Here is a 70204-nt window from a genome sequence, read left to right as displayed (position 1 = left end):
TTACAGAATTAATTTTCAAAAGATACTGTACAGTCAAACTATTAGACTGACTTTTATTTTGAAACTACTTACACATTGTATCATAATTCCATGTGTGTGCATTAACTCCCTACCTCGAGTGGACCTCATTATTTGACATACAAATCACAATAACGGTGACAATCAAAGACAACATATTAAGTATAAGATGAGCTCTGAATAATCACAAAATGACAAATAACTGCAAGTTACAACAAATACGTACAATAACAGCAGCGTAAATTAAATCGGCAAACAGTAAAGCTATGAGCAGTACATAGTAATTTGCATAATTTATTCATACCGAAAAGCATTACTGGGAGCAGAAGTGCAGCTTTCTGTATAATGCTCACGCCTGATAAAAATGCAGAAAATAAGTCATGAAAAATATATTTTGTGGCTATTTGAGTCTTTGAGGCTTACTTTGTTTTAAGGATAGCAGAAACAGCGCTTGTCAAATTAAAGAGGTTTTCACTTTTCTGAAGAATAATCTGGGGAAGGAATTAAAACACTGCAGATATAAAGACACACTCTCCGGCAAGATGGCGGATCGGGTGCACCTCGTGTTCTGAGCTCTGTTGGCTTGCCCAGTTTTTATTTGTGTTTTGCTATCCATTTGTCATTATTTGGCCCATTTGAAGTGACTATATGCCCTCTAGTATTTAAACAGTAAATAACTGGAAAACAAGTGCACCATGACATCAAAAAAGAGTTCTGTTCTAACCTGCTGTAAAAAGGTTATTGATTGCCATGACTATGCTGTAAGGATGGAAGCCTTCCACCGAGGCTAAAAGAAGATCCCTTCTCGCCAATGAAGAATCCTCCAGCAACTAAAAGAAAAGACACTGGGTCAAAGAGTAAAGAAGGTATGAATGACATCTTGGATGCTATAAAGCATCTAACTGACAAAGTGGATTCATTTGGCACCCAGCAACACCATCATGCTAGCTAGCATAGCTAAGACTGTCGAGTTCAATGCGGCAGAAATTAAAGACTGCAAATCCCAGTTACAAACTACTGATCGAGAAGTGTTGGCTTTAAAGAAAGACAACGCAGAGCTAATGGAACGTGTCTTAGAACTCGAACGGTACAAGCGCCGCTGGAATCTTAGGATTCCTGGATTAAAAGAAAAGGAAGGTGAAGATATACGCGACGTGGTAGCTGATTTGCTGATGAAAACCCCAAACATCAACCACATCGTGGATTTGGTTCACTGTGTGGGCAGATGCGAAGAAAACAAAACAACGCAGGTCATCATTCAATTCACTCAGAGAATACACCGAGATGCACTGTGGTGGATGACCAAGGATCTCACCATCTGCAAAGAACTTGGAATCAGCTTCCTCGAAGATTTATGTAAAGCTGATAGGGAGATGAGTGCAGCGTTGTGGCCAAAGATACAACAAGCCAGAGCAGCCAGAAAACGTGCGTACTACAGAGGCGGTGCTGGGTACATCAATGGACAGAAAATCACTTAGGAGTAAGGTATACTGATGAGGGCCTGTTGGGTTAAGTATTGAAAAGGTCTTTGTTTTGTTTGTTAGAAATCAGGATGGATGGCATATATGCAATTATTGTATAATGAAGGGACTTTACCTTTCTTCAGGCTTCATTTCTATATTTGTTGCCTTTTCAGGCATCTTTCTTAATTTGATATAGTCCGTTGGACTCATTAGCATTCTCTTGCTGTTACTAGTTTGTTTTATGTCATGAATAATTTATTTTCTTCTTGTATTTCACTTAAGGCTAGGGGCTGAAGAGACAACATTAAGAGAAAGTCAATATTTTTGTTTTGTATGGGCGAAAAAGGCAATTTTATTTTGTTACAAGAAACGCACTCAAAACCTGAGGATGAAAAATTTTGGGTAAACCAATGGGGAGACAAAATTATTTTTGATCAAGGTTCATCTAAATCTGCAGGGTTGGACATTCTGTTTTGCAATTCACCCAGTAAATTAGTGACATCTAGGGGTAGCAATAATGGTCACTGGTTAATTTGTGTTTTGAACTTTGATGAACAATATATTTTTCTGATAAATGTTTATGGATTTAATAATCAGGTTCAAAACAGACAATTGATTTCAGATGTTTCCAATGTTATTGATGACTTTAAGCTCTTCTATCCTATTGCTAACATAATTATGGGTGGCGACTTTAACATAGTAAATGATGAATGGCTTGATATATACCCTCCCAAATGTCATCATAGCTCTTATAACCCTACCCTGTCTGATTTCTGTTGCACGCAAAACATATTGGATCCCTGGCACACCAAAAATCCAGACTCCAAGCAATATTCTTGGTTTAAACCAAATAATGCAGCAAAGTCAAGAATAGATTTCTGTTTAATCTCTTTCTCTGTGATGAACTTTGTTTCTGACTGTTGTATGTCAGCAGCTCCTCTCACAGATCACTCTGTTATTAAGTTGGTTCTAAAACCTTCTGGTGTTAGCTTTAATAATAAAGGGTATTGGAAATTTAATTCTAATTAATTAAAATGCCAATCATTTCATGAGGGTATTAAAAATATAATCTCTAATGTTATGAATGATGATTCTCTAACATCCTATATTGCTAAATGGGAATTCCTTAAATTTAAAATGAGAGAATTCTCTATTCATTTTGGAAAATCACTCAATAGAAACAATAAATTAACAGAAATTAAAATCATTAAAGAAATAAACAACTATTATATCAGAACATCACTCACTGATAATGAACAGAAGCTACAAACTCTGCTATCTAAACTGGATGATATCTATCTTCGAAAAGCTGAAAGAGTCTTCATAAGATCCAGGGCAAAGTGGATTGAGGAAGGGGAAAGAAGCACCTCGTATTTTTGTCGTCTAGAAAAAAGAAGGCTGAGACTTTCAATTAAAGCATTACTGATTAATGGCAATGCAGTTACAGATCGAACTCTGATTGCTAACGAAGCTGTCTCTTTCTATAAAAAATGATATTCCTCAGCCTTTTCCTCGGATGATGCTGAATCCTTCTTCAGCCAAATTAAAGAACTAATTCCCCGTATAGATGATGAGTGTGTGTTGTTATGTGATGCTGATATTACCTCTGATGAGCTGGATAAAGCTGTAGACAGCTAATCTTTAAACAAATCAGATCAAATCAAATCACTTTTATTGTCACACAGCCATATACACAAGTGCAATGGTATGTGAAATTCTTGGGTGCAGTTCCGATCAACATAGCAGTCATGACAGTGATGAGACATATACCAATTTACAATAACATCAGATTAACACAGCACAGTTTAAAGTCTAATATACACATAATTACACACAACACAATATACAAATAATAACATACACTGTACAGTATACTATACACACAATATAGATACACATTATTCAACAGAAATAAAAAAATAAAAAAGTATATATAGTAGAATATATAGAATGTACAGTAGGTTGTATTGTACTGTATTGACATTCAGGCTGTCAGTTGATAGTAAGTTGTTAAGAGAGAATATAATATAATAATAATATAATTTATGTCAGTCTGGTGCAGGTCCTGATGCTGCGATACCGCCTGCCTGATGGTAGCAGTGAGAACAGCCCATGGCTCGGGTGGCTGGAGTCTCTGATGATCCTCCGAGCTTTTTTCACACACCGCCTGGTATATATGTCCTGGAGGGAGGGAAGCTCACCTCCGATGATGTGTCTGGCAGTTCTTACCACCCTTTGCAGTGCTTTGCGGTTGTGGGCTGTGCTAATGCCGTACCAGGCGGAGATGCAGCCAGTCAGGATGCTCTCTACAGTGCAGGTGTAGAACCGTGTGAGGATGTGGCGGTTCATTCCAAAGTTCCTCAGCCATCTCAGGAAGAAGAGGCGCTGATGAGCCTTCTTCACAACGACTTCAGTGTGGATGGACCATGTGAGTTCCTCAGTGATGTGGACACCCAGGAACTTGAAGCTGCTGACTCTCTCCACTGGTGCTCCATTGATGGTGATGGGACTGTGTTCTCTGTCTTTTCTTCTGAAGTCCACCACAAGCTCCTTTGTCTTACTGATGTTGAGGGAGAGGCTGTGCTCCTGACACCAGTGTGTCAGAGTGTGCACCTCCTCTCTGTAGGCTGTTTCATCATTGTCAGTGATCAGACCTACCACCGTCGTGTCATCAGCAAACTTAATGATGGTATTGGAGCTATGTGTTGCCACACAGTCATGTGTGTACAAAGAATACAAGAGTAGGCTGAGAACACAGCCCTGTGGGGCTCCAGTGTTGAGGGTCAGTGATGAGGAGATGTTGCTGCCTATTCTAACCACCTGGCGTCTGCTTGAAAGGAAGTCCAGGATCCAGCTGCACAGCGAGCTGTTTAAGCCCAGAGCCCGGAGTTTCTCTTCTAGCTTGGAGGGCACTATGGTGTTGAATGCTGAGCTGTAGTCTACGAACAGCATTCTCACATAAGTGTTCTTTTTTTCCAGGTGGGAGAGAGCAGTGTGTATTGTAGATGCAATGGCATCATCAGTGGAGCGGTTGTTGCGGTAAGCAAACTGCAATGGGTCTAGAGAGAGAGGCAGCACAGAGCAGATGTAATCTCTGATTAGTCTCTCAAAGCATTTGCTGATGATGGGGGTCAGAGCAACAGGACGCCAGTCATTTAAGCAAGTTATTTTTGATTGCTTTGGAACAGGCACAATGGTGGATGTTTTAAAGCATGTGGGGACTACAGACAAAGAGAGGGAAAGGTTGAAAATATCTGTAAAAACACCAGCCAGCTGGTTCGCGCACGCTCTGATGACACGGACCGGAATGCCATCTGGGCCCGCGGCTTTGCGGATTCACCTATCGGAAGGATCGGGTTACATCCGCTACAGAGACGGAGAGTGAACTAACCTCTTTAGCTTCGGCCGCGAGAGCTCTCTCTGTGAGGGCGGTGTTATTTCCCTCAAAACGAGCATAAAAAGTATTTAGCTCATCCGGGAGAGAGGCAGCGGTGTTCATGGCAGAGTTTTTATTCCCTTTAAATTCCATGATGATGTTAATTCCCTGCCACATGCTTCTAGAGTTGGTGGTGTTAAACTGTCCTTCAATCTTGTTCCTGTACTGGCGTTTTGCTGTTCTGATAACTGGCTTGTTTATGCTCCTCCGCGTTCCCGGAATTGAAAGCGGTCCGCACATTAAGTGACGCACGAACATCACTATTTATCCATGGCTTCTGGTTCGGATAGATCCGTGTTGTTCTGGTCGGAATGACGTCCTCCACGCACTTTCTGATGAAACACATTACGCTATCAGCGTAAAGCTCGATGTCGTCATCAGAGGCGGACTGGAACATCTCCCAGTCCACGTGATCAAAACAGTCCTGTAGCGTAGAGTCTGATTGGTCCGACCAGCACTGGATCGTTCTGAGGGTGGGTGCTTCCTGTTTCAGTTTCTGCCTGTAAGCGGGCAGAAGCAGAATGGAAGAGTGGTCCGATTTGCCAAATGGTGGGCGGGGGAGGGATTTGTAGCCATCCCGGAAGGGAGAGTAGCAATGGTCCAAAACCTGGTCCTCTCGTGTGTTGAAACTAATGTGCTGGTGGTATTTTGGTGCGACTGATTTAAAACTGGCTTTATTAAAGTCCCCAGTCACAATGAACGCGGCCTCAGGGTGCGCGGTTTCCTGCTCACTTATACTCCCATACAGTTCCTTGAGTGCCCGGTCTGTGTATGCTTGTGGCGGGATGTACACAGCTGTGATAATGACCGCTGTGAATTCCCTCGGTAGCCAGAATGGTCGACACAGAAGCATGAGAAATTCCAGATCAGGAGAGCAGAAAGACTTGATAGAATGTACGTTCCTCTGATCACACCAGGATTTGTTGATCATAAAACATACACCACCACCTCTGCTTTTACCTGAGAGGTCTTTCGCTCTGTCCGCTCGGTGCACAGAGAACCCCTTGGGTTTAATGTCTGAGTCTGGAATCTCCACAGACATCCAAGTTTCCATAAGGCAGATAATGCAGCAGTCCCCCCGTCTCTCGTTGGAAAGAGATCCTCGCTTTCAGCTCGCAGAGCTTGTTATCCAGAGACTGAACATTTGCCAGTAGAATACTGGGTAGCGGGGTTCGATTGCGTGGCGTCTTACTCTGATGAGAACGCCGGCTCTGTTCCCCTTTTCCTCCTGCGTTTCCGCGTCCGGACTGCCCAGACAAAGGGCTCCGCTTGTGTGTTTGTAAACAGTGGGTCGGCATTGAGGAATTTGAAGTCTGGTTTACGGTGTGACATTGATGAACCAATGTCCAAAAGTGTTTGTCTGTCGTAGACAATAAGGCAGACAACATCCAAGACAAAAAACATAAGAATTGTGAACAAAACAAACAAAACACTACCATGCTGTGTCGGAGCTCACAACGCAACAGCCATCTTGAGTTGTTTTTGCATATCACAGCCAAGCTGGGGTCAGAGCGCAGGGTCAGCCATGATATGGCGCCCCTGGAGCAGATGGGGTCAAGGGCCTTGCTCAAGGGCCCAACAGTGGCATCGTGGTGGTGTTGGGGCTTGAACCCCTGACCAGCTACTCAGTAACCCAGAGCCTTAACCTCCAAGCCACGACTGCCCCTCAAATCTCTAGGTAGCGACGGCCTTGCAGCCAATTTCTATAAACACTTCTGGGGCTTATTAAAAGACTCTTTCTCTCTTATGTTAAAAGAAGCAACAGATAATATGACATTCCCCCCTACTATGAAACAAGGTGTAATAACTTTAATCCCTAAACCGGATAAGGAGCCCAACATTTTAGATAACATTAGACCCATTACTTTATTAAACACCGATTACAAAATTTTAACTATTATCTATGCTAGCAGATTGAAAAAATTCCTACATAAAATTATAAGCGACTCTCAATCTGGTTTTATGAAAGGAAGATCCATCCACAATAATATTCATTTAGTGCTTGATATTTTAGATTATAGACATGTTATAGATGATGATGGTTTTATTTTATTTCTCGATTTCTTTAAGGCATTTGATTCAATTGAACACCCATTTATTTTCCATTCTTTAAGTTTATTTGGTTTTGTAGAGAAATTTAGAACCATTATAGAATCTCTTTATGAAAATTAAAATAGTTCCATTTCCTTACCAGGAGGTACATCACTCCGATTCTCTATCAAATGTGGAGTTAAACAGGGTTGCCCCTTATCCCCATTTCTCTTTATAATGACTACAGAGCTGCTTTCTATCTTTGTTAAAAATTCAAACATAGCTCCATTAGAGGCTTTTGGGCAACCAGTAATCATCAGTCAGTTAGCTGATGATACTACCATTTTTATGAAGCAGCTGTCAGAAGTTCCCAAAATTCTAATGTCTTAAATATGATATAACCTGTAATCAGAACACATTTAATTCTATAATCAAAGCTATCCCCAACTCTATTATATGTCTAATCAAAGGATTTCTTCCAAATTCTAATCCCTCCACCCTGTGTCCCCCATCACTTTTAATTGAAGGTTGCAATTTCAAAGAAACTAAATTTCCAAACAAAACTATCAGAAATATGTTTGATAACATTTTATTCCCTACTGTAGTTTATAGAAACTTGATTTCACAGTTTTTCTCAAAAGAAACAATTTACAGGTTACGAACAAATTATTTAAAATTCCCATTAACTCCCAAAGCTAAGGAAATCCATTACAAAATTATAAACGATGTTTATCCCTCCAGTGAATTTGTACGACAAAAATTTGGAATTGAAACTAGTAATTGTGTATTTTGTGATAATATTGAAACTACTGATCATTTATTTTTCCATTGTATGTATGTAAGTGCTTTATGGCTTGAAATTCATTAGTGGCTTTACCCAAAGTTTCCTTTTCTTGGAGTCTTCTCTCATAAGGACATTGTCTATGAACTTGTTATGAACAGCAACAAAGACGTTTTTCTGGTTAATAACGTCCTTATTCTTGGGAAATTTTATATACACAAATCTAAATATTTGAAAGTGAAACCCAGGTTTTCTGTATTTCACAATGTGTTTCTTTCTTATACAAATGCCCTTAAAATGATGAAAAGTAAAAATGCGAAAACACTTTTTGATATAATAGAAGAATATGATTTGAAAAACAAACCTTAGCTATTTGGTTTTTGGTTTAATTTATTTATATACAGTTGTGCTCAAAAGTTTGCATACCCTGGCAGAAATTGTGAAATTTTGGCATTGATTTTGAAAATATGACTGATCATGAAAAAAAGTCTTTTATTTAAGGATAGTGATCATATGAAGCCATTTATTATCACATAGTTGTTTGGCTCCTTTTTAAATCATAATGATAACAGAAATCACCCAAATGGCCCTCATCAAAAGTTTACATACCCTTGAATGTTTGGCCTTGTTACAGACACACAAGGTGACACACACAGGTTTAAATGGCAATTAAAGGTTAATTTCCCACACCTGTGGCTTTTTAAATTGCAAGTAGTGTCTGTGTATAAATAGTCAATGAGTTTGTTAGCTCTCACGTGGATGCACTGAGCAGGCTAGATACTGAGCCATGGGGATAAAGATGGAAAAGGATATAAAAAAAGCCTGGTTACAATATGCCCGACAACACCTTGACACGCCTCACAGCTTCTGGCACACTGTAATTTGGAGTAACGAGATCAAAATAGAGCTTTATGGTCACAACCATTAGCGCTATGTTTGGAGAGGGGTCAACAAGGCCTATAGTGAAAAGAATACCATCCCCACTGTGATGCATGGTGGTGGCTCACTGATGTTTTGGGGGTGCGTGAGCTCTAAAGGCATGGGGAATCTTGTAAAAATTGATGGCAAGTTGAATGCAGCATGTTATCAGAAAATATTGGCAGACAGTTTGCATTCTTCTGCACGAAAGCTGCACATGGGACGCTCTTGGACTTTCCAGCACAACAATGACCCTAAGCACAAGGCCAAGTTGACCCTCCAGTGGTTACAGCAGAAAAAGGTGAAGGTTCTGGAGTGGCCATCATCATCTCCTGACCTTAATATCATCGAGCCACTCTGGGGAGATCTCAAACGTGCAGTTCATGCAAGACGACCAAAGACTTTGCATGATCTGGAGGCATTTTGCCAAGACGAATGAGCAGCTATGCCACCTGCAAGAATTTGGGGCCTCATAGACAACTATTACAAAAGACTGCACACTGTCATTGATGTAAAGGGGGCAATACACAGTAATAAGAACTAAGGGTATGCAGACTTTTGAACAGTGGTCATTTCATTTTTTTCTTTGTTGCCATGTTTTGTTTTATGATTGTGCCATTCTGTTATAACCTACAGTTGAATATGAATTCCATAGGAAATAAAAGAAATGTGTTTTGCCTGCTCACTCATGTTTTCTTTAAAAATTGTACATATATTACCAATTCTCCAAGGATATGCAAACTTTTGAGCACAACTGTATGTACCATTCTGTTGTGTGATACTTTCTTCATCTAACTATTTTAAACAACTTTTTATGATCTTGTATAGCTATATATACATATATAATATATTATTATTGTTGTTGTTGTTTCCACAACCTCATATTAACTAAGACAATAGTTTAATGCACTTCTAGATAAAAGTTGAAAGGTGATTAAGATCTTTATGCTGACTTGTCACAGCACCTAAAATACACACTTTCCCATGTACATTCATGTAAATTTTAACTTAACATCTGTATGTTGGGAAAAAAGTTTTCAGACATTTTATTTGTCTGAACTATAAAGTGCTTATTTTAGTGCTTTCTCTAACAAAAATCTGGTGGTTTTATATGTTTTAAAGTTATGACCATTTTTGCACTGTGGGGCCCATTGTCGTGACTTGCAGTCAATAGAAATTTCTTTTTTTTTTTTTTTTTTTCAAACACAAAAATTTGAAATTGACCTGGAAAATAAAATTAATGAGCTGGTGTGTTATGGTGTTGTGTGTTGCTGGCCGGGTTTTGTGGGCCGCTCTGGGCCAGAAAGTCCAGAGTTTTTAGTAGAAGTCCGCCCCTGGTTTTATGTATCGTATATGCACAGTATGCATAAACTTACTTATGTTTTTTAATAGTATGCCAAGAGTGTTAGCATGCGTTTATTTCTCAGTGGATTTATGGTTGAGTGGGGGCAAACGTTGGGGATGGCATTTGGTGATGCAGCTTTTTAATGGTTTCTCTAAATGAGTCATCATGATTGTCTCTGAAAATCATAAAATGTATTATTATTACACATAAGTCAGGCTCAGTAACACAGTGAATGTAAATAGCCTACGTATGTACAGTTTATTTCTGTCACAGCAATATAAATTAAGTAAGTGTAAAAATGTAAAAAAATAAAAAGACAGAAAAAAAAAATCACTCTTATTTAAAAAAAAAAAGAAAATAGAATACATTGTATAAAATTTACTTTTTGTGACTGTGTCAATCTTTTGCACACTATAAAAGCAGCATTTCATTATAATTTTTCGCCTCTTGTCTTGGCCAAGCCTTGGCTTGTTTTCACAGCCATACTCTGTATGTCATCTTTTGAAGAGGTTACTAAGTTGCAGTCTCAGTTTGTCTTATTCCAACAAGTGTTCCCATCTGCAGGGTGTGGAGTGATTGACCATCCCAGGGAGCCTGTTCCACTTCCTGATGTTTGACTAGAGCGAAGCATCACACCCTTGGATGAGGTGGTCGTAGAGCCTAAAAAGGCAAGAATTAACATGACCCTTATTATCCGTAAAAAATTCTGAAGACATTATAATCATTAGAAATTACTGTTAAACACTTAAATTAGCATATTTTTTGCTGCTTTTATCTACTCTCAGATACAATTACAGTTTGGACTCTATAATAGAAAGGTATATGGTGAATTAGGGTAATCTGGGAAATTTCCACAATTTACTGGTATTGTCACCCCAACACTTCAGACCAATAAATGAGACAATCACATGGTCATGTTAAATGGATAGTTCACCCAAAAATGAAAATTCTCTCACCATTTACCCTCATGCCATCCCAGATGTGTATGACTTTCTTTCTTCTGGTGAACACAAAGATTTTTAGAAGAATATCTTAGCTATGTAGTTCCATACGTTGCAAGTAAATGCTGGTCAGAACTTTGAAGGTCCAAAAAGCACACAAAGGCAGCAATAAAGTAATCCATACGACTCCAGTGGTTAAATACATGTCTCCAGAAGCGATATGATAGGTGTGGGTGAGAAACAGATCAATATATAAGTCCTTTTTTTACAATAAATTATCCTCCCTGCTCAGTAGGTGGCGATATGCATGAAGAATGTGAATTGCCAAAAACAAAAGAAGAAAGTGAAAGTAGAGATTGACTAAAATATTGATCTGTTTCTCACCCACACTTATATCACTTCTGATTATATGGATTTAACCACTGGAGTGTTATGGATTCCTTTAATGCTGCCTTTATGTGCTTTTTGGACCTCCAAAGTTTTAGCCACCATTGTATGGACCTACAGGGCTGAGATGTTCTTTCTAAAAATCTTCATTTATGTTCAGCAGAAGAAAGAAAGTCATACACATCTGGGATGGCAAAAGGGTGAGTCAATGATTAGAAAATTTTCAATTTGGGTGTCAAGTCAACCTTTATTTATAGAGCATATTTAAAAACAACAGAAGTTGACCCAAAGTGCTTTACAGATAAAAAAATAAATAAATAAATACAGAATGACAGAGTTTTATATATATATATATATATATATATATATATATATATATATATATATATATATATATACACACACAGTGGTGTGAAAAAGTGTTTGCCCCCTTCCTGATTTCTTATTTTTTTGCATGTTTGTCACACTTAAATGTTTCAGATCATCAAACAAGTTTAAATATTAGTCAAAGATAACACAAGTAAACACAAAATGCAGTTTTTAAATGAAGGTTGTTATTATTAAGGGAAAACAAAATCCAAACCTACATGGCCCTGTGTGAAAAAGTGTTTGCCCCACCTGTTAAAACATAACTTAACTGTGGTTTATCACACCTGAGTTCAATTTCTCTAGCCACACCCAGGCCTGATTACTGCCACACCTGTTCTCAATCAAGAAATCACTTAAATAGGACCTGCCTGACAAAGTGAAGTAGACCAAAAGATCTTCAAAAGCTAGACATCATGCCGAGATCCAAAGAAATTCAGGAACAAATGAGAAAGAAAGTAATTGAGTCTATCAGTCTGGAAAAGCTAAAAAAGCCATTTCTAAAGCTTTGGGACTCCAGAGAACCACAGTGAGAACCATTATCCACAAATGGCGAAAACATGGAACAGTGGTGAACCTTCCCAGGAGTGGCCAGCCGACCAAAATTACCCCAAGAGCGCAGCGACGACTCATCCAAGAGGTCACAAAAGACCCCACAACAACAACCAAAGAACTGCAGGCCTCACTTGCCTCAGTTAAGGTCAGTGTTCATGACTCCACCATAAGAAAGAGACTGGGCAAAAATGGCCTGCATGGCAGAGTTCCAAGACGAAAACCACTGCTGAGCAAAAAGAACATTAAGGCTCGTCTCATTTTTGCCAGAAAACATCTTGATGATCCCCAAGACTTTTGGGAGAATACTCTGTGGACTGACGAGACAAAAGTTGAACTTTTTGGAAGGTGTGTGTCCCATTACATCTGGCGTAAAAGTAACACCGCATTTCAGAAAAAGAACATCATACCAACAGTAAAATATGGTGGTGGTAGTGTGATGGTCTGAGGCTGTTTTGCTGCTTCAGGACCTGGAAGACTTGCTGTGATAAATGGAACCATGAATTCTGCAGTCTACCAAAAAATCCTGAAGGAGAATGTCCGGCCATCTGTTTGTGACCTCAAGCTGAAGCGAGCTTGGGTTCTGCAGCAGGACAATGATCCAAAACACACCAGCAAGTCCACCTCTGAATGGCTGAAGAAAAACAAAATGAAGACTTTGGAGTGGCCTAGTCAAAGTCCTGACCTGAATCCTATTGAGATGCTGTGGCATGACCTTAAAAAGGCAGTTCATGCTCGAAAACCCTCCAATGTGGCTGAATTACAACAATTCTGCAAAGATGAGTGGGCCAAAATTCCTCCACAGCGCTGTAAAAGACTCATTGCAAGTTATCGCAAACGCTTGATTGCAGTTGTTGCTGCTAAAGGTAGCCCAACCAGTTATTAGGTTTAGGGGGCAATCACTTTTTCACACAGGGCCATGTAGGTTTGGATTTTGTTTTCCCTTAATAATAACAACCTTCATTTAAAAACTGCATTTTGTGTTTACTTGTGTTATCTTTGACTAATATTTAAACTTGTTTGATGATCTGAAACATTTAAGTGTGACAAACATGCAAAAAAATAAGAAATCAGGAAGGGGGCAAACACTTTTTCACACCACTGTGTATATATATATATATATATATATATATATATATATATATATATTAAATAAATACCTTTAAATACAGCATCATGTATTTACCTATTTCAACCTATTCAAGGACCTATTCAAAAGCTACAGAATAAAAATACATTTTCAAAGAAGATTTAAAAATGGCTAATGAAGAAGCTGACCTCACATCGAAAGGGAGACTGTTCCAAAGATTAGGATCTACCACAGAAAAGGCACGATCACCCTTAGATCTATAGCGACAATGAGGAACCCTCAAAAGAAGTTGATCAGAAGACCTAAGCACTCTGGTGGGGGAGTAAGGGAGGAGAAGTTCACTGATATATTGGGGCACAAGACCAGATACTGCCTTGTAGACATAAAGCAGAATTTTAAAATCGACACTGAATTTCACGGGATGCCAGTGTAGAGACCCTAAAACAAGGGAAATGTGATTCCTCTTTCTTGACCCTGTTAAAAGCCTAGCTGCCACGTTTTGAACCAGCTGTAGGCGGGATAACGCAGTTTGAGGGAGACCAATGTACAATGAGGTACAGTAGTCTAACCTTGATGAAAATAGTGAGTGGATTACAATTTCCAGGTCCTTGTTGGAAAGAAAAGGTTTTACTTTAGTGATAGATCTCAGGTGGAAAAAGCTACCCTTGACAACAGCACTGATCTGCTTATTGAAAAGTAATGATGAGTCTAAAATCATTCCAAGACTCCATACATGATCTTGTACATTCAATGACAGATGACCTAACTGGGCAACCAGGCCAGTTAATGAGGACATGGAGGAACCTAAAATCAGAACTTCGGTTTTGCTTTCATTTATCTTTCATTTATAGGGTGAACTATACCTTTAACAGACTTGATTGAAGTTTCCCCACATTTCCCAATGTCACAGATTACCTAATTTCACCCTACTTTTCAAAAAAAATTGTATTTCTTTCTTTTTTCTTGTGGCTCAGTGCCTGAGAGGACAGTTGTGTTAAATACCAATATAAATATCAAACATTGGTCATTACAAATAGAGTTAGCTGTGCTACCTGCCGTGCATCTCTGAAGTCGGTATGTAGAGCTCTGGACTGGAAGGATACATGTGGAGGTGGAGGAGGTGCTGTAGGCTTTATAATCTAAGAGTAACGTAGAGATGTCAAAGTTCTGATCACACTGTCGCCATTTATTAGCTGTAGATTATGTTAGCAGGTTAAATGTGTAAATTACATTAGATGTGGTTATGAGTTACCGTGATTGGGTTCTGGTTAGGCGTGGGCTGTCTCTGATGTTTGTAGTCAGGGATGTTGACACCATGAACTTTCAAATGCCTTGAACGACTACTGAAAATACAGCAGCATTAAAGAAGTTTGTTTTATTGACTTTTTACTGTAAAAAAAAACAAAACAAAAAAAAAAAAAAACAACTGCCAGCTGTGGTTGCCAGAATAATTATGTAAAAAATACAGTAAAAATGTAAACAACTTTACAGAAAAACCTGTAAATTTTACAGTTTCAGACTGTTGTAATTTACAAAAAAGCTCATTTTAAACCAGTAAATCCAACAGCCCTTTTCTGCTGAATTAGCATTACCACGCTGACACTGTAAAAAAAACAATTCAGTTAAATTTACAGTAAAAAACTGGCAGCTGTGGTTGCTGTAAAAAATACGGTAACCATGTTGCAGGCTTTACGGGATGTAATTTTGATGCCTTTTTTGCTTTTTAATATTTTATGGTACCGTCGTTTATATTATTAAATGATAAACATAATATATTAAGTTTCTGAAACTGTAAAAATCTGCTTTTCACTTTATAATGTATTGTTAATCACCGTAATAATTACAGGAGGTCACATGATGATATGAAGTTCATCAACAGTGGCCCTTCCAGGAGCAATGACCAATAAACATGTAGAGACAGTGCTCAGTGTCACTCACACAAACACTAAACACCATCAGGGTAACACATGTGAAATTAAAGTTATGCAATAAACATTAACTAAACTATATCAAATATAACACAGAGCACCCCAAAGTACATAACTGATATTAAAAATAAGATGAAACATAACTATTCCCATAAAATATAATGAAATATAATGGGTCACGCAGGGAATTCTGGGAACGCCTGATTATTGTTTTTTACCGTAATTTTAACAATAATTTACCGTAAAAGTACATGTACTCTCTTGTTAAACATATATAAATTTTTACTGTTAATTATAAGGGAAAATCATACTCTTTACATCTAAAAAAAATTATTTTTACATTTTACTGTAAAACATTTGTACGGTATTGTCTTTTTAAATCTATTAACATTTTTTAACGTATATTTTAAGGTAACTACTCATTAACCAATTTACATTTTTTTTACTGTAGCATTTTTACAGTCTTTACCGTTAAAATTACGGACATTTCTACAGTGTATTGTATACGTGCTGGTTTCCTATGCTCTTACCTGGATGAACATGGTCCCCTCTTTCTGCGTTTGTACAGGAAGATTCCCAGTGCAGTTAGAGCTATCCCAACCAGGACACTGACGACCACTGCAATGACTACTGTTGTAACTGGAATTGCAAAGAGTGCAGGTTAGTGTGTAGGACCTCTCACAGGGTTAACATTTAGCATTAAAATCTCTGTCATTAACTTTCCTAACAAAAGGGGGGGGGGGGGTAATGCCTCGGCTATTTAAAAAAAAAAAACAACAACAACAAAAAAACGTCTACAGTAAGTTGGTAAGATCTCAGTCTGGTTTAGAGGGGTTTTAGGTACAATTAGCTTAGACCAGCAGGTAATTTTAGGTTAAGTGTTGTTAGCAGGGAGATATTTTAAACGTGGGGGAAAAATGTTCATCCGTTATCTGACATTTGATATATTTCACGATATTTTATTCTAGATCTGATGGGTTTAGTGGCTCTGCAGACACTGTAGTGACCAGCTGTCAGACATCTGTAGTCTCAGAGGGGAGTTTAGTTCAATATGACTTTTACTGTATATGGAGTGGTTTTGATTTAAAAGATAACAGCCTTACAATAAATAATTTCTGAAAATAATTTCCAGGGGAAAATATTGCCAATTTATAAAAGTACTACCTGAAGAAGAGCCATTATCATCTGGTGTTTCACAGTCCGGTGGCAGCCATCCAAGCTCACATCTGCACTGCAGTCTGTGGTCACAAACCTGTAGCATGCACACATACACTTCAGCTCCCGCTTGTAACAAACACAAAGTTACACGTGCTTTCTTTATATGACTGCTTTAACTTCTTGTTTATGTACACAAAAACAAACATGTAATTAGGAAAGCAAGTTATATGTATAAATAGCAATATGCCAATGACCCCCCTGAAACAAAGCACTGACAGCTTTTTTAGGTCTATTTGTTTTGTTTTGTGAGAAAAGGAGAAGGGGATGTGTAAGGATTCATACCCCATGTCCTTTGCACTTGGCTGAGCAGTTGGTTGCTTTGAAAGCTGTCTCTAGATCAACACACTCATTCTGGCTACAAACCTGTGAAAAGAAAAACAAAATGAATGACAAATAAAATGCTTCTGGATTCATAAAGATGCTTAAGGTGAAATGCATAATTTATGTGCCACTAGCATCACCAAACAGAATTGCAAAAATAATGTCTTCAAACAGGTTTCCTCCTGAACACTTAAAGTAACCTTAAAAGACACTTGCTGATACACATACAATATTCTGCAATTTATTTTCATTAGAGTTGACTGATAGAATTATTTGTTATTGGACTAAAATTGTTTTTGGTGTAGCTGGCAAAAATCAGCCTTACCATTCCTTCCCTACATTTGGTGCCAGTATCCACTTGGCCATAATCCTCTTCAGGGTTATTGTAGAAAGTGGCTCTACAGTTGCTAGAACCTACATGTACCAGCCGTCCATAATTAGGACTTCCATTGCCTTTATCACAGAACAGTTTTCCACACTTCACATCTCTAAAGAGAGATAGGGGAAATGTTAGTGGTTAAACTGTTGGGAAAATAAAAAGTTTTATGATATATGAAAGGATTTATGGATGGACAGATGGATGGGATATCGTACTGATTCTGACATGGGATATATTTATCGGGGGTGCGCTTGCAGAAGGCGTAGTACTCTCCTCTTGTGTTATGGTTGTAACAGTCGTCTTTACCCACCTCAGCAGCTTAAGCCAAGTGTATGTAAAAAAAACAGCACATTTATATGAGGCTCAGTTTCACCATAAAGAAATGTCAGTATCATTATGTTGCAGTGTTGTATTGCTATACTCACTTGGACCCCACATTTTAATGCACTGGTCCTCTTTCATTGGGCACTGGCCATTGTAGCAGTAGCCTTTTCCATCTTTACAAGGGAGGCCATTGACTGTAAAGACGTCTTCAGGACACTCGGCTGATTTTCCGGTGCAGTACTCAGGCAGATCACACTCATCATTTTTTGGACGACACACATGTGAGTTTGACATGATCTGATGAAACAGGGAGGAATGAAAATTTGTTTTTTAAATACAGTATGTGCACAGTATGAAAGCTAGGCATTGGTGGTTATACGGGGATTACTTTTGCTTTCTTTACTAAATGAAATACAATGATTTCTTTTTTGAGTAATTTCAAAAAATACCTTTGAATCTTACCTTACACTTCTCACAACACTCCCCTGTTGCACATTGTGAGCCCTTTGTCAGTTTGCAGGTGATTGCATTGCAGCATGGGTTTGTACACTCCTATTAACAAACATATGTTAATATACAAAGCAACCCAATAGAGTTCATATTACCAGTGAAATAACAACGTTGAGAATGTCTGTAAACATCTCATATTAAACACAGTGGGTGTTTTTAATAAGTAAGCATATAATAAATGGTCTTTTAAGGAATTCTTTGGAAAGCCATTGGAAAGCAATTTACTTGTAAGTTGGTGAATGAATAAACACAAGAGCCCAGTAAAAGTAAGACACAGGCAGTACATCCTACTCAAATTCTGGCCAGAAAGAAGAGGAATGGAGTGCAGGTATAAACAGAATTGCAGTAAATTACATGCATTCCATGTCTATTGACTAGATTGCACACTTCAGAGAGTGCTGCTTATAGAAGATAGATATTGCATATGGTATGATTGGAGAGATATTCCCATCTCATAGGCTTCTATAAGTACAACGAACTCTAAACAGAACAGCACTGTGGCTAATGTAATTTACTCTTTATGTGTGCATGCTGTAAAACATTCCTGTTGAGAATCGTCTGGGCTTGTCTAGCATATTGTTTCCTAACAGAAAATATTTGTATGAGTACTTCTAGTGAACTATCATATTTCAGGAATAAAGTTTTAAATTTAACCAGGTAATTTAGCAGTGAAAACCAATAAAAATTGTTTTAATGTTGAATGAATAATCTGAAGAGCATAATTTTTTATTTATTTTTTGGCCTCTGTAGAGTCTTGTCTTGACTTTAAGGATATTAGGAAACACCAAACAAACTCAAATGCCTTGATACATACATCGTACATCACAGAAAATGAAAACGTTTAAATCACATCTCTATTCAAATCGATTTTTTAGGTGAATCTTGCCACTGATTGATGATCCCTATTTAGATCATCTCAGATCATTAACCTACCTTTAGAAAACAATAAAGAAAATTCTGTCATCGTTTACCCTCAAGTTTTCCCAAATCCATGTGACTTTCTTTCATGGAATACAAAAGATGTTACTCAGAATGTTATAGGGACTGACAACCTCAGAAACCATTCATTTTTTCAACTTTTTTTCTTCATTCATTGAAACTGAACTGTGACTGAGGTTGTCAATTCCTAACATTCTGCCTAACATCTTCTTTTGTGTTCCACTGTAGAAAGTCATACAGGTTTGAAACAGCATGAGGGTGAGTAACTGATGACAAAATGTCAATTTTGGGGAAAACTATACCTTTAAAGGAATGTTCCAGGTTCAATACAAGTTAAGCTCAATCGAAAGCATTTGTGGCATAATGTTGATTACCACAAAATTAATTGACTCGTTCCTCCTTTTCTTTAAAAAAAATAAAAGAAGTAAAAATCGAGGTTCCACTGAGGCACTTATTATTGAAGTGAATGGGGGCCAATATTTTTTTACATTAAAATACTCACTTTTTTACAAGTATAACCACAAGACATAAAGGATATGTGTGTAAACACTTATTAACCTTTTGTGTAAGGTTATAGCCAATTTTACCTAATTTTGTTACCATGATGATGTAATGTCAACAAACCCTAAAATGACTGTAAAAATGACAATTTAAACAACTTTACAGCTCAAATAACACACACGTTTTAACAGAAGAATTAATGCAAGTGCCTTTATAAAATTATAAGCTTCACATTTCTGTGTTTAAACCCTCCAAAAATTGGCCACGTTCACTTTTATTGTCCCCATTCACTTCCAATGTAAAGGCCTCAATGTAAACTCGATTTTTTCTTTTTTTAAAGAAAAGATGGAACGAGTGGAAATTAATTTTTGTGGTAATCAACACTGTGCCACAAATCCTGTAGACTGAGCTTAACTTGTATTGAACCCAGAACATTCCTTTAAAGGAGTCATGAATTTGATTTGTATTTTATTTTATAATGTTCCTTGAGGTCCAATTATAATGTTAGTGTGATTTTTCATTAAAAGTAGTCATAATTTTGGAATTGGTCATTTTCCATCCAGTTTTTGTGCATATGATTCAAACGCTCCATTTTTTGGGACGTGTGTTCTTGAAGACTTCAGTGTAAATGCACCAATGCTGTGATTGGGTAACATCTTTGCATGTGGATAAGTGTAAACGCTCCTGCCATTACGCGAGTGTGGGGTTGTTTTGAAAACTTCGGACGGTTAAAAAAAATGACAACCGGAGGAATTCATCCATACATGTTTGAGCCAGAGTCTGATCCCGAATTAACCCCCTCCACAAACACCATGGATACTGCAGTCTGTCACAGCGTGGCAAGTAATCACTGTAATTGACTTGTCTATTTGTGTAATATGTATTACTTTTATTCTTGTTTAAACCAAGACGCGACACAACGGTGTGTATCTTGTTACATAGTTGGGGCATTTTCCAACAGTGAAACATTTCCGTGTTTTACAAATGCTGAGTAACGCATGACAGTACCAAACAGTGTAAATACATGGTGTTATAACATTTATAACTGTGAAAGGATACACTTACTGTGCAACATGTAAATGTATACAGGATACATTCACCGGTGTTTGTCGCACTGTCGTTCGTCATATGATCATCTTTAATTATATATTCAGTGTAGTGACAAACGCATATGTTGTTCATTACGATGAGTCATGTTTTCATTAAAAAGGAAAGAGATTGTGTAAATATATTGATATATTGATATTCTCTTTAGGTGCATCTGTGGCAATTGTGACATGCCAACAGAACAAGAAAATATATGCTGCTTAGAGATCTCTGTGCATTAAAACTAATACACGAGCGTTTAAAATCACTAGGATCAAATCAAATCAAATACTCAGTACACATCTAACAGTCTGTAACATACGAAGCAAAACAATTAACATGGATACTCACACTTGTTTGTTGCGACATCCAATATAGTTGGCTCTGAATCAACTTTTAATTTAAGTCTCTCTGCAAAGCCTGCTTCGAACTGTATCTTGTTTGTAAAAGAATCATCGGTAAAATGAAGAAAGTAAACAAACACATTCTTAGCGATGCGATCCGGGACTTCATTAAAAATAAACGTCAAACACACTCTTAATGTTGGGATCCTTGCGAAGCAAATGCAAGAGATCTAGTTTCCCACAACCTGGCACTGCAATGTCTTGACATCTTCGTGGCCATCGTGACACCTCCTGTTGCTCCAAAAATAATCTCACCACCCTAAGCAGTGTCGACGATAAAGTAGATATTGATCTGTTTATGCAGAAGCTGGCCTGTGCTGATGTAATACCTCACTATGAAGTATTAGTGAGGAGGAAGTAGAGAACAAGCCATTTTGGCACCTTGGTTTCAATAAAGCCTTTTTTTGGACTAACGAAGAAGTTTTCGGTTCTGAAATTTACAGCATGTTTTTATAGTGTTATGAACTCTTATATGCCAAGATATTATGGTAAGTTTGATTTTCCAATTCATGACCCCTTTAAGTCAGGTATTATAAACCATCGTCCTGCTTACCTGCACTGTTCCACAATCACATTCCTCTCCTGTCTCCATAAACCCATTTCCACACAGAGCAGGCTGAATCAAGTCTTTTGGTTTTGGCATGTTTAGAAGACATCCTGGATTTATGGTGTTCAGGAACTCCTCGTAGTGTCCAATACTGCAGCTGCTGAAGTGCTGAGGGATGTGATAGCTGTAGAGACATGAAATAGTAATATCTGTGATATATTATTTGTTCACAGGTTCAGAAAATATGATGTAACTGGTATAGATTGCAAATTTATATCGAGACAATGTATGATTAATTAATATTAACAGCTGTGTAAGATGTAGATGGTATTGGAATAACTGAATGTCAACATATTGTGTTAAAGTAAACTCAGCAAAAAAAGAAACATCCCTTTTTCAGGACACTGTATTTTAAAGATAATTTTTTACAAATCCAAATAACTACAGATCTTTATTGTAAAGGGTTTAAACAATGTTTTTCATGCTTGTTCAATGAACCATAAACAGTTAATGAACATGCACCTGTGGAACGGTCGTTAAGACACTAACAGCTTACAGAGGTTAGGCAATTAAGGTCACAGTTATAAAAACTTAGGACACTAAAGAGACCTTTCTGCTGACTCTGAAAAACACCAAAAGAAAGATGCCCAGGGTCCCTGCTCATCTGCATGAACGTGCCTTAGTCATGCTGCATGGAGGCATGAGGACTGCAGATGTGGCCAGTGCAATAAATTGCAATGTGCGTACGCCTAAGACAGCACTACAGGGAGACAGGAAGGACAGCTGATCGTCCTTGCAGTGGCAGACCACGTGTAACAACACCTGCGGTACATCCGAATATCACACCTGCGGGACAGGTACAGGATGGCAACAACAACTGCCTGAGTTACACCAGGAACGCACAATCCCTCCATCAGTGCTCAGACTGTCCGCAATAGGCTGAGAGAGGCTGGACTGAGGGCTTGTAGGCCTGTTGTAAGGCGGGTCCTTACCAGACATCACCGGCAACAATGTCGCCTATGGGCACAAACCCTCCTTCACTGAACCAGACAGGACTGGCAAAAAGTGCTCTTCACTGACGAGTCGCGGTTTTGTCTCACCAGGGGTGATGGTCGGACTCGCGTTTATCGTCGAAGGAATGAGCGTTACACCAAGCAGGATTGATTTGGAGGTGGCGGGTCCGTCATGGTCTGGGGCTGTGTGTCACAGCATCATCGACTGAGCTTGTTGTCATTGCAGGCAATCTCAACGCTGTGTGTTACAGGGAAGACATCCGTCTCCCTCATGAGGTACCCTTCCTGCAGGCTCATCCTGACATGACCGTCCAGCATGACAATGCCACCAGCCATACTGCTCGATTTGTGCATGATTTCCTGCAAGACAGAAATGTCAGTGTTCTGCCATGGCCAGCGAAGAGCCCGGATCTCAATCCCATTGAGCACGTCTGGGACCTGTTGGATCGGAGTGTGAGGGCTAGTGCCATTCCCCCCAGAAATGTCCGGGAACTTGCAAGTGCCTTGGTGGAAGAGTAGGGTAACATCTCACAACAAGAACTGGCAAATCTGGTGCAGCCCATGAGGAGGAGATGCACTACAGTAATTAATGCAGCTGGTGGCCACACCAGATACTGACTGTTACTTTGTTCAGGGACACATTATTCCATTTCTGTTAGTCACATGTCTGTGAAACTTGTTCAGTTTATGTCTTAGTTGTTTAATCTTTTTATGTTCATACAAATATTTACACATGTTAAGTTTGCTGAAAATAAAAGTAGTTGAAAGTGAGAGGATGTTTATTTTTTTTGCTGAGTTTAGTTCTACAACTGTGCTAAAGTGATATATCAGCATAACTTAAATGTTGTGATTACTCAAAATACTTCTGAGAAGGGATCACCATGATTGATTGATTTTGACTCATTTACTTTATTTCACTATGCATCAAGTACTGTCTACCATTGAACAAGTCATGATAAGTTAGGTGTTTTGAATTATGGCAGATGGAATGTTTAAAAATCATTGTAATATGCTAATCAAAGTTAGAAACTATTGGACCTCTGAGGTTAGCCATTTAGGTACCTGAGAGCAGCAGTCATAATGCAAGCGCTTTCAGAACAAGTGCAGGTGCTGCCGTCATGGCTCATGCCAAGATTGTGCCCCATTTCATGGGCCATTGTGGCCCCCACTGCTATGGCTTCAGAGTTGTGATCCTGTGAGAATGGAGAGGAAAGTTTGGTTAACACTAAAGCAATCTATTTTTTTAGGTCCAGGCTTGACATGGAAAAAACATCATGTAAACCATGATTTTTCATTGAAGTTTAATTTTCTTTTGTCTACCTTACCTTATAATCAAGCATTAAAGGGATAGTTCACCCAAAAATTAAAATTCTCTCATCATTTTCATCATGTTGTTCAAAGTCAATATGACTTTTTTTTTGTAGTAAGTATGTTTATTAAATTTTTTTGTCACCGTTGCTTTAAATTATGGGTGGGGTGTGTGATTGTAAACTCTGAAGTTTTTTTGTAGCAAGTATTACTTTTGAGTTAAATGGCAGAATATTGATACCTGCACAATCCCTGTTGAAAGACTTCCACACTGCGTTCCAGTGTTAGCAAAGCCAACAGTTTCTCCATCAAAGTCAATCGCACTAAGAGGACAACAAAAATCAATGTTTAATCTTTAGTAAAAGTATTTTCTTTCTTCCTCCTGTTGCAGCCCCTTAACCACTTCAAACTAGATTTCAATGACACAGTTCAGAACAGACAAAGATAATTAGAGGTATTCTGAGATGACCGCATAATGCATTCTAGTTAAGTATACAGTATGTAATTGTGGTTAACGGAGCTGACCTGAGGAGTTGGGCATTGTCATGGTGATGTCTTTTAATGAGATCGCTGTTTCTCCAATTGCTAAAGCTGTTCAAGGTTGCTCCAGCATCAGGGGACACTGTTATCTTATCACTGTCAGTCCACACTTCAAACCCAGACAGAGCAACAAAGGTGTTGATTTCCTTGTAGACCTGCAAACAATGTCAGGAGAATCTGAGTTGTTTAATACAAACATATTCCAGTTTTGCTCAGTTGTAAAGATTATATTGAAACAAAGATTACTAAAGTAACATCAGGAAGTACATTCCTAGGATTAAGTATATCCTGCCTATCGGGTATCTGGTGATCTGATCCTATATTATCACATGCAAGATTATAGTTTTGAAAATGCCACTATTTTCTATTTTTACTCAGTTTTGTATTTTGATTTTTTGTTTGGTTTTAGTTAGTTGTAATTGATCTCAAGTTTGTAAAGAATCTTTGGAAAATTAGTATTTTTAAAGTCATTTGTATTAGTTCTTGTATTAGTTTTTATCCTTTGTAACAGTTTATGACAAGAAACATGACACTTATCAGAAAATGCAGCAAGTAATCTTGGCTGTTTTACATGTCAATCAGAAAATTACTTATTGTCTAATTGGGTGTTTTTGTTTTGTTGTTTAAAAAAACTGACAGAATTAGATAGAAATGCTAATTTTCATTTTCATAATAGTTTTCATTAACTTGAATGAAAGCTGAAGTATGTAATTTCTGAGCCACTAGTGCCACCAGACGGAATAGCAAAAATACTCTTTGCTTTTAAAACAGCTGTCTGAATATGTCTGCTGTTGGTCAAACAAAGAGATAGTCCCGCCCCCAACTCATGCCATTGGTCATGCCATTATTGTGATTGTATAGAGGGTTGCTCAAAACAAACAGAGGAATTTTCATAGCGCTGCAGAGACACAATGCTTACAGTTTTCAAGAAAATTAACCAATGGCTTACTTACAGTTGTCTCTGAATATTAAGCTTCTGTTTTAATAGAAAAAGTTACATACTTCAGCTTTAAGAATCTTTGTGACCAAATGTAGGCCTTAGTCATAAATCAGCATTTAATGGCTTCCTGTGTCCAACTGCTATGTGTTATAAATGTTGCAATTCTGGACTTAGTATTGATGTCATCATTGACTTACATTATTGATGAAAGTTATGATTTCAAATATCCTCTTTCTCAGCTTGACAAGGTCGCTGTCCATTTTTTTGTACTGTGGGAACAAACATCATAAATTATTCATTGGAATCGAGAGATTGTGCCATAACACTTAATAATCACAAATGCCACACTGGTATTGTGACACTCTTTTGTAAGCCTCAGTGTTTTTACATTTACACTGATAAATCTGGAAACAGTGTGACGTAATCAACGCCACAAAGCTGATTAAGCACAATGTACAGCATTGTGCAAATGCTGAATATTTTTTACAGAAAGTTTTTACATGATTAAAACAAATAAACCGTCTTATAATGACTTCCTAAAATAATTTTATCTTGTATGCCCAGGGACGGATTATGATTTGCAAAGGCCCCGGGGCCAATTATCTCCAAGGGCCCCCCTCCCACCATTTTTTTACATAGCAACTGGCCCAAATGTTGTTGAGCGGGGTGGGAGGGCGGGCGGGGGGGTGTTTCGTTTTCATTGTTGATGGGTTTTCGAGCGGGGGGGATCGCCAAACTGGATCGCGCAACCTTAAAGCCCAGGGCCCCCACCCCCCCGGGCAGTCAAGGACCCCTAGTAGTCAAGGGCCCCTGTGCACTGGCCCCGTTGGCCTGGTCGATAATCCATCCCTGTGTATGCCACATTCTTTCTGAATGTAATTTGCATCCTGTTCTTACTTCTCTGTTGTCTGCCACCAGGAAGAGCTCAATGTATTTTTGTTGCTGGAACAAAGTTGGTCCCTGATCAAGAGGAAATAAATTGACAGAAAACTTAATAAAATAGAGTTATTTCTTCTGTGAAATAAAATTACCCTAGAATGCAACGCATATGTCAGACCTCATTATTGTCTGTGTCTCGTTACGCTCCCTAGTTCCCTATATTGTGAATCAGTATATCATGAACAAATTCTGGCAGTAGCAATGGCTTGGCCCACTAAATGTTGGCACACTGATGACTCAATAAACAGCGACACAATCACAAGGTGTAGGTGGAATATATAAAAAATTCAGCTGTATAACATGCCATTGCGCAACTCAGCTGTAGCTATTAATATGTATAGTGCCATTATGAGAAATGATCTTAGCAAAAAAGATGTACATTCATAATGGCATTCAGACATTTAACAAATATAATGAAATTTCGAACATACATTAATTAACATAAATAAATACATAAAGGAATTTTTTAACCTTCTGACAGCTTTAATTCCTGTGTAGTCCATGATTGTTTCCCTTTCATGCACGTTAGGGATGAAAAATACTTAAGAACATAATCTTTTTTTAGACTACGTCCACAATAATCATTTGAAAAATGAAAATTCGAAATGCATTTCCATCCAAACTGCCATACACTTTGCCATTGCCATTGACTCAAACATTTCCAAAAGTTGCTTGTCCACACTGAAACGTATGAAAACTCTTAAATCCCCTTAATGCGCATGTAAAAAAATCACCGTTCCATGTATGGTCTGAAACGCAATTGTCTTCGTGTTCAGTCGCTGAACAGCAATTCCAAGTAAACTTCCCTTCGCCTTTGAAAGAATGTAATGTGAAGGTTGTACAAAGTAACATTTATCTTTAACAACGCTGTCAAAGTGAATAGCAGGCACAACATCGCCAGAACAACATGGGTCGCCATCTTGATTTTTTGGGGTTGAATGGATCACATGACCTCATCATTTTCAGATATCTCTGTTTTCCCTGTCCACACTACAACAGCGTTTTCAAATTTATTCACTTGGTAGAGTGTTTTCGAAGAGCTCTGTTTTCCTTGTCAAAAACACCATCTTGGTACGTTTACACGACAATGATGTACTAAAAACGGAAAAGTTTTTCCTTTGCATTTTTGAAAAGTTTCGTGTACAGACGACAACGTTGTCAAAACGATCCCCGTTCACACGGATCCGCGAAAACGACTAAAAAGGCTGTATTATGCATGCCAGGCCAGTAGTTGGCGATGTCACTTTGGAAAGAAACACTATGCGCCTGCGCACTTAAGCATTCTTCCACAGAGCGGTGAATACAAACAATGAAGATGGCGATTGCTGGTCATAGTAGTGATGTAGTAAATCTACACTTTGCTGGAGAAGCGTCAATTAATCTTGAGCAGCACAAACACAGTCCTGTAGTCCGCCATTGTAGTGTTGAATGTCTCGCGTGTTGTTTTGAAGTACTCGCGCGCATGCCTATACACTGAACACGTAATGCGTGTGTGCATGACGTCATCATTTTCACAAATTCACGTTTTTGTATGTTTACACGGAGACGATAACAGCATCGTTTTCAAAAACTTGCACTTTGAAACCCGTTTTCAAAAGTTTGCGTTTTCAGGCCCCAAAACGCTGTTGTCGTGTAAACGAACATCCAAAACGCATAAAAAGTTTTCCATTTTTAGTTGAAAACGTTGTCGGATAAACCCTTGGTTTATCTTTTTTATGCTTTATCCTCATAAATTGACACTTGCACTGGTCCTCTCATGACTTTTACATGACGACATTTCCAGGAAGTGAAAATAGGGAGCAGCCGATGCTCACAGGTTTTTTAAGGTGCATTCCGTGAATTTCTAGGGAGCGATTGTTTCAGTGCACTGAAACCATTATGACAATTGGTCAGTCTTTGAAATGGCTGACTCCCCAGGCAGTGCACTTACTTCTGAACTAGAGAGCTGATTGAAACACACCCCTTGTGAAACCTGAGCTTTAGGATTACATTAAGTAGTAAGGAACAATGAGGTAATGAAAATGCAATCTTACTGAGGAACGAGAGCGAGATTTGCTGATGCGTGGAGGAAAGCCATCTCCAGTCTCATCCCAACTAGTATTGGATACTCCACACATCATAGGCCTATCTTCATTTATAGCTTCATACTTAAAGACTGCATGGTCACCATCATCATTCTCAGACAACGGCTCAATCAAATACCTCTGCTCAGCTGTCTGGAAATAGCCTCTGTGAAGACAATTTGCACAATGGACACAATATAATTTGTATGATCTTGAGGCATGGTTACTCAGAGCGTAAACATAGAGAATAAATGTGATTGGCCCAAGAGTTAAAGGAATAGTTTAACCAAATATGAACATTTTATCAGAATTAACTCCAAACCAGTATGACTATCTTTCTTATGCAGGACCCAACTGATAATTTTGAATGAATGTCCTGGCCCATGTTTTGATAGAGCTGATTGAGACTCGCTTTAAAGCTTTAAAAAGGACCATAAAAGTAGTAATTCCAAGTCTTCTAAAGGCACACGACATGGTGGGCTTTAGTAAAATCCAGAATGTTTTCTTGTAGGGATGCCAAAAGTGCCAGTACTTCAGTGTCAAGTCCATACTAAAATATAAATATATTTTAATATTAGGTAATACTGTATATAAGTAATGATACTTGTCTTTCTACAGTATCAGTAATACCAAATATTGACTGATGCTATTTGTGTGCATACCAGAAGTGCTTCTGAGTGCTTGTGATTATGGCTGTGTGTGAGAATAGTCAAAATGATCTTGGTGAGGTATTGGAAACTGTATTGACTTGGTCCATACAAGTAAGTCCCAAATATTTAGATGCAGAATGTTCTCACTGCGAGAACATGACCATGGCAACGTTGCGGTCGCGGAAGCCACCCCAGCGGCTCCCCGCCTCGGTCCTTCTACCTACGCTAGCACTGGGGGCGATTTGGGGATCCCAATGGGACCGCCTCCGCCGGGTATCCCCCCGCGGACCTCCCATTCCCCAGCATGCTCGTCTGCCCCGATTGGGCTTCCGGCTGAGTCCGCCGGCTCGTCTCACGGCGAGTTCGACCTCTTGTTCAGCCTCTGCCCTGCACGCCATGGCTCTCCTGCAGGTCCACCAAGCCAAGGCGCTGAAAGAACTGCACGAGGGTAGTTCCGCCCCAGATCTGATGCAGGAACTGCACTCGGCGACTGACCTTGCTCTCCGAGCAACGAAGGTCATGGCGCGGTCTCTCGGGCAGACGATGTCCTCATTAGTGGTCCAGGAGCACCACCTTTGGCTCAACCTGGTCGAGATGGGTGAGGCCGACAAGACACGGTTCCTTGCTGCCCCCATCTCCCAGGCTGGCCTATTCGGCGACAACGTCGAGGACTTTGCTCAGCAGTTCTTGATGGTGAAGCAGCAGACGGAGGTTATCCGGCATATCCTGCCCCTGCGCGGTTCAAGATCCCGCACCCCGTCTGCTCGTCACCAAGGGCGTCCCCCTGCGGTGACTGCACCGGCTCCACCGCAACCCGCCCCTTCGGCCCGGCCCCGGCATGGAGCCCACCGCAGGAAGCAGACGCCACCTGTCTCACGGCTGGCTGCCAAGAACCCACGAAGGTCGTCAAAGCGCCCCTGAGACGGGCAACCCAGGGTCGATGAAACCCACTGCATTGGAGCTGGTAGTAAGACCACTCCATTCCCCGGTGGAGGGCCGGGTGGAGAATCTTTTGTTGTCATTTCATTTGATTTCGCCGCATGCCCAAGTGGCTGCGGTACCCAACAGTTCAGCAAAAGAGTGATTTCCTCCTTCCCTGGGTCAGAAACCCAGTGTGCACGGTCGTCAGCAGGACCACCGGCCACCTTTTTTCCCTTGCAGGATTGGCGCTCCAGCGGTGGTCAGTGGTGGACAGTAACGAAGTAAATGTAATTCGTTACTGTACTTAAGTAACTTTTTCGTGTATCTGTACTTTACTGAAGTATTTCCATTTGGGGAGACTTTTTACTTTAACTTCACTACATTTCAAAGTCAAATATCTTACTTTTACTCAACTACATTTTGCGAAATCAGTCGTTCCTTTTATTTATTAGTGGATAAAAAAGTTAACTTAACTGGTCGGGCACACGGCAAGCCACCAATCAGGGTACAGCGCGCGCTCTGTTTTGAACTTGTTTTGGTTGCTGCTTGGTGGTATCTACGCACGAATACAGTTCAGCATTAACATTTTGAGACTGACAGTGCCAGTGCCTTCATAAATGATGGAAGAAACTCCTGACTCTAACTTGCCACAACACCCGTGGCCTTATTTGCGCGATATTTTTGAAGTCGTTGAAAAGAAGAAAGAGTCCTTCATTTTCAATTGCCTGCTCTGCCTGCCTCGGCCCTGTAAAATTTCTTTTTACAAGAATTCTCCTTCAAATCTAAGGAAACACATCGAGGTAAGCCATTTTCATTCTGGTGGTCATTTTTAATTGAGTAATCTAACTGTAGCTTACAGAAAACGGTTTCATTGTGTATGTTAAGTTAGTTGATTAATTGCTGTTGTCTGAATGTGTGATAGGTTGAGTCCAGTTGAAATTGCCTTTCTGGAAGAGTATGCCAAAACCACGAGCCCCCTAGCCAAAGCCCTCAACATTCTTCAGGCTGAAATCGATGTTTAGATGGGATGGCTTCTGCCTACTTTGACACTCCTCATCTTGAAACTGGACCGAATTCACATTACCTCCAGGTACTGCAAACCTCTGGTGGATGCCATCCAAGGAGGCCTGCAGCAGCGCTTTGGAAACATGCTGGTAGAACCAGAGTTTATAGCAGCTGCTATCCTTGTCCCGAAATTTAAAACATCCTGGACATCGGATGAACACATTGTCAAAGTAAGTAAGATTATTTTAGTTTTTGTTTTTGAAAAGTGTCATCAGTTAAAGATTCAAAGAAACTGAGCCAAATCATTTTTAAAAGATATCAAACTCAAATTTTATCTTGACATTCTCAATTTGTTTAGGTTAGTTTTAAATGCACCTTGGAAATACATAGGACAATGCTGTTCTTTTGATATATTTATCTGGAGAAATGTGTATGATTAAAGTGAAGTTTTGATTCTTAGCATCTATGGAAATGTCCATTTCAGACCTGGACTACATCAAGGACCATATGTAGGAAGAGACTTTGAATCAAACACCAGCTGATGGTTCCAGTGCCTCTGAGGAAGAGGACTTCTTTGCAAGCATGAAGCCTACTCATGGCCAGGAAGGTATCAAGCAGTTAGATGGCTACCTTGCCTGCAAAGCTGATGACAAAGAAATTCTCAAGTCCTTCCCAGCAGTCTGTAAGTTGTCTTTGAAGGTCAACACTGCTTTACCCGCTTCTGCAGCTTGTGAACGTCTTTTCGGCACAGCAGGGCTTATTTTCAGTCCCAGGAGGGCAAGAATGGACTCAAAAACTTTGAGAATCAGCTCCTTCTCAAGCTGAATAAAAAATATTGCCACTTTAGTTAGATCATCAGTGCCCTACTCTACTAGCACACTCACCAGAAGCAGAATTAATGGCATGCTGATTAATGATGTTTACTGCCACAAATTGTTCATTGCCATTTGAGGCTTGTTATTTTAGTACATGTCATTTGTGATGACAGTTTATGTAATTTGTTTTGAGATGTCCACACTATGTTGAGGTCACCTTAGTATATATATATATATATATATATATATATATATATATATATATATATATTTTTTATATTTACCAAGTTATTTTATTTACCAGGTATCACCAGGTTTTATGTGAAGCAGTATAGGAATTAATGCACAAACACTGACAATCATACATCCAAGCATTACTAAATTAATATAACATTCTTCCTGACTTTGTGGAGAAATGCATGACTGAGTTTTGTACACACATGCAGCTGTGACTGGCAAGTGTATTTCTTCTGACACAAAAACTAGTTCCTGTTACAGTAAATTTGATATGGCCAGTTTATATTTATGCACAGAGACATTCAGATAAAATATAGTAAAAGAAAACTCATGTGAACCTGTGTATAATACAAGTTATTAAACTTAAACGTGCAACTGTTACAAATAAACCATACATTTAAACCTGCTCTGAAATCCTGTTATTTCATTTGATTCCAAAGGAAATTGTTTAGCTTCAAGGTTGAGCTCATGATAATTTTAATAGACATAAGTGTCTGACTAATTAATATCATTCTATTAATAGATTGGTGTGCTAAGAGTAACATTAGAGTCTTTTCACATATTGTTGATTAAGCATGAGTCTTGTGACAAAAATTATAAAAGGATATTATAGCCATAATAAATCATAGTACTTTGGATACTTAAGTACATTTGAAGGCAAATACTTTTGTACTTTTACTCAAGTGAAAGTGTAAAGGGAGCACTTTTACTTTTACTGGAGTAATATTTTACCTGGTGTATCTCTACTTTAACTCAAGTACTTGGTTTGTGTACTTCGTCCACCACTGGCGGTGGTCTCCCCGCCCCTGCGTGCCCAGCTGTGGCACACATCCGCCCCCGATGTGACAGTCTCTATGGGTTGCGAGGACAGGCCTCTTCCTCCCCCCGTCCCAGGCTGTTCCGGGGTGGTCACAAGGAGCCAGGTAAGACCTTCGGTAGACCTGAAGGACATGTACTTTCACGTCTCGATTCTACCTCGACACAGACCATTCCTGCGGTTTGTATTTGAGGGTCAGGCGTATCAGTACAAGGTCCTCCCTTTCGGCCTGTCCTTGTCCCCTCGCTTCTTCACAAAGGTCACAGAGGCAGCTCTTGCCCTGTTAAGGGAAGTGGGCATTTGCATTCTCAACTATCTCGACGATTGGCTAATCCTAACTCACTCTCGGGACATGTTGTGTGCACACAGGGACTTGGTGCTCTCTCACCTCAGCCGATTAGGGCTTCGGGTCAACTGGGAAAAGAGCAAGCTCTTCCCGGTTCAGAGCATCTCTTTTCTTGGTTTGGAGTTGGACTCAGTCTCATTGACAGCGTGCCTCATGAACAAGCGCACACAGCCGGTGCTGCCCTGTTTGAAGGCGTTCAAACAGAAAACAGTGGTTCCACTGAAACTCTTTCAGAGGCTCCTGGGGCATATGGCATCCTCAGCGGTGGCCACCCCGCTCGGGTTGATGCATATGAGACCGCTTCAGCACTGGCTTCAGACTCGAGTCCCGAGATGGGCATGGTGCCACGGGACACATCGCGTGGCCATCACGCCGGTCTGTCACCGTCTCTTCAGCCCTTGGACCGACCTCTCGTTTCTACGGGCAGGTGTTCCCCTAGAGCAGGTCTCCAGGCGCGTCGTGGTCACAACACACGCCTCCAAAATGGGTTGGGGCACTGTTTGCAATGGGCACACAGCCACCGGCTTATGGACGGGCCCGTGGCTGCGTTGGCACATCAACTGCCTCGAGTTGTTGGCAATCCTGCTCGCCCTGCGGAGGTTCTGGCTGTTGATCCAGGGCAAGCACGTGTTAGTTCGGACAGACAACACGGCAACGGTAGCATATGTCAACCACCAAGGCGGTCTGCGCTCTCGTTGTATGTCACAACTTGCCCCCCAGTGTCCTCCTCTGGAATCAGCAGCACTTCAAGTCGCTGCGCTGAGCCACTCACATCCCGGGCGACCTCAACATTGCAGCGGACGCGCTGTCACGGAAGGTTACCCTCAGGGGAGAGTGGAGACTCCACCCTCAGGTGGTCCAGCTAATTTGGAGTCGATTTGGACAGGCACAGGTAGACCTGTTCGCCTCTCAAGAATCCTCCCACTGCCTGCTCTGGTACGCCCTGACAGAGGCACCTCTCGGCATAGATGTGCTGGCACACAGCTGGCCTCCTGGCCTATGCAAATATGCGTTTCCCCCAGTGAGCCTACTTGCACAGACTCTGTGCAAGGTCAGGGAGGACGAGGAGCAGGTCCTCCTTGTAGCACCCTACTGGCCCACCCAAACGTGGTTCTCGGACCTCACGCTCCTCGCGAAAGCCCCCCCCGGCGAATTCCCCTGAGGAAGGACCTTCTTTCTCAGGGACGGGGCACCATCTGGCACCCACGACCAGACCTCTGGAATCACCATGTCTGGCCCCTGGACAGGACGCAGAAGTGGTAGACACAATCACTCAGGCTAGGGCCACCTCTACGAGGTGCCTGTATGCCTTTAAGTGGCGTCTGTTCGCTAAGTGGTGTTCTTCCCAACGGGAAGACCCCCAGAGATGCGCAGTCAGATCGGTGCTTTCCTTTTTGCAGGACAGGTTGGAAGGGCGGCTGTCCCCTTCCACCTTGAAGGTGTATGTTGCTGCTATAGCAGCACACCATGACACAGTGGACGGTAAGTCCTTAGGGAAGCATGACCTGTTCATCAGGTTCCTGAGAGGCACCAGGAGGCTGAACCCCTCCAGACCATGCCTCGTTCCCTCATGGGACCTCTCTGTAGTTCTTCAGGGTCTACAGAGAGACCCCTTTGAGCCTTTGCAGTCAGCTGAGCTTAAGGCACTCTCCTTGAAGACTGCCCTCCTGACTGTGCTCACTTCCATCAAGAGGGTAGGAGACCTGCAAGCATTCTCTGTCAGTGAAATGTGCCTGGAGTTCGGTCCGGGCTACTCTCTCGTGATCTTGAGACCCCGACCAGGCTATGTACCCATGGTTCCCACGACCCCTTTTAGGGACCAGGTGGTGAACTTGCGAGCGCTGCCCCAGGAGGAGGCAGACCCAGCCCTGTCGTTGCTGTGTCCGGTGCACGCTTTATGCATCTATTTGGATCGCACACAGAGCTTTAGGATCTCTGAGCAGCTCTTTGTCTGCTTTGGTGCACAGCGGAAAGGAAGCACTGTCTCCAAGCAGAGGATCACCCACTGGCTCATTGACGCCATAGCTATGGCATATCACGCCCAGGACGTGCTGCCCCCGGTAGGGCTACGAGCCCATTCTACCAGGGGTGTAGCGGCCTCCTGGGCCTTGGCCAGGGGTGCCTCTCTAGCAGACATTTGCAGAGCAGCGGGCTGGGCAACACCCAACACCTTTGCAAGGTTCTACAACCTCCGGGTGGAACCGGTTTCATCCCTGGTAGTGGCACGCAACACAAGCGGATAAGCCTGGGATAACCGGCCGGGTGTATCGCTTGCACATAGTGCCTTTCACCTCCTCTGAGCTGATGACGTGTGCCATTAATTCCCAGTGTTCACAAACTATGTTCCCTGGTTGACTTCCTCCGAGCCCTGTGGCAATCGAGTTTTCAGAGAGACTCGCTGCCGGCCCAGTACACGTGCTAACTAAGAGCCCTGTTTTGGGGTAGGTGCTCTGCATGTGGCGGTTCCCTGTAAGGTAACCCCATGCGATGTATATCTTCTGCTAATTCATTTCCCTGTTGGCAAACTGCATCTTCCTTGGGCAGAGCCCCCTCTGCCACAGTCTCCATGTTTGTAGTAACTCCTCCCCCATTGGGTAGGAGACTTTTCCACATGATCGGCAAGACCATGTGACGTATTTTCCACTTAAATATCCCCCCCTTTCTTTGGGCGAGGTGTGGTCTCCGCGGTGTCCTCCCCTTGGGAGGGACACCCCCCGACTAGACCCAGATAATCCCCCCTTTTTTTTAGGGAGTGAAAAAAAAGAAGGGGAAAAGAGGCCACGACTGGGCTAGCCTGTCTCTATCTTTTGGGTAGTCGACTTGTCCCCAAAGTGCCGTTCGACACTCATAACTATGTTGGGGGAGGTTACGTGTTGGCCTGGTGCGCTGGCTACGAGGCACACAGTGCCCATCACACACCGCCAGTTCACGTAACACAGTTCAGCCAGTTGCTGCGTTTTGTATAGGGACCCCTAGTGTCACTACATCGACACAACGTCGAGTGAGTGACAGATATGGAACGTCCTGGTTACTTGCGTAACCTCCATTCCTGATGGAGAGAACGAGACGTCGTGTCCCTCCTGCCACAACGCTGAACTACCCGCTGAAATGGCCGGACCTTGTCTCGGCTCCTCAGCATAAAACCTGAATGAGTGGTTGCATACCAGCTCCTTTTATACCTGTATGTCCGGGGGAGTGGCATGCAAATACCACTCGTCTATTTTCATTGGCCTTTTATCAAAGACCAGAGGTGTTTCGGGCTCCCAAGAGTGACCCCTAGTGTCACTACATCGACACAACGTCTCGTTCCCTCCATCAGGGAACAGAGGTTACGCAAGTAACCAGGACGTTTCTTGCTGTCCTTTGCAAAAGAAAGTCATAAAGGTTTGGAATGACATGTGGATAAGTAAATTATGACAGAATTTTGGGTGCACTATTCCTGTTAGAGTGATTGGAAAACCATGTGTGATCATCTTTTTTTTTCATAAAAGTAGAAAACATCAATTGCACTGTGACTTCCTTTAATTGCACGAAGATGAAAAACACACTGAGAAAAAAATAGTGATATTGTGGTATGTTTAGCAATAGCAAGTGCAATACCTAGCAATGACTGAAAAAAGAGGAACATTTCTGGAAAATATACATCTTAAAAAAAGGTTATAATTTTGTTATATTGCCATACAGCTGTTTAACTTATAACTTTAAAGATTTATACAGCAACTTTATCAAATTGTGATAGTAACAATCCAAGAGAAACACCTTTTAAAACTATTTAAAGTGTGTATCTCCTACCGTAGTCCATCACAGGTGCTCATGCTAACCGACGAGTCACTGTCATTCACTATTTTCCCATGATAGTAACATAAATCCTGTAGAAGGAAAAGACACTGTTGATTGTTTCAGAGTAAGGATCTGTGTTGCATGAGAGCATACTGTATGTCTTATGTAACCAATTCAGGCACTCTTTTATTCTAGGTTTAACCTACCAGATCCTTAGGTGTGGTTGTGACCAGTGTCCCATCTTCAGTGTAGTGGGCCTCGCTATAATCTTTGGTCAGTAAACCACTGTTGACCAACACACATTTTTCAGATCAGTCACAACAAAAGGACTCATAAATCACAATGCGTAATGTGTGAACTCATGTTTTATGATGCATATTGGTTTGTTAAAGGTGCAGGTTGTAAGATTCAGAAACCCTTGTTATTAATGACACCTGTGGCCATTAAGTGAACTGCAGCCAGCTACCTCTGGCTCGTGCTTGCGCTCGTACACACACTCCATAGGGATGCGTGCGAGCGAGCATCAGCAAAACAAAGACGTAATGTACAAAGAGACTGAATGTGATTCACCGGCATCATGCTGACAGATGAGGTAGCATAATTAAAATTACACAGTTATGATTGTTTTACTACAAACTTTGAGACTGGATATTATATTTGACTCTCCAGTGCTGGAACAGGGCTAAAACAAACTGTGGATATAGGTCTGGCTATGCGAGACGTTAGTTTGAAGTAATCAATTTTCTTTGAATGATACATTGACTGCATTTATACGATAGCCTATGTTGGCGTTAGCTAGCTAGCCAGCTTTATCAATGGCTGTTAGGTAAATTTGGTGGATGATGACAGTAGCTGTTTATAAAATAGACTGTACATTATAAATATGTTGACACAATTCAGTATTGATGTGACTCCATCACAACTATCATTTTGATATATCGATGCACTATTGTTTTATAATAATAGAATGTATATATTTTCTGTATAACCAAGTTACGCTACACTAATGAATGGATCTTTTTACATTATCTTGAACATTGTCTAGCATTCATTTCATGTGTTATTGTAGTTTACCTTGCTGAATAATTACAGATTAACATTGTTTTTGACAGTTACTGTGCAGGCAAAATCAAATTAGTTAAAATTACACAGATCAATCCTTATGGCACTATATTTCACATGCTTTGCAGTTATGTAAGCTTACCTGTCCAATAAGAAGAACGCCAATTCAGGGTCGGTTTTGATCCCCAAAACTGAATGAAGGTCCCTCCAGAAATCAAATGCCCTGCCGATGTTCACTCTAGTTTTCGCTCGATCACTATCACGTTCCCGCTTAGCCAGACGGGATTCAGTAAAAAAAATGTTTTTGCTTACTCTGAGTTTGTGTAGGAGTCGGTGTTGTGCTGGGAGCTGGCTGTTTGCTGGATTCCATCTCTAAGCTAACGTTACTTAGTGTTGCAGACTGTTTGTTGTCGCTATTGAATAGCGGAAGAGAAGGCTTGAGGCAAGGCTCTCGGGAGCGCGCATAAACGTCACATCCTTTGGATTTTCCCGGCAAAACCGACCCGTTCCCTTTGCATGAAAATCAGTCTACAGGCTTTAATAGGCAACCTAGGAAGTCCGGGAAAGGCTAATGTTTTAAGTTGCGTTACAAGCCATTCACACATTGGCAAAAAAAAAAAAAGGATATTATATGAAAATTGTTACATACTGCACCTTTAATGACAATGAGGAACTTTTTTGGGTTGCAACATACACAGATTTTGAATACCACAATATCACAAGATTCTGAGTTTTTAAGTATATATGTATATATATAAAATGATGACAAAGTAAAAACTGAGGAGACAGACTCACTCATTTCTCTGAAGGTGCATTTGAATATCTCTACCACCCAGTTCTATAGCGTACTTCACTGTGTCCGGTCTTGACTGCAGGGGAAATAAATTGGTTCAGTTTGAAAAAAATAAATATATTTGGCTGTATAATGGCCTGGTCACAAAAAATATTTGGACACTTAAGCCACACTTTAAAGAGTATGAATTTCTTTGCATTATATAACAAAATATAAAACCAATTGGCTTTTATTTGAAAGAATTAGACACACTTTTCAAGCAAAACATTTCACAATAAAAATGTTAGGTTTCAAATGATAAAACAATAGATGTATATTGTTGACAATTAAAAAAAAAACGTATTTGAACCCTTTGTGGTTGTCAAACATTGGTAAAATAATTCCATAGTTAATATGATGGAAACTGACTTCATACATCCATTAAAAATACTCTCGAGACCAATTGGTTGAAAGTAATTACAAAAATAGCTGAGAAAACTGAAGTTACTTCTGAGAAAAAAAAAAGTCAAGCATCATTAAATTACAATGAAATTCATATGGGGGTTGCTGCATATTGTGCATACATGGGTAGATGAGAGCTCACCTCTAAATCCCTTTTGTGCAGGTCATGTAATCTGATTGGTCGAACCACCTCATAAACCTTTTTGCCATATTTATCACGAATCTGACCAACTATAACAGATGAGAACAAAATGGAGACTTAATCAAAGCTTAGTCAAAGTCTTACATAAACACTGATGTAAGTGTACATGTAAAGTAGATAACAAAACTTGCACAGCTGCTCCCAATACTTAAGTTAATTAAGTGTAAATATGACCTTAAGACATAAGTTCACACTAGATAAAAGTGTTTTTGTTTTGCACTGTTTCTGCCCAAGCTTGATCTGCTCGTTTTTCACCTTTGATGAAGTTTTGTGATCTCCACTTTCATGGAAGTTTCTGTTTGTTGGAGCACATGCCCTATTTGTTTACTGTGATCTGTAATACCTGCTGATATTGACAATTAAACATTAACAGTGATTGTAGTTCATGTAGATTAAAAATTGTTTCCAACAGCAGCAATTACCTGCAATTAAGAAAAGCTTTACTTCTTAAGGTACTTAGAATATAGTTGTTTTTTGGGGAAATGTAATGTCAGTCAGGTCCCTATGTCAACATTTAATCAATGTAGCAAACTGTAGCAACACACACAGAATGTGACGTGAGAGTTAGGGTGTTGCATCAGTTTTGCAACAGAAACTTAATTACACTTAAGGCAGCATATTTTCAATTAACTAAATTCAAGGATCTCCCTCAAATCAGAGCCAACATACCTAAAATTATCACATTCTACTGCAATATAAATAATAGTTACGTAGTTATAAAACCTGAAACTGAACTAAAGCTGCATTTTTAAATTGTAACATTTCATGTATCTCAAAAAGGATTGCTTAGAGAGTACATAGCACTAATAGTGTTGAAGAATCTATGGCAGTGCAGTGATAAGGTAATCAGTCATTTTTGAGCAGGAACACTGGTATATCCAGTGTCTTACCTGAGGGATAATTGGAAACACACAGAGTGAAGATCCACAGCATGAGATGTTTTCTGGCCATTGTCAGTGTGCAAAACAACTGAAACAAGATCAGTCGGTTAAGCAGAGTTTTATATACTGTATCTCCTGGGGTGTGGTCTGACAGAGAGTTATAAAATATGTGTGACCTGCTTGAACACGCCCCTGAGGGTGTCAAAAGAATGTAGAAAAATACAGACAGGCTGTGACCAAAAGTGCTCTGTTCACTTGTTGTGGCCAAAGTGCTGTGTCTTGCACATAAAGTGTCACATGCAATAATTGACCTTATTTGACTGGTGCAATAAAGTGATCCAAGCAGAAGTCATACATACACTGCCATTCAAAAGTTTAGGGTCACTTTACTGAAATGTTTCTCATGATCTTAAAAACCGTTTGACCTGAAGGCATATGTTTAAATGTTTGAAATGAGTTTTGTTGATACAAATATAATTTTGCCAACAAATTAATTTAATTACAAAACAAATATATAAAGGAATATTTCGGGTTCAATACAAGTTCAGCTCAATCGACAGCATTTGTGGCATAAAAATTATTTTGACTTGCCCCTCCTTTTCTTGAAAAAAAGCAAAAATCTGGGTTGTAGTGGGGCAATTACAATGGAAGTGAATGGGGGCCAATCCATAAACGTTAAAATACTCACTGTTTCAAAAGTATAGACATAAACAATATACATGTTAACATGATTTTAGTGTGATAAAATCTCTTACTAACCTTCAACAACCAATTTTGCCATGATAATGTAATGTCAACAAACCCTAAAATGACTGTAAAAATTACGATTTAAACAACTTTAGAGCTCAAATAATATATGAGTTTTAACAGAAGAAATAATGTAAGTGCTTTTATAAAACTATAAGCTTCACATTTCTGCCTTAAAACCCTCCAAAAACTGGCCCCATTCACTTCCATTGTAAGTGCCTCACTGTAACCTCGATTTTTGCTTTTTCTTATTTTAAAGGATGAATTAAAATGAATTTTTGTGGTAATCAACATTATGCCACAAACAATGTTCATTGAGCTTAACTTGAACTTAACCCAGAATATTCCTTTAAGGGACATTTCACCCAAAAATTTAAATTCTGTCATCATTTACTCAACCTAATATCGCATCAAACGTCCTGGTTACTTGCATAACCTCCATTCCCTGATGGAAGGAACGAGACGTTGTGTTGATGTAGTGACACTAGGGGTCACTCTTGGGAGCCCGAAACACCTCTGGTCTTTGATAAAAGGCCAATGAAATTTGCATGCCACTCCCCCAGAAATACGGGTATAAAAGGGGCTGGTATGCAACCACTCATTCAGGTTTTATGCTGAGGAGCTGAGACAAAGTCCGGCCATTTCAGCGGGTAGTTCAGCGTTGTGGCAGGAGGGACACAACATCTCATTCCCTCCATCAGGTAACGGAGGTTACGCAAGTAACCAGGATGTTCCCTATCTGTCACTCACTCGACGTTGTCTTACCGACCATGTGGAGAGTCTCATGGTAGATCCTACCCAATGGGGGAGGAGTTACTACAAACATGGAGACTGTGGCAAATGGGGCTCTGCCCAAGGAAGACGCAGTTTGCCAACAGGGAAACGAATTAGCGGAAGATATACATCTCATGGGTTTACCTTACAAGGAACCGCCACATGCAGAGCACCTACCCCAGAACAGGGCTCTTAGTTAGAACATGTACTGGGCTGGCAGCGAGTCTCTCCGAAAACTCAACTGCCACAGGGCTCGGAGGAAGTCAACCAGGGAACATAGTTTGTGAACACTACTGGGAATTAATGGCGCAAGTCATCAGCTCAGAGGAGGTGAATGGCGCTATGTGCAAGCAATACACCCGGCCGGTTATCCCGGGCTTATCCGCTTGTATTGTGTGCCACTACCTGGAATGAAACCGGTTCCACCTGGAGGTTGTAGAACCTTGCAAAGGTGTTGGGTGTTGCTCAGCCCGCTGCTCTGCAAATGTTTGTTAGAGAGGCACCCCTGGCCAGGGCCCAGGAGGCCACTACACCCCTGGTAGAATGGGCTCGTAACCCTACCGGGGGCGGCACGTCCTGGGCGTGATATGCCATAGCTATGGCGTCAATGAGCCAGTGGGTGATCCTCTGCTTGGAGATAGCGCTTCCTTTCCGCTGTGCACCAAAGCAGACAAAGAGCTGCTCAGAGATCCTAAAGCTCTGTGTGCGATCCAAATAGATGCGTAAAGCGCACACCAGACACAACAACGACAGGGCTGGGTCTGCCTTCTCCTGGGGCAGCGCTCGCAGGTTCACCACCTGGTCCCTAAAAGGGGTCGTGGGAACCTTGGGTACATAACCCGGTCGGGGTCTCAAGATCACGTGAGAATAGCCCGGACCAAACTCCAGGCATGTTTCGCTAACAGAGAACACTTGCAGGTCACCTACCCTCTTGATGGAAGTGAGAGCAGTCAGGAGGGCAGTCTTCAAGGAGAGTGCCTTAAGCTCAGCTGACTGCAAAGGCTCAAAGGGGGCTCTCTATAGACCCTGAAGAACTACAGAGAGGTCCCATGGGGGAACGAGGCGCGGTCTGGAGGGGTTCAGCCTCCTGGCCTCTCAGGAACCTGATGATCAGGTCGTGCTTCCCTAAGGACTTACCATCCACTGTGTCGTGGTGTGCTACTATAGCAGCAACGTACACCTTCAAGGTGGAAGGGGACAACCGCCCTTCCAACCTCTCCAGCAGGAAGGAAAGCACCGATCCGACTGCGCATTTCTGGGGGTCTTCCCGTCGGGAAGAACACCACTTAGCGAACAGATGGCACTTAAAGGCATACAGGCGCCTCGTAGAGGTGGCCCTAACCTGAGTGATCGTGTCTACCACCTGTCACTGAGAAAGAAGGTCCTTCTTCAGAGGAATCCACCGGGGGGGGCTGTTGCGAGGAGCGTGAGGTCCGAGAACCACGTTTGGGTGGGCCAGTAGGGTGCTACCAGGACGACCTGCTCCTGGTCCACCCTGACCTTGCACAGAGTCTGTGCAAGTAGGCTCACTGGGGGAAACACATATTTGCGTAGGCCAGGAGGCCAGCTGTGTGCCAGTGCATCTATGCCGAGAGGTGCCTCGGTCAGGGCATACCAGAGCAGGCAGTGGGAGGATTCTTGGGAGGCGAACAGGTCTACCTGTGCCTGTCCGAATCGACTCCAAATTAGCTGGACCACCTGAGGGTGGAGTCTCCACTCTCCCCTGAGGGTAACCTGCCGTGACAACGCGTCCGCTGTATTGTTGAGGTCGCCTGGGATGTGAGTGGCTTGCAGCGACTTGAAGTGCTGCCGACTCCAGAGGAGGAGACAGCGGGCGAGTTATGACATACAATGAGAGCGCAGACCGCCTTGGCGGTTGACATATGCTACCATTGCCATCTTGTCTGTCCAAACTAACACGTGCTTGCCCTGGATCAACGGCCGTAAACTCCGCAGGGCGAGCAGAATTGCCAACAACTCGAGGCAGTTGATGTGCCAACGCAGCCGCGGCCTGCGTGCCCATTGCAAACAGCGCCCCAGCCCGTTTTGGAGGCATCTGTCATGACAACAACACGCCTGGAGACCTGATCTAGGGGAACACCTGCCCATACAAATGAGAGGTCGGTCCAAGGGCTGAAGAGACGGTGACAGACCGGCGTGATGACCACACGATGAGTCCCGCGGCACCATGCCTATCTCGGGACTCGAGTCTGTAGCCAGTGCTAAAGCGGTCTCATATGCATCAACCCGAGCGGGGTGGCCACCGCTGAGGATGCCATATGCCCCAGGAGCCTCTGAAAGAGTTTCAGTGGAACCGCTGTTTTCTGTTTGAATTATTATTAGGGACCACGTACCGAAGTTGCATAGGCACCTATATAAACTATTGTATCTGTTATTATTACTATTAGGGGTTCAAGCCTGAAGGGCTAGAAACCCTATTGTTTTTATTAGGATTTTTATTATTATTATTATTTGGGGTTCAAGCTCGAAAGGGTTAAATGAGATATTTTCAAAAACTTTGAGACACTAATGTATTGGGTCATTCTGAGGACACATGAAATAATTGCATACCTATGCCTCTTGGTGGTGCTATAACAGTAAGGAATGTAAAAAAATACCATATCTGTATGTTACCTCACCTGATGTTTCTCAAAATTAACTCACATTGTTTTAGTTGCTAACAGGCTATCTAATTAATACTTAATATCTGTTGCATATGAACTTAAAGGACCTTAAAGGCTTGAATCCCGTTAATCGCTGCTTGCAGCTATATTTATTATTATTATTATTATTATTATTTTTACTATTATTATGATTCTGGCTGGGAGTCTATGGCAGCCCTATGAACTGTACATGGGGAAATGTGAAAATTGGCACACTGATAGACAGTGGTGTTCATGAATAGCCCCCATACCAAATGTGGGGTCTCTCGGACATACTCTATAGCGCCACCACCATGTCAAAAATTCACTTTTCATTGGTGCGTATCTTCTGAACCATTTGGTCTAGAAACAAAATTTTTGCAACTGATTACTCTCCTCCTTATGATTCATATTGATCTCTACACATTAAAACTCCCCCCATTACAGTAGCCGGCATCTTGGATTTTGATTTTTATTGTTTTTCCACTACAGTCCCTTCAAACATGACCTAATTCTGCCAAGCAAGGTGTCAAAATAACCTCCAGACTGAGCCGCACAGATTGAATACATACATTTTTGCCTTTGTTTAAAAGTTATGGCATCGCAAATTTAACGATATCGATGTAAAACCAAATATGTGGCTATATCTCGGCAATGGCTTGTTGTATTGAAAGAAACTTGGTATGCTTCATGAGGACCATGATATGAGGGCACATGCAAATTTTTGTTGTAGTGCCAATATGGGTCAAGAAACAGAAAAAAATGCTGTTTTTGCCTGTAACTTTTTAACCGTATGTCCAAAATATTTCATTGGATTGGTGTCTGTGGATTCCTTGGGTCATGCGGATTTCAACGGTATCAGTTTTGCCCATATTTGCCATACTGACTCTCCACCATATTCAAATGTATTTATAAATTGTATATCTTTTTAATAAACTGTCAGATTTCAAAGGAAATTGGCATGCCTCATCGACATCATGTCCTGATGCTACTTCAGCAGTTTGGAGACAGTGCCACCTATAGTTCAAAAGATAACCCACACTTGTTTGCTGACTCTAACCTCAGGAAGTCACTTTGCCACTTAATGGGCTCAGTGTGTTAAATGCACTGGTTTATATATTCAAGGGTCCTGGGTTCAAATTCCTTTTGGACAAGTGTTGATGTTATATTGTTCTGGAGGTCTTTGTATTGTGCTAATTGAATAGTTGCAGAGCTTATCACAGATCATTTCTTCTTGCAGGCATACTTGTTGTTCTTTATCATCTTATCATTGTTCTTCTGATATATATTGAAGTGATATGTCTTTTGAAATTATTGTTGGATTTCAAAGAAAATTGGTATGCATCATCAAAATCATGTCCTGATGATACCTGAACAGTTTGGAGACAGCGCCACCAAGAGTTAAAAAGATAACCCACACTTGTGTGCTGACTAAACTCGGCATATCTCTTTACCATGGCTGTACAGTATCAACTCAATGGTTAGGGAGTTGGGCTACAGCTTTAAAAACAGTTTTAAAACTTGTACATCTGTTGACCTCTGAGTCTTCATGTTGAGCTAGATACTACGTAGGCTGTACTAAATTGAATAATTCCTGCTTGAATTCAAAATCACTTAGCATTAAAATCAAGATATTCTCAGCTATCATTTTTACTCTTAGCTTGGAATCTGTCTTTGGCACTGCAGTGCTGTGTCAGTTGAGTAGCCCAGTGGTTAATGCATTGGGTTATGGTTCAAAAGGTTGTGAGTTTGAGTCCAGCAAAGTATGGATTTAAAAATTGTGCTTCTGTTGACCTCTGAGATTTTCCTGTTGTGCTTACAACTGAAGAGGCTGGACTGCATTTCATAATTCCTGCTTGAACTCAAATCCACTTGGCTCTAACAAAATATTCTCATAATTCATTTTGTACTCTTCGCTTGGACGGTCACTTTGGCATTGCTAAGTTGTGTCAGCTGAATGACCCATTGGTTAAAGCATTAGAATGATGTTCAAAAAGTTCTGAGTTGTAGTCCTGCCAAAAATTGTTTTACAATTTTGACTTTGGTTGACCTTCGAGTCTTCATGTTTTGCTTACTATAACGTAATTCTTACTTCACTGCATAATTCCTGCTTCAATTTAAACCACTTTGATGTACCAAAAAATTTTTCTCAGCAATAATGTTGTACTTTCAATTTTGAATGCAAATACTTAGCTGACTGTGGTTAACACTGTGTTTAGGTGTGCTGATTCACAGCTAGGTATGTCTCTTTGGCGGCTGTTCACCAATATATATATATATATATATATATATATATATATATATATATATATTTTTTTTTTTTTTTTTTTACCCTGCCTGTCTTTCTATGCTCCATTCGACAAAGTTTATAGCGTGAAGTTGCTGCCGCAAACTGGCTGCTCCTGCACTTTAAAAATGTGAAACATTTCTAAACTTTCCACCCGGAAAGCAGTGCCAGCTGCCTCCGCGAACGGGTGACATTCCGGCTTCATGCCATTAGAATTCAATTTTATTTGAAAGCGAAAGAAACGAAGATTAACTATTCAATCCAACCACCATTTCAACTCCCAGCATTTTTAATCAGGTTCTGCCGCACAGGTGATGCCTGTCAGTCTCATTACCATGTCTCAGCTTGTTTAGAGGGCGTGCTCTATTCAGCGATTGTTCATCATCTTCTAACATTAATATCATGATTGTTTCTCCCTCCAAAGTGCCCTTTGGAGCATGATTTATTTCATTCTGAACACAGGGGCATAATACAACACAGAACTCCCTTCAATCGACTGATAAACTAATGACAAATTCTTTACAAACCAATGCAGACATTTTAACGCAAGCTCGCTGCCGCGCAGCACTCGCTCTGACCACTCCACAGCACACTGCAGTTATACACGGCCTCTGTCCGAACAGACACGAACCGAATTCGGCTCTGAAAGAGGCGGATCATGTGCCGCGTTCCAACTCATTCATAATCATTCTACAACATGTCTCGCTTCCTCTCAGCATTATTGACATATATTGACGTATATTGTACAGCAAGGGGCAGTCATATACCTAAGGAGCGAATGACCACAAGTGTATCCTTCAGTAATGAGTCCATTTCTCCTGCATATCTGCATGCAGTACAGAGCCAAAGCTCTTATTTCTCAGATCATTTTATGCTGTTTTTCACTTTGTTTATTAAGACATACTATATTTCCAAGCACATTTCTCTTGCATTTCTGTATGCAGTGCAGAGCTGCAACTCAACGCATTTCTAGATATTTCACTCCTATTGTTATGCGTTGCATTTCCTATGCAAGATGTATATTGTACTACAGGTGACATTTATACTCCTAGGAGTGAATGGCCTCAAGTCAATCCTTCAATGATGATTGCAAGTCCATGCATATCTGTATGCAGTACAGAGCCAAAGCTCTTATTGCTTAGATCATTTTATGCTATTTTTCCACATTGTTTATGAAGATGTACTGTATTCCATAGCACATTATTTCTAAAGTTTCACCTAAATATGATTATTTTGTCTTTTCTACAGCAATGCCTGAAATTGCACCTTCTACAGGTTCTCACCAATATTACTTCCAGCAGGTCTCTGCAAGAGCCCATTTAAATTCCTGTCACTGGATTGTACGCAGGTTTACCTCTCACTTTCTCTATCTAGGTGTCTTTCCAAGACTTCACCATTACCTACCGAGGAGCCAAAGATGGCAACCATTTTAGTTAAAGCACAACAGCGGTGCTTCTGCCTTTGGCTCAAAACATCCCTAAGCAGCACAAATGTGCTGTCCACGTGCCACAACTGCGGCGTCTTTGGGTCATGCAACAAACCCCCACGACACCACAAAGCAGCGCAAACGTGCTGTACAGGTGCCGCAACTGCGGTGTCCTTCGGACCATACGAGAAACTCCCACCACACCGAAAAGCAGCGCAAACGTGCTGTACAGGTGCCGCAACTGCGGTGTCCTTCGGAACATATGACAAACTTCCACCACACCGCAAAGCAGTGCAAATGTGTTTTTCCAGGTGCCGCAACTGTGGAACCTTTCAGGCCTTGCCACTAAATCTCCCACAACACCGCAATCATGTTTCCTGTTTCCTCTTATGTTTCCTCTAATTAAAACGTGAGGGGCACAGGTCATAAATATATACCCATCACAAAAAGCAATTCAGCAAGGTTCTTTACTCTGCGCCACCCGCCATTTGAATGCAGTGTGGGCCCTTCCGTTCGAACGCTATGCAGGTTTTCCCATTAAATTGCAGTGTGGGCTCTCCTGTTCGAATGCAGTGTGAGCCTCAGTGCATTGGTTGCAGGCTCTACCATTCGAATCGCAGTGTGGGCCCTCCCATTCGAATCACAGCGTGGGCTCTCCCATTCGATTGCAGTGTGAGATTTCATGTCATTCATTCTGTGGGCTCTCCCGTCCGAAACGCAGTATGAGCTCTCCTGTTCGAGTGCAGTGGTGGTGCACATAGCATTTGCACACAAATGCACACATAGCATTTCCTTTGCTCATGGTTGAAATGAGTCCGACACACAATAAGTTGTGCCTAAATGTGATAAACTATGTGTGCCCTATTTGATACTGCAGCCACAGTCCCCCACCAGATAATGTGACTGCCGCAGCATTGCCCGCATACTCTCAATTATGCCACAGCATCACCCCTTTCAAATTTTGATACTGCCGCAGCAGTGCCCTGCCATGACAAATGTAATAAAGTTGTATTCTTAACTAACCTTCTGCTTCCCTTACAGAAGTATATAAATGTACATATTCCTAACTAATATTTGCTCCCCCTACAGGTAAGTACAAACTAACCTTTGCTTACCTTACAGGTGTTGATGATTCTAATGAAGTCTTTTGTGCCCTAATTAATACCGCAGCAACAGTGCCCCGCCATGACAAATGTAATAAAGTTGTATTCTTAACAAAATTTTTGCTTTCCTCAAAGCTGCATATGAACGTAATTGACACGTTTTCCAAAACTAAACTTTTGCTTCCCTTACAGACAAATATAAAGTTAATAAATTTACATATTCCTAACTAACCATTTGCTCCACTACAGGTGTTAATAAATCTAATTAAGTCTTTTGTGCCCTACTCGATACCACAGCAACAGTGCCCCACCCATACCAACTGTGTGTACACAGTTGTTAATATTTTCTCCAAAGGTGCTTTCAATGTCTAAGTTCCATACTTTCATAGAAGTGCTTCTACAGCAATGGAAACACAGCAGTGCTCCCATAGGTGCTCCTTCACTATGCCCCCAAATACTCAATCCACTGCCGCAGCAGTGCTTTAAACTCCGGTCCCGCAGGAGGCCCACTTTACTCTACTGCCGCAGCAGCATTTTACCATGCTTCCGCCGAAGCCTTTTGTCTTAGCTTCTCAGCAGCTGCAACTAGCATTACAGGAGATACCGGTCACCACCTCTTCTTCTCAAAGCACCATATTTCCCTATCTATGGGTAGTCTATTGAGTGAGGCTACCCCTGAAAACAAGCCCCTTTCCTCTCGTTCTCATTTTCCCCATTCGATTGCTTGCTGGGCTTACCCATTCGAATGCCGTGAGCACTCTCTCTCTATAGAGCAGTCTCCCATTTGAATTGCAGTGTGAGCCCTCCCTTTCGAATGCAGCGCAAACCAACTCTCATTCTCATTTTCCCTGTTCGATTGCTTGCTGGGCTTACCCGTTCGAATGCCGCAAGCACGCTCTCTCTCTATGGAGCAGTCTCCCATTTGAATCGCAATGTGAGCCCTCCCTTTCGAACGCAGCGCAAACCAATTCTCGTTCTCATTCTCCCCTTTCGACTGCTTGCTGGGTTTACCCGTTCGAATGCCATGAGCGCTCTCTCTCTAAAGAGCAGTCTCCCGTTCAAATCGCAGTGTGAGCCCTCCCTTTCTAATGCAGCACGACCAACTAGTGCTCACTTTCCCTGTTCGACTGTTCGACTGCTTACTCGCGAGCGCTCTCTCTCTATAGAGCAGTCTCCCATTCGAATCGCAGTGTGAGCCCTCCCTTTTGAACACAGTGCGAGCCAACTCTCATTCTCACCTTCCCCGTTCGACTGCTTGCTGGGCTTACCCATTTAAATGCCGTGAGCTAAACCTCTCTCTCTTAGAACAGTCTCCCGTTTGAATCACAGTGTGAGCCCTCCCTTTCAAAAGCAGCATGAGCCAACTCTCATTTTCACCTTCCCTGTTCGCATACTGTGAGCCCACCCACTTTTACGACAAGTGGTGGTCTCTCGTTTGAAGAGTAGCAGTGTAGCCCTCTCAACCAGAAATCGTACAAGAACGCACCTTCAAACAAATGCTTAAAGCACTCCCTCTGTATAGATTTTGGGGGGAAGAACAATTCAGAAGCATCCACCAAGCCAATTTACCAAATAGAATTGTTACTGGCTTGCTGTCCTAAATACTTCATCTTAACGCCTTTTTGGGGGTAATCAGGACTCGAGTCGAGTCTCGAGCTCCGAGCCCTCCAGTATATGGACAGCAAACCAAATATGTTTACTGCTTCAACACAAGATTACATTAACATACGAACTACTGAAATGGAGTTAATTAACAGAGGTTCGGGAGGAGCATGTTAATTTTAATCTTACAAATCACAGCCCACGAGCAGGAGTATATAAGCCGCTACTTACCTGCTTCCTGTGACAACTCTCCTGACATCCCAACTTCACCCTATCTCCACCTATTCTCTAGATTCATTATCTAAATAAGTAAAGTCCAGGGGGGTAATCAGGACTCGAGTCAAGTCTTGAACTCCGAGCCCTCCAGTATACGAACAGCAAGCCAATATATTTACTGCTTCAACACAAGATTACATTAACATACAAACTACTGAACCCACATTTGTGTGCTGACTCTAATCTCAGGAAATCTCTTTGCTACACACCAGAGAAGTTAATTGAGTGGCTCAGTGTGTTAAAGCATTGGGTTATAGTTTTAAGGGTCCTGGGTTTGAATCCCATTTGGACCAGTAGTAGAGTTGATGTTATACTCCTGGCAAAATGTATGGAATCACCACACTATTTTACATTGTAGCAAACAAATCACAGATATGACACAAAACTATTTTTGTTTAATAGCTGAACATTCTGGCTTCATGAAACATCCCTCAAACAAATTAAATTACATAATTTTAATTAATGGCATATCTTTTCCAGATCAAGTAGAGGAAAAAATTATGGAATCACCTTGTAATTTGCATTTCTAAAACAAATACCAGCACAAGTCTCAAATTAAAATTAGTCTGCAGTTAAAAGAGAGAGCTTACAGACCTTAACGAGCTGCTGGACTTGGAAAGGATTATAAAACTCCTTCAAGAAGGAAATCTAACATGGAGTGTTGAAAATGAATTTGGTTGTTCCTAGTCAGCTGTGTCTAAAATTTGGTGCAAGTATAAACAAAATGGGAAGGTTATAAAGGGAAGGAAGACGTCAAAGCATCAGGATAGAACACTCAAAGCAATATGCCTTGAAAATAAAAAATGCACAACAAAACAAATGAAAAACAAATGGGCGGAAACAGGAGTCAATGTTTGTGACAGAACTGTAAGAAATCGGCTGAATGAAATGAGATTTACATATAGAAAAGCCAAACGAAAACCAGCACTAACACCTAAACATAAGAAAACAAGCCTACAGTGGGCTAAAGGGAAGCAATCATGGAGTGTGGATGATTGGATGAAAGTGATATTCAGTGATGAATCACAAATCTGCATTGGCCAAGGTGATGATGCTGGAACTTTTGTCTGGTGCCGTTCTAATGAAACATATAAAGATGACTGCCTGAAGAAAACAATAAAATTTCCCCAATCATTTATGATATGGGGTTGCATGTCAGGTGAAGGGCCAGGGGAGGTGGCAATCATTACCTCACCAGTCAATGCACAGGTGTACATTGAAATTTTGGACACTTTTCTCATTCCATTGATAGAAAGTAGGTTTGCTGATGATGAAGTCATTTTTCAGGATGATAATGCATCTTGCCACGGAGCAAAGAGTGTTAAAGCTTTTCTTCAGGAAAGGCATATCAGCTCAATGACATGGCCTGCAAACAGTTCGGATCTCAATCCGAATGAAAATTTATGGTAGAAATTTAAAAAAAACTGGTCCGTGACAAGGCTCCACCCTACAAAGCTGATCTGTCAACTGCTATTTGAGAAAGTTGGAACCAGCTTGATGGAGAATATTGTTTTTCATTAGTGAAGTCCATGCCTCAAAGAATTTAGGCCATCATAAAAGCCAGAGGAGGAGCAACAAAGTAATAATTGTGATTTTCTTTTTCTTTTTTTTTTTGATGATTCCTTAATTTTTTTCTTAACATTGAGTGATTCCATAATTGTTTCCTCTATTTGATCTGGAATTTTTTTTGCCATTAATTAAAATAATGTAATTTAGTTTGTTTGAGGGATGTTTCACGAAGCCAGAATGTTCAGCTATTAAACAAAAAAAAAATGTTGTGTCATATCTGTGATTTGTTTATTTGCTATGAAGTAAAAAAAGCTGGGTGAACATCCTCTAAGTGTGGTGATTCCATAAGTTTTGCCAGGGGTTGTATTGTAATGGAGGTCTTTGTATTTGTTTACTGAATAGTTGCAGGGCTTATCACAGATCATTTCTGTTTGCAGGTATACATCTTGTTCTTCTTTGTCTTACTGTTGTTCTTCTGATATATAAGGGAGTGATATATTTTGAAAGGACTGAGAAGTTTGGAGACAGCATAACCTGTAGTTCAAAAGAATGTGGTCTGTTTAGCATGGTTATCATGCTACATGCTATGAAAGCTTAGCATGCTAATCGGTTAGCATGCTAACTGTTGGGTTTTCTGTCTTATAAGGCTATTTGCCACAAATGCTTCACTCATATATAACCCTGAATATTCCTTTAAGATTCTACATTTAAATGTTCTTTTCCAAATGGTTTACAATTATGCAATTAGCTTTATGTACATTATAATTTGCATTACCTTTTACAGTGTTCCTTCACTTTGTTGTTCCTCTTGCTTTTTTTTATTTTTTATGTCAGCAACAAACGGTTTCAAGTGCGGTAGTACTAAGCATGACTGAATCTGTTTGTGTTCCCACTGTTGGGCGTAAATGGGTCATCCAGTGAATTTCAAAATGTTGTCATTCTTTCCCTTTTTTGTCAGCCTGTGAGTTTTCAGTTATTTAGCCATGTAAAGATGTCAAGCCTTGAAAATTGCTATTTTCAGCCAAAAAAGGAAGCAGACTCTTGTGTAATTTCCTCACCCACTGAAATGCATTCTTGTTTTGCTTCTAAAACACAAGGTCAAGTCAAGGATAATAATGCAGTTATAGAGTCCTCAAACAAAGCTATTGTTCAGTTGCTAGAATGGAGAAAGCATGCAGTGTCCGTTATGGCTTTATGTGTCCCTAACTGGCCTTTGCCTCCTCCTGCACTCTGTCCTTCTGTGACCCATGCGATGTCACTCAGCTCTTAATGCAATTTTGCTCCACTTGTCTGTGTGAGAACATATTGTCTCTGTAGAATAATATCTGTTAGCTGGTTCCTTAAATTACTGTACATAAAATGTTCCTCTTAACTGTGTATAGTGAAGTTACGCCTGGAATCATGCTGAAATCACATATTTTTCAAAATATTTATGTTCAATTTTAACAAATTGTACATTGGTACAAATCAATGTTTACTTTTAATTGTACCTTAAAAGTTTGTTAGGTGACATTTTGTTAAGCATCATTGAATCAGATCCTTATTTCCTGATACAGTAAGCAGACGCAGTATGTGTAACACTGTTGCTTTAGGCAAATAAGACATGGTAACAATTAACAGCTCCCAAGGGATCTGAATTTCTTACTTTTGGGAGCATAAATAAACAGAAGCACTACTGTTAAAAAACATTTATAACCCAGAGCTCAAAGCATGTAACATGATAACATACACAGTTACAGAATGTCACTGTTATGGACAAGTTTAAAAAAAAAAGAAAAAAAAAGAAAAAGAAAAACAGATGTAGAGTCTGAGGACATTCTTGTGAAAAACAAAACAAAAACAACTTGGGAGATTCCAGTCTGTTTTTTGTTTTTTTTAAATTAAGCAACAAATAAGGACATACAGTAGTTAATAGGTACAGAATGAACTTAACATGAGAGGTTTTAAAACCATTGCATGCACTATTACCACACTGTAATTAAATGATTTTTGGAGCTTCACACAGGCTTATAAGGCCATATTGTGAAAGAGTGTGGAATCCAATGAGATAAAATCCTTTGTATCTTGGAAAATAATAGGTTTAATAATTAATGGTCAAACATGTGTTTTTTAAATATATATATATATATATATATATATATATATATATATATATATATATATATATATATATATATAAGTACTGTGCAAATGTTTTAGGCATTTGTGAAAATGTTGCATAGTGAGGATATCTTAAATAAATAATGCCATAAATAGTTTTCATGTATCAATTCATGTCATACAAATTCCAGAAAACATAAAAAAGCTAAATCAATATTTAGTGTGACCACCTTTGCCTTCAAGACATCACCAATTCTCCTAGGTACACCTGGACACAGTATTTCCTGGTTGTTGGCAGATAGGATGTTCCAAGTTTCTTGGAGAATTTGCCACAGTTCTTCTATCTCTTCATCTATTCCCAGACTGATTCGATGTTCAGTGGGTGAATCTGTGGGGGCCATGCCATCTGTTGCAGGGCTCCCTGTTCTTCAATTGTATTCTATTAGCAAAAGGAATGTTAGGGAGTCTAAAATTTATATTTCTTATTGACACTTAAGCTGAAGATATAAATAACCATCTTAAAAATTTTTTTTGTGAAACATCTTATGTGCCTAAGACTTTTGCACAGTACTGTGTGTATATGTATATATATATATATATAGTATAAAATTATTTTAGAATATAAGATCACATATTTGATGGGATATAACAGAATCTGTGACTGTATTGGGACTGTTAAGTCCAAATGAACTCCCAACACTTATGAAAACAACTCCATTTTGAATTTCTAAGCACTTATGCAGGGTTATTCCGTGCTTATTTATTTTTTTATCCAGTGAAGACAGTTTCTTTTTTATGTACAAATCCCATTATCAGTCTCAAGATGCATGCATGGACTCACTCAAGACCAATAAGATCATGTAGCCGCATTGTTAAGTCACAGCTTAATGTATTATGTATTGTTAAATGCATTCATATATCATGTATGAAGTTTCGGATCATGAAATGTGTACTTTAATCATATAATTGTATTGTTTCAAGCAGTGAAAGCATAAAGAAATGAATGACATAATTACAATAGCTCACATTAAATTCCACTGTGCTTTGTATGAAACTTTTTTCTGAATGTTTTATGGAATACTAAAGTTTACATAAATGACTGGTTAGAGACTATTTTTCAAGAAAAAAATGTATGTACTTCACAGTAAGTTAATGTTACTTAACATAGTAACAATCATTCATCTAAACAAATGTGTGCCATTCCAATCACTGCGTTTTGGACTTTCTTATAATGTATTCATGCAATTTGACAAACATTAAATTACTACAGACATATTAGAAATAAAATTGGCTATGGTGTTTGAGCCCTGCCCATTTTGACGCAAAGCTGCCTGCTATAAAAGCAGGTGCACAAACACCATTTCCTCAGAATTTCTCACTGAGGAAGGAGCGCATCGCTCGTACCTCAAGAGCTCTGAGTCTTCGGCTAGCGTTTGCAATGTCTCGTTCCCTTTAGGGATGGGCGATACCACTTATTTTCTTTTCGATCCGATACCAAGTACTTTTAGGCTAGTATTGCCAATATTAATACCAATACTGATACCTCTATTAAATTGAATGGATAAAAGTAGTAACTTTATTATTACTTTATTTATTTTTTTATATTTATGGGACTAAAATCATTAGGCTGCTTTGTTTACCCTTTAAAAATTAGTTAGTATAAGCCACATATAAAACCTCCAAATTAACCATAGATATTATTATATGGTTACTATTACTAAAACCAAGTTTTGAACGTGTGAAGAAAGAGGCATTACGTCTAGGTTGTTAAACCTTGCGAGTGTGTTTTGAGAAGACCATCCTGCTACAAAACATATGTCTTGTAAGGACACACCATTCTTCCATGCCCATGAGGAGGCCATGCCTCTAGTTGAGTGTGCTTTAACACCAATTGAGCAAGTCTTACCCTGCGATTCATAAGCCAGGGCAATTGCATTGACAATCCAGTGAGAGAGCCATTGGAGATGGACATTCCTGTTGTGCGTCCTCCATAGCATACAAAGAACTGATCAGACAGTCTGAACTGGCGAGTATGCTCAATGTATGCATGTAGTGCCTGCACAGGGCATAATAGTTGCAATGATTGTTCCTCATCCGAATTAAATGGAGGAGGGAGGAAGGCCTGAAGGTGAACCACATGCGCTTTGAAGGGCGTGGTTAGGATCTCAGGCACATAGCCTTTTCTGGGTTTGACAGTGGCACTTGAAAGAACGGTGCCAAACTCAAAACATGAATTGTCAACGGATAGTGCATGCAGGTCACCTACCCAATTTACTGAGGCCACAGCATGCACAAATCAACAGAATCCAAGCTCGAAAGGGGGCCCTGCAAGAGCTCTTAGGACTAAAGTTAAATCCCAAGTTGCAACTGAAACCAGCTGAGGTGGGTTTAATCTTCTTGCTCCCTTATGGAACTTTATGAGTAAACCATGCTTGCCTATAGACGCACCAGATTCATGTGCATGATACGCAGATATATTTGCCGCATACACTTTGAGCGTTGATGGGGTGAGTCCTGCATCTAATTGCTCTTGAAAAAATATGAAAATTTCATGTATGGGGCAGTTTACTGGGTCTTTACCATTTAAGAGACACCAATCAGTGAACATGTTCCATTTTAGCATGTAGAGGTGTCTTGTGGATGGCGCTCTGGCCTGTAAAATGGTGTTCATGGCTGAACGCATCAGTCCTGGTGTGTCTAGCGCACTCCGTTCATGGACCACACACGCAGGTTCCACAGCTGGGGCTGGGGATGCCAGATTGTGCCTTGCACCTGAGAGAGGAGATCCCTGCTCAGCGTTTTTTCCCATGGCGAGCTGTACAGCATCTCTATCATTTCCAGAAACCATGGCTGGTTGGGCCATTTTGGCGTAACTAACAGAACCGTTTCCTTGTCCTCTCGGACTTTGCATATGACAGAGTGAATCAGGCATATGGGGAAAATGCATATTTGCATTTCTCTGGCAATTTTTGTGCCATTGCGTCCCCTCCCAGCAGGACTTGGGACTTCGAGTATCAGAGGGGACAGTGGGTATTCTCCACTGAGGCAAATAGATCGATTTCTGCTTTGCCGAATATTTCCCAAATCCTCAATACATTTTGAGGATGAAGTCTCCATTCGCCCGGTATCACCCCTTGGCATGACAGTAGGTCCATGCCGTAATTCAGGCGACCTGGGACATATGTCACTCTCAGTGAGTGGAGATGACACTTGCTCCATAGGAGGACGTGACGCGTCAGTCTCAACAGTGGCGGTGAATTAATTCCACCTTGGCGGTTTATATGTGCCACAACTGTCATGTTTTCTGAGCAAACCAGGACATGACAGTTCGCTATTTCTGACTGAAAAGCCTTTAAGGCTAGAAATACAACCGATAGCTCTTGGCGGTTGATGTGCCACGCTTTCTTCACCCCTGTCCAGGTGCCGAAAGACAGGTGTCCATCGCACACCGCCCCCCAACCTGTGTTGGAAGCATCTGTGGTCACCACTTTCCACCTAACAACTTGCCCCAGCGCAACACCTCGCTGGTAAAACACAGGAGCTGTCCATGGTACTAAAGCAGCGATAAATGCCACCGCCATAAATCCCAATGCTTTCTGAAACAGCTTCAGTGGAAGTGTTCTCCCTAGTTTGAACTGAGACAGACACTGTAGAATGGCCTGAACGCGCTCACTCGTGAGGTGTGCACACCTGCTCGTGGAGTCGAGACGGACTCCCAAAAAGGAGATTTGTTGGCTGGTGGAGAGCGTGCTCTTCACTCAGTTCACATTGAGGCCCAAGCTGTTTAGATGCTGAAGCAGTAAGTCTCTGTGCTGGCATAACAGAGCCTCTGATTGCACCAGTCACAGCAAAAAATATAACATCAAACAAACTTCAAATGTGCAAATTATTGCCCAGCAATGCAATAACAATGACTTATTGGTCATAAATTTTCTTATTTGGAGAGCATAATGAATCAGTGTTTGTAAAACACAGGAGCTGTCCATGGTACTAAAGCAGCGATAAATGCCACCGCCATAAATCCCTATGCTTTCTGAAACAGCTTCAGTGGAAGTGTTCTCCCTAGTTTGAACTGAGACAGACACTGTAGAATGGCCTGAACGCGCTCGCTCGTGAGGTGTGCACACCTGCTCGTGGAGTCGAGACGGACTCCCAAAAAGGAGATTTGTTGGCTGGTGGAGAGCGTGCTCTTCACTCAGTTCACATTGAGGCCCAACCGTTGATGTAGTTCAAGATATGTATGCCGCTCAGTCTCAGAGGGGCGAGAACTGCATCGGTGCACTTTGTGAATGTGCGAGAAGCCAGAGACAGTCTGAAGGGCAGGACTTTGAATTGATTCGCTGTTCCCTCGAAAGTGAATCTCAAAAATCCTGTGATGTCGTACAATTTGAGTATGAAAGTACGCATCCTTCAGATCTATCGATGCAAACCAATCGTGTGGGCATACATGCAATAAGATCTGTTTCTGAGTAATCATTCTGAATGGGCGCTTTGTAAGTGCGTGATTTAAATGTCTCAGATCCAGGATTGGCCGAAGTCTGCCATCTTTCTTTGGAACAAGAAAATAACGGCTGTAAAACCCTTTATGTGATTGACAATTTGGCACAATCTCTAGTGCGTTTTTCACGATGAGATTGTGTATTTTGGCTCATAACACTGGTGCGTCTTCGGGTGAAACCGTGGAAGACAGGACGCCATTGAAATGGGGTGGCAGCATGCAAATTGGATCATATAACCATGTTTGATCATTTTCTGCACCCATTCTGAAAAACCCTTACCAGATAACTTTTTGGAGAATGTGTGAGCATAGCGTGAACTCATAATGTTTGAAATTCGGCTATGCAAAAAACACAAGTAACATAGGTACACTGTATAATGAGGTCACAGATGCCAAGAGCGCTAATTGGATAATGAAGAACCAACACACTCTCATGACAAAACCGTCAGGATTCATACAACTTTTCTAAATTTGGCTAATCCGTATGATATCTTGCGACTGCACTCGTTTGAATTCCTACGACTTTCACTACAGCCAATGACATCACTGGACATCGTTTCCATCTAATACGCAACAATTATTTGCTTCTGTCACACACAACAGCTTCCTATCATGTTTACATACTCTACTGATTGGTTAAGCTTAGATAAGGTGTTTGGGTAAGGGCATAATATTAATAAGTATGTCCTTAACGCCTCATGCATGGAACTTGCGCTTACTTCCGCATTAGACATCCAGGAATTTTATGCGAACCATACGAAATAGCCAACTCGTTAATTAGGCCTGGCTCCAGCTCTAAGATGTAAGGTGGGCCATAGGACCTGCCGGGTGTTGCCGAACAGTTGGAGGGGTGGGTGTAAGTGTAGTTCTCAAGTTGGGCCAAGTTCATGATTGGGTGGGCCAGGCCCTTTTCATGAGATTGGGTTGTGAAAAACCAACAAATCTGTGTCTTTTCCAATTTGTAGATTTGTTCTTGCAAATTAATTCTTGCAACGGCACAGCAAATAATTTTCAAATAATACAATTTTTATTATTATTTATTTATTTACTGTATTTTCCGGAAATAAAGTCGCACCTGACTATGAGTCTCACCAGGTCAAAATCGCGTTGTTGATAGAGAGAGAGAGAAAAAACCCCACATAAGTCGCACTGACAGAGGTTGGATCCAGCAGGCACTAGGACCCGGGAGCAGCCGCCCGGCCTCCATTCACTGGTTCAGATATCAAACGCGCTCCGTGAAGATTACAGTAATGGGAAGATCGGATCATTTTACTGACTTGGAGTCTTGTTCAGCAAAATTAACGAATCTTTATTCAAGTCATTTCGTTCATTTGAGCAGAATTAAATAAAAATGTTACATTTTCAATAGCCAAATGACATTTGAGCAGTTGGTGGCACTAGAGGGTTCAAGTGGCAGACCCTAAAGTCAGTCTGACTGTTTAGACCCAGCCCAGTCATTGTTCCAAATTTCAAAACTTTTTTACCATGCGGTTCTGTGGGCAGCCAAATGAAAATTTGACAGAACAAAAGCCACTAAAGGCGCACCTTAAGGAGAATTTGCTTTTTTCTGGCCACAAAATTATATATGTAACGATGATGGCAATGACGATGACAAAGTGTAGAGAGAACCCAAGTGCAGTTTATTTACAAACATGATAACCAATAACCCTAACTACAAACGTGAAACACAAAACATAAATATGAACTTGACTAGACTTAAAACTTGACTTGACATAAACATAACATGACCGACAGACCAAAGAGGAGCCGGAGGGACAAGGGACCCCGGCAAAGCCAACAGGCTGAAGGACCACAGTGGAGCCGAGGGAACGCAGAGCTGAGGCAATGTCGAGGGACTGACAGGCCAAGGCGAAGTCCAGGGCTCGGAGGGTCCAGGCGGGGTCGGAGGGCCGAAAGTTCCCCTTGCCTGCTTAGGAGAAATAAGGGTGGGAACGATCTCCAGGTCCAACTGCTCAGGTGTGGCTGTGATGTGGCATGAAGCAGGCTGAGGCGTTGCTGTGACGTGGCATGGAGCAGGCTGAGGCATTGCTGTGACATGGCATGGAGCAGGCTGAGGTGTTGCTGTGACGTGGTATGGAGGAAAAGATGGCGCTAACTCAGCGACCATGACGTGAAACTCTGGCTTGGCGGCCATGACGTGGAACTCTGGCTCGGCGGTGGCCATGTCGTGGAAATCTGGCTCGGCATCCGCCTCCCCCACAGAGAACATGGAGCCAATGATCTGTAGGGCGAGGTCGATATATTGAGCCAGGCTGAGGGAACTGCGACCGCCAGGCATCAAAAAAGAAATGGACTCATTCAGTCCAAATCTAAAACAATCTTTGAGGGCAACCTCATTAAAGTCCACCTGGCTGGCCAGAGCGCAAAAGCCCTCTACATAATCCTCCAGGGGACGATTCTCCTGACGTAGGTGTATGAGCTGAACTGCTGGGTTCATAGTTGGTCAAGTATTCTGTAATGTAGTTGGCTGCTGGCAATGACAATGACGAAGTGTAGAGAGAGCCCAAGTGCAGTTTATTTACAAACATGATAACCAATAACCCTAACTACAAATGTGAAACATAAAACATAAACATGAACTTGACTAGACTTAAAACTTAACTTGACATAAACATAACATGGCTTGACTTAACTTGACTTGACTAGGACAAAACACATCCACATACATTCAATAGTTGACAAAGGACAATACAAGACATGGGAGAACATAAACCAAAGAAGAAACAGAACTCTAACAAGATAATTAAACAATAAACCAGTGAAAACATGACACATGAACATGGAAAGAAAACATGAAATCACATGAAAAGGGAACAGGAACTAAACTTTTCAAAATAAAAGACATGAATCAACAAAATACACATGGCAATATATATATATATATATATATATATATATATTATTGAATAATAATGGAGCAACATAATGAATTTATGTGAAAAGAAATAATAACATTAGGTGGTTTTGATTAAAATGCTTATTTTTAAAAGGTGCCAAACTTCGGGTAAAAGGCCCCAGCGGTTTAATAGTGATATCTTGTAGATATAGGGGCAATAGTTTTAGTGCAAAATTTGTCAGCTAATGCAAATAATGTCGTGACATTTAAAAAAAAAATCATAGCAAATCTATTCGCCCCACTTAAAAAAAAACAGCATGTTTTATGAGGGCCTTTAGCAGGGGGGCTTTTTTTTTTTTTTTTTTTTTTAAATGTCTCGACATTATTTGCATCCTTTCACTTATTGAACAGTTATTTAAACTTTTAATTCAATTACCTTGAACAAACCTGAAAATAACAATTTTAAAAATAAAATATATTTAAATATTTAAAAAATAATTATTTGATGGAGATCTCATCTCTTAGAGGTCAGCTTTTGGATGAATTCATCGCTTTTAAGTTCATTAATATGATGTCTGCGGCTTGTTTTATTTATAATTTTATGCCTGTCTGTGTACCATTCAAATGTGGCACACCACACACAAAAACGTTTGCATACAAAACGTCATGGTTACTGGTGTAACCTCCGTTCCCTGATGGAGGGAACGAGACGTTGGTGTCGATGTAGTGACACTAGGGGTCACTCTTGGGAGCCCGAGACACCTCTGGTCTTTGATAAAAGGCCAATGAAAACTGGCGAGTGGTATTTGCATGCCACTCCCCCGAACATACGGGTATAAAAGGAGCTGGTATGCAACCACTCATTCAGGTTTTACGCTGAGGAGCCGATATAAGGTCCGGCCATTTCAGCGGGTAGTTCAGCGTTGTGGCAGGAGGGACCAACGTCTCGTTCCCTCCATCAGGGAACGGAGGTTACACCAGTAACCATGACGTTCCCTATCTGTCACTCACTCGACGTTGGTGTCGATGTAGTGACACTAGGGGTCCCTATACAAAACGCCACAAGGCTGAACTGTGTTACGTGAACTGGCGGTGTGTAGTGGGCAGACTTGCTGTGTGCCTCATAGCCAGCGCACCAGGTCGACACGTAACCTCCCCCAACACAGTTATGAGTGTCGAACGGCCCTTTTTGGGGACAAGTCGACTACCCAGAGATAGACACAGGCTTAATGCAGTCGTGGCCTCTTTCCCCTTCTCTTTTTCCACTCCCTAAAAAAGAAGGGGGATCATCTGACTGGGCCGCCAGGTCTAGTCGGGGGGGTGTCCCTCCCAAGGGGAGGACACCGCGGAGACCACACCTCGCCCCAAGAGAGGGGGATATTTAAGTGGAAGAATACATCACATGGTCTTTCCAACCATGTGCAGAGCCTTCAAGGTAGATCCTGCCCAATGGGGGAGGAGTTACTACAACATGGAGACTGAGGGGCTCTGCCCAAGGAAGACGCAGTTTGCCAGTAGGGAAATGAACTAGCGGAAGATATAGATCGCATGGGGTTAGCCTTACAGGGAACCGCCACATGCGGAGCACCTACCCCAGAACCGGGCTCTTAGTTAGAGTCTCTCCGAAAACTCGACTGCCACAGGGCTCGGAGGAAGTCAACCAGGGAACAACTTTTGTGAACACTACTGGGAATTAACAGCGCACGTCTTCAGCTCAAAAGGAGGTGGAAGGCGCTATGTGCAAGCGATACACCTGGCCGGCTATCCCGGGCTTATCCGCTTGTTGCGTGCCACTACCTGGGACGAAACCGGTTCCACCCGGAGGTTGTAGAACCTTGCAAAGGTGTTGGGTGTTGCCCAGCCCGCTGCTCTGCAAATGTCTGTTAGAGAGGCACCTCTGGCCAGGGCCCAAGAAGCTGCTACACCACGGGTAGAATGAGCTCGTAGCCCTACCGGGGGCGGCATGTTTTGGGTGAGACATGCCATAGTTATGGCGTCAATGAGCCAGTGGGCGATCCTCTGCTTGGAGACAGCGCTTCCTTTCCGCTGTGCACCAAAGCAGACAAAGAGCTGCTCAGAGATTCTAAAGCTCTGCGTGCGATCCAAATAGATGCGTAAAGCGCGCACCGGACAAAGCAACGATAGGGCTGGGTCTGCCTCCTCCTGGGGCAGCGCTTGCAGGTTCACCACCTGGTCCCTAAAAGGAGTGGTGGGAACCTTGGGCACATAGCCCGGTCGGGGGTCTTAGGATCACGTGAGAATAGCCCGGACCGAACTCCAGGCACGTTTCGCTGACAGAGAACACTTGCAGGTCACCTACCCTCTTGATGGAAGTGAGCGCAGTCAGGAGGGCAGTCTTCAAGGAGAGTGCCTTAAGCCCGGCTGACTGCGAAACTCAAAGGGAGCTCTCTGTAGACCCTGAAAAACTACAGAGGTCCGATGAGGGAACAAGGCGCGGCCTGGAGGGATTCAGCCTCCTGGCGCCTCTTAGGAACCTGATGATCAGATCATGCTTCCCTAAGGACTTACCGTTGACTGCGTCATGGTGTGCTGCTATGGCAGCAAAGTACACCTTCAAGGTGGAAGGGGACAGCCTCCCTTCCAACCTCTCTTGCAGGAAGGAAAGCACTGATCTGACTTGCGCACCACTGGGGGTCTTCCTGACGGGAAGAACACCACTTAGCGAACAGACACCACTTAAAGGCATACAGGCACCTCGTAGAGGGAGCCCTAGCCTGAGTGAACGTGTCTACCACCGCAGGTGGGAGACAGCTTAGGTCTTCCGTGTCCCATCCAGGAGCCAGACATGGAGATTCCAGAGGTCTGGGCGCGGGTGCCGGATGGTGCCCCTTCCCTGAGAAAGAAGGTCCTTCCTCAGGGGAATTTGCCCGGGGGGAGCTGTCACGAGGAGCGTGAGGTCCGAGCACCACGTCTGGGTGGGCCAGTAGGGTGCTTACCAGGACGACCTTCTCCTTGTCCTCCCTGACCTTGCACAGAGTCTGTGCGAGCAGGCTCACTGGGGGAAAATGCATATTTGCGAATGCCAGGGGAAAAGTTTCAGTGGAACCGCTGTTTTCTGTTTGAACGCCTTCAAACAGGCCAGCACCGACTGGGCGCGCTCGTTCTTAAGGTGCGCCGTTAAGGAGACTGAGCTCAACTCCAAACCAAGAAAAGAGATGCTCTGAACCGGGAGGAGCTTGCTCTTTTCCCAGCTGACCCGAAGCCCTAGTCGGCTAAGGTGTGAGAGCACCAGGTCCCTGTGTGCGCATAACACGTCTCGAGAGTGAGCTAAGATTAGCCAGTCTTCGAGATAGTTGAGAATGCGAATGCCCACCTCCCTTAACGGGGCAAGGGCAGCCTCTGCGATCTTCGTAAAGACGCGAGGAGACAGGGACAGGCCGAATGGGAGGACTTTGTACCGATACGCCTGACCCTCAAACGCGAACCGCAGGAAGGGTCTGTGTCGAGGAAGGATCGAAACGTGAAAGTACGCATCCTTCGGGTCTACCGCCGCGAACCAATCTTGATGCCGGACGCTCGCTAGAATGCGTCTTTGCGTCAGCATCTTGAACGGGAGTCTGTGTAAGGCCCGGTTCAGTACTCGCAGGTCCAAGATTGGCCGCAACCCACCGCCTCTTTTCGGTACAATGAAGTAGGGGCTGTAAAACCCCTTCTTCATCTCGGCTGGAGGGACAGGTTCTATCGCGTCCTTCCGTAGGAGGGTAGCAATCTCCACGCAAGGTAGCAGCTTTTCCGACTTTCACCAAGGTGAAGTGGACACCGCTGGACCTGGGCGGATGCCCGGTGAAGTGAATCGCGCAGCCGAGTCGGACGGTCCGGACCAGCCCTCGTGACAGACTGGAAAGTGCAAGCCATGCGTCCAAGTTCCACGCAAGGGGGACCAAAGGGACAACGTCATCGGATGTACCGGCGGGTGGGGCCTCGCAGCGGGGTGGAGCTCGAGGTGCCACACCACATCGTGGCCGTGCTGAGTCCGAGGACATCGAAGCACTTACCTGGCTCCTTGTGACCACCCCCGGAACAGCCTGGGATGGGGGAGGAAGAGGCCTGTCCTCATGACCCGTGGAGACTGTCACATCGGGAGCGGATTTGTGCCACAGCTGGGCGCTCAGGGCGGGAGACCGCCGCTGGAGTGCCAACCTGCCAAATGGAGTGGTGGACGGTGGTCGTGATGCCAGCCGTACACACCGGATATGTGACCCAGGGAACAAGGAAACCACTCTTGCGGAGCTCTTGAGTACTGCAGCCACTTGGGCATGCAGCGCAATTAAATGCAAAAGGTAACAAAAAGATGGAGATCTGCTTACTAGCTCCAGAGCAGCGGGCTTCATTGTCCCTGGGTCGCCCATCTCAGGGGCGCTTTGAAGACCTCCGTGGGTTCTTTGGTGCCGGCTGTGAGACGGGTGGTGTCGGCTTCCTGCGGTGGGCTCCATGCCGGGGCCGGGCCGGAGGGGCGGGCTGCGGCGGAGCCGGTGCAGTCACCACAGGGGGACGCCCTCGGCGATGAGTAGATGGGGTGCGGGATCTTGAGCCACGCCGGGGCAGGATAAGCCGGCTAGCATCCATCTACTGATCTACCATCGAGAACTGCTGGGCAAAGTCCTCGATGGTGTCGCCGAATAGGCCCGCCTGGGAAATGGGGGCAGCAAGGAATCGTGTCCTGTCGGCCTCACCCATCTCGACCAGGTTGAGCCAAAGGTGGCGCTCCTGGACCACTAGTGTGGCCATCGTCCGCCGCCGAGAGACCGCGCCGTGACCTCCGACGGTCGCCGAGCGCAGTTCCTGCATCAGTCCCGGGTCGGAACTACCCTCGTGCAGTTCCTTTAGCACCTTGGCGGACTTGCAGGAGAGCCATGGCGTGCAGGGCGGAGGCGGCTTGTCCAGCAGTGCCATAGGCTTTGACCGTCAGAGACGACGTAAACCTACAGGCCTTGGACAGGGCTTTGGGCACCCGCGCCAGGTGGCGGCGCTCTGCGGGCATAGGTGCACCGCGAGCGCCTTTATCCACCGGGGGATTGCCGAATAACCCTTGGCCGCCCCACCATCGAGGGTAGTGAGAGCGGGGAAGCTGAAAAGATCGGGACCGGGCAGTAAAAGGTGCCTCCCGCGACCTTGTCAGCTCTTCATGCACTTCCAGGAAGAAAGGAACGGGGCGGGGCGTGGCTTTGAGCGGCGCCACGAGCCCAGGAACCAATCACAGAGCCGCGAGGGTTCAGGGAAGAGCGGTGAAATCCACTCTAACCGATGCTCGCGGCTGTCAGGGAAAGCATGTCGTCATCTCCGCATCAGCCTGTGACTGGGCGATCGACCCCGAAGGGAGGAGCCCAGCTGAGACTTCCGACTGGACGAGCCCACTCTCCGATGCTGCGCTCGAGAGCTCATCACTTTCGCGGGCTCCGAATAAGAGGTCGAACTCGCCGTGAGACGAGCCGGCGGACTCACCCGGAAGCCCGATCGGGGCAGACAGGCATGCTGGGGAATGGGAGGTCCGCGGGGGATGCCCGGCGGAGGCGGTCCCATTGGGGTCCCCAAATCACCCCCAGTGCTAGCCGCGCTGGCCTCAAACCCATGGGTAAAAGGACCGAGGTGGGAGCCTCTGGGGTGGCTCGCTTTCTTACGAAGGCGAGCCGCGACCGCAACGTTGCCATGGACATATTCTCGCAATGAGAACGTGACCATCCACGAACGCTGTCTCCGCGTGAGCAGTGCCCAGACACGAAAGACAGTGATCGTGACCGTTAGAAGGCGAGAGATAACGAGCACAACCAGGAATAACACACAATCGGAAAAGCATCTTTAAAAAGACGCGTCTTTAAAAAGACGTTCCGTGTGTGCGCTCTTTTAGAGAAATATATACTCTTTTAGAGGGGAAAAATGCTCTTTCAGAAAATATACTCTCTAGTTTTTCTGCCGAAGCACCCAGGGGCGTTCTCTGCAGTGCACCAGTGCAGAGGAGGGAGAAGCCGCTGAAATGCGCCGTCAGATCCAGCAGGTGAATGAACAGTAGTATTCAGCTCAGTGAGCATGACCGTTCGGCTCCGAAGAGAAAATCTGAATGAGTGGTTGCATACCAGCTCCTTTTATACCCGTATGTTCGGGGGAGTGGCATGCAAATACCACTCGCCAATTTTCGTTGGCCTTTTATCAAAGACCAGAGGTGTCTCGGGCTCCCAAGAGTGACCCCTAGTGTCACTACATCGACACCAACGTCGAGTGAGTGACAGATAGGGAACAGCAGTTTACACATAATTTTAAACTGAACAGCAAGTTAAAATTGTGACTTTTGATTGTGCTAAAGCTAAATGATCAACTCAAACCAGTGTGAATGAGATGATTGACAGATGTGACTCTTGTATACCTGTGTATGTAGTGTAATATGCAGCCCTAGTTTACTTTATATGGCTCTTGCTTTAGTTTTGGATTGGAGCTCTAATTAAGTTTTGAGGCTGTAATAACATTACACCTTAAATTTGTTGCATGTGTGCAGTCTGCCCAGTAGTTGGCAATATGCACAAAGAATGTGAATCACTAAAAACAAAAGAAGAAGAATGTAAAAGTGAAAGTGGGGATTGGCTGTAAAAAAGGACTTCAAAATGGATCCATTTCTCACCCACACCTTTGATATCACTTCTGAAGATATGGATTCCACTGGAGTCATATTGATTACTTTTTTATGATGTCTTTGTCTTTGTTTTTGTTCAGCAGAAGAAAGGAAGTCATACACATCTGGGATGGCATGAGGGTGAGAAAATGATGAGAGAATTTTCAATTTTGGGTGAACTATCCCTTTAACTCAATGACCTGCTTCCTCTGTTGTCTGTGCTTCTGATGAATATCCAGGGCTCTTCTGTGAGTTAAATCATCTGCAAGATTGATTTGTTTCTCAGTGACTGGTTTAAAGCCAGGCCTTGTTTTCCACACACTGCACAGAGCCCGCTCCAAGCACCCATATTAAACCCAATTAAACCACGCTCTCTCAAGCTAACTTGAGCAGGGCACTCTGTAGAAACAATGACGGGGAGCTATAGTAGTTCAGTCGATTAATTCCTTTATTCTTTTTTTGCTTGATTGAAAGTGAATAAGTGCTGAACTCATATCTGTCCCTTAGAAGTTCGTAATTTGCTTTTTTTATATTCTTGCATGTGATTGTGCTTCTGCTTCATGAGCTTCAACTAATGTAAATGTTATTAAAGTTCTTATTTCCGAATCCTGTATGACTGAACTACTGTGTTCACTTTGCCTTAAATTTTACAGTTTAGAGTAACAGCAGTTGGTTGTTTTTCACGAAACCTTTCAAGAAAATGTCCTCGTCATATTTATTCCTTAATTAATAGAAAAAACATGATTTTGTATTTTGAATAAAGAAAATGAAGCCTATAGGACCATTAAAGGTATAGTTCACCCCAAAATGAAAATTCTCTCATCATTTACTCACCCTCATGCCAACTGATATGTGTATGACTTTCTTTCTACTGCAGAACACAAATTAAGATTTTTAGAAGAATATTTCCGCTCTGTTGGTCCTTACAATGCAAGTGAAGGGCGTCTAGAAATTTGAATCTCCAAAAATTACATAAAGACAGAATAAAAGTAATCCATAAGACTCCAGCGGTTAAATCCAAATCTTCTGAAGCGATATAATAGGTGTGGGTGAGAAATAGATAAATATTTAAGTCATTTTTTCCACTTTCACTTTTACTTCCGCATTCTTGTTTTGTTTTTTGGCAATTCGCATTCTTCATGCATATCGTCACCTACTGGTCGGGGCTGATCTAAGGTGGAGATTTACACTTTAACAGGTATGTTAAAGAGGTGTGTGAACTTGCAAAAATGATATCAGACACTGTAATATGCTCTGGCCCCCTCCATGCTCATCGTGGTGACGAGGTTTATAGTAGATTAGTGTCACTGAACGGCTGGATGTCTGAGTGGTGTCCAGAGCATAGTATAGGATTTAAAGACAGTTGGAAGAGTTTTTGGGGTCGATGTGACCTGCTAAAGAGAGACGGACTCCATCCCTCCAGGGAAGGTGCCGCTCTCCTCTCTGGAATTTGGCTCATAGTGATTCATAGTGATAGTTAAACCGAACGTCTGCTAACTGCCTTGAGACGTCACACAGGTCAC

General features: G+C 41.9%; 2 protein-coding genes across 9 annotated transcripts; one reads left to right on the top strand and one right to left on the bottom strand.

Moving 5' to 3' along the window:
- Positions 1-10227: 10227 nt before the first annotated feature.
- LOC127429051 (zinc metalloproteinase-disintegrin-like atrolysin-A) lies at positions 10228-53620 on the bottom strand. Of its 8 annotated transcripts, none has more exons than XR_007895221.1 (24): positions 53380-53620; positions 40248-40326; positions 39298-39386; positions 38717-38790; positions 37066-37144; positions 36872-36948; positions 28259-28454; positions 26184-26246; positions 25484-25555; positions 24332-24501; positions 24048-24129; positions 23561-23691; positions 21492-21669; positions 17961-18050; positions 17600-17795; positions 17390-17492; positions 17121-17283; positions 16757-16837; positions 16421-16508; positions 15787-15895; positions 14581-14671; positions 14381-14467; positions 13517-13639; positions 10228-10652 (listed from the first exon to the last, which is right to left on the bottom strand). XR_007895221.1 is itself a non-coding variant. In XM_051677854.1 (24 exons), exons 7-24 carry the CDS (start codon positions 36892-36894, stop codon positions 10623-10625), a joined length of 1953 nt encoding a protein of 650 aa, XP_051533814.1. In that variant the 5' UTR covers positions 36895-36948; positions 37066-37144; positions 38064-38470; positions 38717-38790; positions 39298-39386; positions 39613-39703; positions 40248-40302; the 3' UTR covers positions 10228-10622. The 8 variants fall into 8 exon arrangements, 7 of the variants coding, with proteins under 7 accessions (XP_051533814.1, XP_051533820.1, XP_051533774.1 ...); XM_051677854.1 differs by lacking the exons at positions 13517-13639; positions 53380-53620 and adding exons at positions 38064-38470; positions 39613-39703 and having other exon boundaries at positions 40248-40302; XM_051677860.1 differs by lacking the exons at positions 13517-13639; positions 53380-53620 and adding exons at positions 38234-38470; positions 39613-39703 and having other exon boundaries at positions 40248-40302.
- Positions 28470-31874, top strand: LOC127429137 (uncharacterized). The gene is made up of 2 exons (XM_051677988.1): positions 28470-31094; positions 31349-31874. The coding sequence occupies exon 1, from the start codon at positions 28978-28980 to the stop codon at positions 29857-29859; it is 882 nt and encodes a 293-aa protein (XP_051533948.1). The 5' UTR covers positions 28470-28977; the 3' UTR covers positions 29860-31094; positions 31349-31874.
- Positions 53621-70204: the final 16584 nt, after the last annotated feature.

The sequence above is a fragment of the Myxocyprinus asiaticus genome, chromosome 3, assembly GCF_019703515.2.
Source record: "Myxocyprinus asiaticus isolate MX2 ecotype Aquarium Trade chromosome 3, UBuf_Myxa_2, whole genome shotgun sequence".
NCBI classification, from domain to species: domain Eukaryota; kingdom Metazoa; phylum Chordata; class Actinopteri; order Cypriniformes; family Catostomidae; genus Myxocyprinus; species Myxocyprinus asiaticus.
Note: the sequence above shows the minus strand (reverse complement) of the source record. Positions and strands in the feature narration are given on the sequence as shown.

Coding starts and splice junctions, on each gene's coding strand:
- LOC127429137 (XM_051677988.1), top strand. CDS start 28,978: ATGGCTGTGTGTGAGAATAGTCAAAATGATCTTGGTGAGGTATTGGAA.
- LOC127429051 (XM_051677805.1), bottom strand. CDS start 40,308: ATGGCCAGAAAACATCTCATGCTGTGGATCTTCACTCTGTGTGTTTCC. Junction 23,692..24,047: donor TTTCAACAGGGATTGTGCAG/GTATCAATATTC, acceptor CCATTCTCACAG/GATCACAACTCTGAAGCCAT. Junction 17,493..17,599: donor CATTAAAATGTGGGGTCCAA/GTGAGTATAGCA, acceptor ACTTGGCTTAAG/CTGCTGAGGTGGGTAAAGAC.